The 65483-nt window shown below is 37.2% G+C and overlaps 3 protein-coding genes across 3 annotated transcripts in view; 2 read left to right on the plus strand and 1 right to left on the minus strand.

The window, feature by feature from the left end:
* pros1 (protein S) overlaps positions 1–1795 on the plus strand; it is an 18229-nt gene extending 16434 nt beyond the window's left edge. Inside the window, exon 14 of the mRNA XM_030130101.1 lies at positions 427–1795. Coding sequence (XP_029985961.1) covers positions 427–614 — 188 coding nt within the window. The 3' untranslated portion in view covers positions 615–1795. The remainder of the gene's footprint in view (positions 1–426) is intronic.
* Positions 1796–4281: 2486 nt separating this feature from the next.
* On the plus strand, positions 4282–18857 carry gas6 (growth arrest-specific 6). The gene is made up of 15 exons (XM_030123233.1): positions 4282–4824; positions 5070–5230; positions 7518–7542; positions 7668–7730; positions 9481–9603; positions 11236–11355; positions 11757–11879; positions 13256–13377; positions 13496–13614; positions 14172–14361; positions 14473–14637; positions 14726–14894; positions 15115–15254; positions 15349–15550; positions 16777–18857. The coding sequence occupies exons 1-15, from the start codon at positions 4749–4751 to the stop codon at positions 16926–16928; spliced, it is 1950 nt and encodes a 649-aa protein (XP_029979093.1). The 5' UTR covers positions 4282–4748; the 3' UTR covers positions 16929–18857.
* A 739-nt stretch (positions 18858–19596) lies between these two features.
* On the minus strand, positions 19597–57299 carry tmem255b (transmembrane protein 255B). The gene is made up of 9 exons (XM_030123247.1): positions 57210–57299; positions 54551–54690; positions 54334–54396; positions 32603–32692; positions 31766–31846; positions 31308–31393; positions 28491–28647; positions 22971–23120; positions 19597–20402 (listed from the first exon to the last, which is right to left on the minus strand). Exons 1-9 carry the CDS (start codon positions 57271–57273, stop codon positions 20166–20168), a joined length of 1068 nt encoding a protein of 355 aa, XP_029979107.1. The 5' UTR covers positions 57274–57299; the 3' UTR covers positions 19597–20165.
* Between the last annotated feature and the right edge of the window lie 8184 nt (positions 57300–65483).

A 65483-nucleotide genomic window follows, 5' to 3' on the forward strand; every position in this document is an offset into this window, starting at 1 on the left:
TGGTAAAACCAATGTAGTTTGGTAAATGGCAGTAAATGTAGATGCTTGTTTCTATGTTCAGTTATTGATATCTTTGCTGAAAATGTCACTTTTTCTTCAGCTTTGTCAGTTTCTGAAATAATAACCCTCAACTTCAAACATCTACATCAATAAATTAAATAATGATGATAATAATAATAATAATAATAATAATAATAATAATAATAATAATAATAATAATAATAATATAAATGAAAATACCAGATTTTCACTGAAGAAATGCTAAATAAAGAGGATAATATTGTAATAAATGATGAGAAATCACGAAGGAATAGTTAAATAGAGAGAAAAATTAATTTAGGAACTGTCACTAAAGTAGCACTGGGTCTTTATGGGTTAAAATTGTGTACATACAGTATATTTACAGTCTGTCTCACTCCCTTTCAGATGAGGTCCCATTACCTTCAACCCCTGTGACGGCATTTTACCATGGCTGCATGGAAATCACTGTCAACAACCAGCAACTGGACTTTGATGAGGCATTCAGCAAACATAACAGTATTAAGTCCCATTCTTGTCCTCCTGTCACCGTTCCTGAGATTCATCCTGATGTACCTCACCTGCACAGAAAGTGACCTTAATTAACAATGTGATCACATTAAAAGTCCCGCAGATTAGACAGTGTCCCACAGAGGCCACTTCTTGAAATACTTTGGAATGAAAAGTATAGAGCAGATGAGATAAGAGGGAGGGAAGGGGACAAGAAAGAAGTGACTGAAAGTAGAGATACAAATGTAGTAATTTTTGTCAGTTTTCTCAGATAGGTTTATTGTGAGCTTTGCTTTATCTGTTTTTGTCCATGTAGTATTTTTTTTTTTTTTTGTTTGTTTTTGTTTTGGGAGTCTTGTTTTTTAATGAGGCACAATGACGATGGCTGGCTTGCTAGTGAGCTGGTCCAGAGTAAAATGGCTGGATGACGTAGTTGTAGCAGTCTGTTGCAATGAATCATATGATTCCCAAGAAAAAGTAAAAAAGAGCTGAGCTCTGTAGCATGCATAAGAGATGGTTCAAGAGTATGTATGTATGTAGGAAAAAACAAATGGTCATTGTCGACCAGGCTCTGAGCACACCTGTGTCTTTTTGTCCTAGTTGTTGAATCATGCCATCTTTTTTCATTTGTCTTGTGGAGGAAAAGGTACAGATTAAAAAGTTATAAATCTCAGTCGGTATGTAGATTGTGGCAGTGAAAGGAAAAAAGAGGAAGTGAAGAAATATGTGGCCCCATGGTGTACACTGTCTTGTTTGAATCATCATCTTTTTATATGAATGCTGCCTTCCCAGATCATGAATTGGCTAACATTGTTATAGAGAAAAGCCACTAAATGCGTTTTACAGATTAATCAGCACCAAGAGGAAGTCTTGGTTCTGAACTTATCTGAACTTTTACAACTGGTCTGATTCACTTCCAGAGTTAAAGCTAAATTATTTTCATTCTGACATTCACTTCAACAGGTATTGATTCTGAGAAAGTCAGTGTATTTCTGTCAGTTTTGACAATTGGCCAACATCTACTTTGTGTAATGTTAATTTAATCTGGCCCACATTTCAGGTAGAACCTCCACCTACAGTATTATTGTGGTGTGATTCATCTTGCATCATCTCCTGTTTTTGTTTTTGCCCTTATCTTTAGCGTGCTCCTGGTTGTCCTTGTCCTGATGATTCATATTGTATATAAAACAAGACCTCTTTAATATATAAATTAAATGCAGTTGATCTTTGTTGTATGTTTGTTTTAATAAAATGGTCAAAGCAACTGCAAATGCACTGCGAGATTCTACATATTTAGATTTTACACTTCATGCTGCAATATATCACACATTATCTGAATTTCTTTACAGGTTGTAGAAATATAAAAGGTCAGAATATCTACAGTGATACTAGTATTTTAAGAGAGGCATCAGAGACAGATTATTTACTAAACTAATTTTTAGATTCTTTCCTTTGGCTTTATTTCCAGTACAAACTCATCCATTATTTACAAAATACTGTTTAATCCAAATCTGTTTCATGTAGAAAACAGGTGATAGTCAAAGTAATGTCTCTTCCTCTTCAAACTAGAATGTTAAATGTGTATTGTCTTACAACATGCCACACAACATCACTGAATATCATTTTAATACACTATTAAAAATGAATATGAAACCACAATGCTGTAGCCTTTCTGGAACATTAACACATTTCTTAATAATACCATTTGTCATTAACTTTATTGCAACTCCAGCATGATTATTGGTTCCCATTTTTGGTTCCCATTGTGCGATTATAAGCACGGGAAATGAAAACAAAAAGTAAGAAAACTAGGTCACAGATCATTATTTCATGTTTTCCATGAAGTGGTAGTTATATGAATGCTGAGACTTGAAAAACCCAATCACTGAAAACCAAAAAAAAAGCAATGGTATGAATCAAGTAAACTTAAGTACAATTACTGCAATTAATTATGAGCAAATGTTCTACATTGTGACAAAATGCAGAGCTACTACATTTATCAATTAAAGAAGGCATATACAGGTTGACTGATGTTCAAATTACTCTCCATGGACAAAAATACTGGAACACCTCAAACCTAAAGATTTTGGGACTTGGTTTGAGATGTCATGATAAAAATGTTCACGTCAGTTGTCAATAGCTGTTACAATAAATGTCAAATAAATATATATTTTTTACTTTAAAGGTGGATTAAAGCAGGTGCTAACTTTGGTTTAAATCGATTTATGGTCAGGATGTGATAAACTTTCCAGAAATCTTAAGGTAGAACATTTAAGGCAATTGTAAAGATTTATAGGCATACCCTGTGGATATAGTAAAGTATGTTAAACCCCCCCCCCCCCCCTTTTTAAATTAACATTTTGTGTATAAAGAACAAACTGAACTAATTTTATATTTGTTTTAGATGACATACATATATAAATAGCCAAAGACTGAAAGCTTTTGTGAAAACTAAAGAAAAAAAAAATCTTGTTTTCTTGCAGAATGCTATTTCTGAAAAGTAATATAGTCTAACAAAACAATGTATTATTTATTGGGTTTCACTAGTAAATGGCATTCTACAAGAAAACATCATGTCTTAAAATATGCACTTTTTTGAGATGGGAGGTTTTGCTTTTTGGTCACTGAGGTAGTGAAAAGCTAATTTATATCCTGTTAAATTATTACTTTCTAAGTTCAAAATTTTGTTTTCTCCACTAATTTTTTTTTTTTTTCACATCACTGACAATCATTATTATTATTATTATTATTATTATTATTATTATTATTATTATTATTATTATTGTTATCCACTTAAAGATATTATTTCTATTTTTATTGTGTTTCTATGGTGCCAGGTCAGGCCAGGTCATTATTGTAAATGAGAATCAGTTCTCAGCTAACTTACCTGGTTAAATAAAAGTTAAACAAAATAATTAAAAAAATAAAAAAAATAAACACAATTACTGGTAGCTAATTTCTTTCTTTTTTCTTTTTTTTTAAATACATACTAAATTCTATGAAAGAGGATTAGGGCCAAAAGAAAAAAAAAAATGGTCCAATAATTTGTTATTGTTATTCTGAGAAAAAAGTCAGAATTCCGAGATTAAAGTCAGAATTCTCACTTTTTTTCTCAGAATAAAATAATAATAAACTAGAAGCACTCAGAGAGCGCAGACCTCCGCCAAGGCCGATCAGTGCCAAGCCCCCCCCCCCATCACCACCAAAATTTAATAATTTGTTCCTTGTGCCAGTATCAACATTTCCTGAAATTTTCATCCAAATCCGTCCATAACTTTTTGAGTTATCTTGCACACAAACAGACAGACAGAAAAACCAACACCGGCAAAAACATAACCTCCTTGGCGGAGGTAAAACAAAACAAAACAAAACCCTGGACCTGTTTTTTCACCAGTGGCCTTAATCCTCTTCTGTAGAATACTCACTAGGTGCTAACATAAAATATTCCCATAACCTTCCATACATGTAACCACTTATTTAACTTTTTTAAGTAATCTTTTTCGGAATTTCTAAAAGTTAAATAAATGGATTAGCCTAGAATATAATAAGGATTAAAAGGACAAAACTAGCTAGCTACCTTACACAACATTAGCTTAAAGTGTGTTGTATCATTGCACTCACATTCGTAAGTATTGTGTGTTTTTTTCGGTGTTCGGTCTTTGTTTCTTTATTCCTCCACAGTCCACACAAACACAGCCGCACTCTCACACACATACGGAGGGAGGGAAGGAGGGAGGGAGGGATGAGGGAGAGATGTCTGCATCCGTACAAACTCCTGCCTGCACTTTTCAGAGCTACTCCCCCTCCTGAAGCAGCAGAACACCACAGGCGTCCGCACACACTGGGAACACACAGGGCTAAAACACAGCGGGAAGCGGGTCGCAAAATAAAGTCCTGACCGCAATGGGTACGAGGTGAACGGCACAGAGGACGGGGAGGGACCGGTCGCTTCGTTTGCGTCTTGTGAGCGATATGCGGGACAAATAGACGACAGCGTAGAGCCTCACAGCGCCTCGATTTCACATCAAAAACCTTCCGACCAACGGTCCGAATACCTGAATACCTGCAGTGTTCCGCACTAACATTAGCACGGCACGGCTCGGCTCCGGCGGCACTGACATTGACGAAAGGGGAAACTCAGACACGGGGGGGGGTAGACGGACTGCAAGACGGGACAAGAGAAAGTTTCTGGAGCTTGGCGCAGACACAGCGGTTAAACAATGCGGCTGACCCCGACAAAGTCCTTTTCATCGGCAGCCTTGCTAATCCTGCTGGTTGTCCGCTGGTCCGACTGCAGTAAGTAAACAATTACATGCTAGGTGGCTAGCTAGCAGGCTAAGTCCCTGTGACATTTATGCAGTGAATGATGAGACATGCTTTAGTTGGGAACGTCATTAATGGTGCTTTAACGGTTGATGTTTCGCAACCGTCTTTAAATGTTTTGGTGCCCCACAGTCAAAATGTTGCTTAATTACAAAGTTGTTTGGCCGTCTCTTGCACATGTATGATCATTAATAAAAGTCTGCATGTCTATTTTCTAGTTTCATTGTCTCCCCAAGAGGCAAACCAGTTTTTAAGCAGACACAGAAGAGCAAATCAAGTTTTCGAGGAGACGAAGCAAGGACACTTGGAGAGGGAGTGTGTAGAAGAAAGGTGTTCCAAGGAGGAGGCCAGAGAAGTGTTTGAGAATGACCCAGAAACGGTAAGTATACGAAACATCCATGAAGTTGTTGGGTTTTTTTTAAGTCTAATGTTAAAGGCTAACTGTCCTCAAATGCAGCACCAAACAGTCTAAAGTTTTCTGTGTTTACTAATAAAAACACTGATGCCTGGTCAAACTCCTAACTGAAAAAAACTTCCAGCCTAGGTTTTATTATTTAACATAAGCCTCCAGGGTGGTTGTTTACATCAGGTTCATATTGACTGCAAACTGATGACTGTAAATGTCACAGTAGACTAATGATTCATTGTCTGGGCTGACGTTCATGCTCCAGTAAGTTCACAGCCCTGATTGTCAGTGCACATATTACAGTATTCCCATGTCAAGGTCTTGGCATCTTTTCATCTCTTTTTGTTTGTTTCTGTGACAGGCATTGACTCAGTATGACTAAGCTTTAGTTGATGAAACACAGCTTTTGTGAATATACTGCCTTAGAGTCCCTGTCATATTTTTATGGACACATACACGCATACAAGCCACTGTACTCAGTATAGATAGTATAGTTACCACCAAATATGGGAACACCTCTTTCTCCATCCTTCTACGTTCACTCTTGGTGGCCCTTTATGGAAACATAATGCTGCATTGTAATGTTTGTGCATGTAAATGTGTACTGTACATTGTTTCTATTCATTTGACGTTTACCAACAAGCAAACTCCACGTCACTGTGTGTACTCTTCATCCCTCCTGGAATATTTACTACAGATTAGTTTCCATTCTGCATTCATCAGTGTTCCTGAGAACATGTCCAGCCATGTGAATACATAAGCCTATTGAATGTGTACTACATGTGCAGAATAATCAAACAAGCTCCACATGTATCAATAACAGAAGGTGTCAGAAAATATGCAACATGGGCTGTTTGGCCCAGAGGCATGTTTCTTCACTGGCTGAGAATTCAGATTTTTTAAGTCTTGGAGCATGTACGTGTGTGCATTGTGTGAGTGTTACAGCCTGGTTCATTAATAGCACAATTATGGCAATTAGATATAAGCTGTCTAAAATGTGCCAACAGATGCTTTCTGAAGTTCTCTGCAGCAGTTAATGAGTGCCTGATTTGTAAAATAAAGCTGAAGTGTGAATTGCACGTGGATGAAGTGTTAGTTAGCATTTCACGGGCAGCACCGGAATTTGTAGTGATCTCTTTTACTGTTTAAGTTCTGAATTGTAGCACAGAGGGAATGAATGAGGCAATCGATGACTCAGAGATTACGTATAAGCTTAGCCAAATGGAGAGACATAGAATGTGGGAGTGGACTGAGGACAGGAGGATTATCGTGAAGTTGCAATGGGCTCAGAAGGAAAGGTGAGGTCAGGTGACGTTCTGTCAAATTGAGTTTGAGGGAGTCCAACACATATCCCCAGCAGAGCAGCATCGTGTGCTTGTAGTTTTCTACCATATACCATTTCTTCCACACCAAACTGCAGTCTCATTCATAACTGCATTATTCATTCTGCAAGTGCACTTCTCTGACTCTGCGTTTTGTTCTGCTGCAGCTTTCTGGCTCTGCAGAGTGAGCGACAAAAGAGTGTGTTCCTGGATAAGACCTAATTTTTCTTGGCAGCACATAGTCACATCAGCCTATACATTTTTGTCGTTACTCACTTGTTAGGTGGCCTCCCACAGGCGACCGATGACAGATAAAAAAGTGTCTTAGCTGTATGCATGTAGTTTAGTGAGTTTTGGGATACACACTGGATCATATCTGACATCCTAATAGTTCACAGTTGTGGCATCAAAGAAGTCTTGCATGATGTTTTTTCAGAAAGGTTAGACCTAAGCTGATGATTTTCCATGAGATTTCATTCATCCCCCAACCTGCTGCATCCTTCTGGTACTGCTGCAGAAGCTCTCTAAAGTGTCTGTTCCTCCAGACGCTGTAGATCTCCCAGGTTTTGACCTACATGTGCAGCAACACTGCAACCAGAAGGTGGGAGGGATGCTACTACTATCAGGAATGCAGAGAATTCTCATGAAGCCCTTGGCAAAAGGCCGCACCCATTAGATAGAGCACAGACAGATGCAACAAATGCTGTAGTCAAAATGACATTTATCACTTGTTTACGAATCGCTTTTCTCTGTTATTTGTGTGAGTATAGCGATCATGTACAAAACAAAACCAAATCCTAGATTATGTCGTGTATTAGTGGAAGCTCCCCCTCTAATTCTGAGAATTATTTAGATTATCCTGTTCTGTTTAGATTCTTTTGTATACGCCTTCATAACTTTATCCCTCTCTCCTCCTCCTTGTATCTCTTCTCCCCTAGGACTACTTCTATCCAAAGTATTTAGGTAAGTTATCATTCTGGCCAAAACCCTTCATCTCTGCTCACGATTTGTGAAACATATCTGAAAAGGCTCAGCTTATTAAATGATCATAACCTGTCATGTTTTCTTTCATTTTCGTTTCTGTCCAGCCTGCATGGACAAGTTTGGGGATTCTGAGAAAAAGAAACAAGATCTGGTCACATGTGTTCACAGTAAGTTGTCTGTCTTATCAACTTTACTTAAGGTACTGTTGGCATAACTGTGGATAGGTTGACTGCTATCTTCTTTTACTTTACTCACATTTTCAGTATTACACCCAGAGAAAGTCACTTAATTGTAGTGTAGGGGTTGGGCTGCACTGCAGTATCACAGCTCTGCATCACTTTCAGGCTCAGGCACAGCCTCTCTCCAAGAGGAAAAGAGAGAGAGCACAGAAAGATGGTGAACCTTTTAGCAACACCTAGTCAATTTTTGTATTGTGACAGATCTCAATGAGTGTCTGATATTGACGTGCCCTGAGTTGACGTTAGATGCACAAGCTCAGGTATCTATGAGTAACATTGCAGTACTTTGCTACAGTGATGCTGCACATTGGTGAATCAGTGACACACCTCTACAGTCGTCACACACTCACTCACTCTCTGTATGGCTGCAGCAGCTTGTTCGTGAGCTGGCCCGGTAGAGGAGTGACGTGGAAAAAAAGCCTGACGTGAGTGGAGCGCTCAATATTTGCTGCATCAGGATACAGCAGACCCGGCTTTACTCTGATTGGCTGAGGAACCTCGTGTGTGTGGGGGGGTTTCCATGACTCAGCTGCAGCATTGTGGCACTTAAAGATGTGCCGGCCTTTCTTTTTTATCACTGTCGGCACGCTATCTCTCTTGCTGGCTGCAGATCTCTTCCCATTTGTATCTTGCCTCATCACGAGCAGGTGGTGGGTTTTTTGCCAGTATCATAACAGATCATGAGATTCCAGTCATTCCATTTGTTTCATGCACATGAATTTGTTTTGACTTCATATTAGTACATACCAAAGTTTGTTTTGTGATTAGCAGATATTGTGCTAGACTTGGAGTTTGCAGTTTTCACCTCAACTGTTTTTTTTTGTTTTTTTTTTTAAATATTAGACACGCACAATTAAAATAAAATCTTGCCGTTATTATTTGATACATAACTAAATCATTTTTATCTGATATTCACTGCTGTTGTACTATAAACACAACATGGCAAATTTGTCCAAATTATTATGGTAGGCTACAGGGTACTATCCCATCTTTATTTCATTACATAAACCATTTTTTAAGGTCTTGTGTAAAGGTACATCTCAAACTTTAATAAAAGGGAGCAAATGAAGCTCCAGGGGCTACTTGTGTTACGATTTATAGTTTGTGGTGAGTTTATTGCATGGTAAACTGGCTATCGGTGTTCAGATGACTCACATGTTTGACAGATGAAGTGAAGCCGTTTGGATGAGGTGTACACTGCAATAGCCGATAAGCTTTCATATTTGACCTTATCTTTCTCTCGATCCCGTCATTTTCACTGCACTGTCATTTGCACTGTCCTTTCTCGTCTTTTCTCTGAACTCCAGCTAACATGCCCAGACTTGTTGAGCAGTGAGGCTCTCCTGTTGGGAAAAGGAAACTGTGAGGGGAGTGACAAGATTTGGAAGTATGCTTCAGTGAAAGTATTCAACAGCAAAAGTGAAATGCACAAACTGGATGTCCATTTGATAACATTGATGGTGAACTAAAGGGCAGGTATGCTGGGAAGGACTGAATTAGGGCATTGCTGGCAGGACAGCTTAGGTAGCATTAGGCTATTTATATTGAACTCCTGATATGCACAACACGGGAGATGCCCTTCCTCTGTCTGGTATCATAATACAGTTAGACTAACTGTATGAACTCCACTTCAGAGGACTAATAACACTGCTTTCTGTGTCTGTCTGCTTTATTAAAGATATTCCTGACCAGTGCTCCCCATCTCCCTGTAATGCCAGAGGTACAGTGCGCTGCGAGGACAAAAAGGGCGACTTCCTTTGTCATTGTTTTACAGGCTGGACAGGAGCCAGATGTGAGAAAGGTACTGTCATCACTATGGAAATGTTAGCTTATTGCATGATACCTGGACTTTGCATGTGTTAGTCAGGCAAAGGTTACATTTTTTGCACCGCATCATATACAGCAACTCTGGATCTGTGCCATCCCTGTAACCTTAGTCCTGACAGTCATCTTCTCTCTGCTGACAAAATTACCTCGACCTCTATCACTGTCATTTGTGCAATATTTGTGCAATATTGTGCAATAGTTTTTTTATACTTAAATATGACTACTGTTTTTTTAAATCAACTTGTATTTTTTTTGTTGTTTTGCTTTTATTTTAGAACTAACCACAGGCCTGTTGAACAACCAACCATTACTGCTGCTATTGCTGCTACCATTATTAATGATGTGTGAGGGATGTGTCACGTCAATATGAATTGCACATACAGGAACTGTAGTCACTGTGAGTCCAGTGGGAATCCATGTGTCTCTTTAGGGGTCAAAGCTGGTTACTGTATAGATCAGGGTTTCTGTTAGCCAGTAATTACCTTTTTATTTCTGGGAAAAATGTTTAAAAACAAAAACAAGCAAACAAACATGGCTTATATCATCCTTGTTTGCAAGTTGGAAGCAGACAGCTTTGTTGCAATGGTTAAAATGGAGCGAGTGGAGTGGCCTATAGCCCACAGACCTGCTATAGAGGAAAACGGCATGAGAAAAAAGGTTAAAACATTGTATCTTTTTTTCCATTGTGGCAAACTCCTCTACTGCCAACTTTAACATCAAGTCCCAGTGGACTGCAGTTCTGTACGTGCAGTCTGCATGTGCAGTAACATTTGATACCATGCAGGCCCTACTCTATTTTTAAACAGGCTACTGATATGTGAGGTTTGAGATTTTTTGTTATTGGCCACATTTGAATGGATAATGGTTTTGTTAATTTTTTTTGCTATATCGTTAGTGTTCATTACATGGTCAAGCTGATTTGATTTTCATTCTTTCACGAAAGAAGGTGGACTGTATATTTATGTTTACAACACAGACTGTTAAAATGTAGTCAGTATATTAAATATGTCAGTTAAAATAAATAATTTTTTCTGCAGCAAGAAAAATTCTTTGCAGAAACCCTGATGTAGATATGTGAAGATGGTTTTATCCTTTAGGAAAAAGGCACAATTTTCAAATGAGGAATAATTGTAACAAATATTCTGTTTGAGCAGGGACTACAAAGCAATTTATACAGGCATACATTGAGGGAGAGGGAAACGTGCCTCACAGATTCATGGCACCAACACCATTCCACACGTTTCCACTGTGACTCATCTTGCCACCTTAGTGTGAGAGGAAACCAACAGAGATTCAGTTTGACTCGGTCTGAGCCTTTTCCACTTGACGACCGAACTCCGCCTAAACACTCAGCTGCAAAACCAGCCACAGTCACATGTAGTGTCAGATACTTCTAAGATGTTTAGGAAAGTACAAATTCATACAGCTTTTCAAACTGGTCACTTCTGTTCTACACTCCTGTTCATAAAAATATACATTAAATTAAAGTCTTATTCTCAATGACTTTATAAAACCTTAACACATGCCAAACCACTTAATGCTGTACACAGCCGATGATGATGTTTTTCCTGTGATCATGTTGACTGGACTGCTTTCCTATTTGCAGATGTCGACGAGTGCAGCAAGAGGAATGGAGGGTGTGACCATGAGTGCAACAACACTATGGGCAGTTACCGTTGTTCCTGTCACCAAGGCTACATGTTGGTAGGACGCCACTTATGTGATGGTAAGCTACAAGCCATAGATTCACATGTACCATCATGTCCATCACTGCAACTTTATGCTGTTTTGAACAAATTCTAACTGTACAAATGTTGTTTGCAAACAGGCTGTTCAGACTTAGTACCTCTTCCAATAAGGGAGAGACTGTTTTTTGAGTGAATTAGAGAGTAAATGCAAAGAGGCAAATGGCGTTTGTAAAAAAAAAATGTCAAAGCGAGAAAAAGCTTAATAGTTTCACAATGTTTATGTTCTAATAAATGTGGTACTCATGAATCTTGTATGAGTCAATACATTGTTTACATGGGACATCTTATAGATTTAAGTATTAAGTTGATCTATGTAAAAACAGTGGCACACATGAATATCCGCCAATCTAGTTGATGGTATTTTTTCTATTTTCCACAGATGTGGATGAGTGTGAAGATCCAAATGTGTGTGGAACAGCACAGTGTGTCAATAATGAAGGCAGCTACGATTGTCTGTGTGAAGTTGGCTACGTCTACGACAATGTCACCAAGAGCTGTGTTGGTAAGTGTGCAGACAGACACCATGAAGGAAACATATGCACAACTAGTTTCAAACACAATGTCATTTCTGACTGAAGAGAAGCTTCAGCCTCAGCAGGACTTGATGCAGCTGTGTTTTCAGGTCAGGGATGGAATGCAAAGACATTTGGATAAAATCTTTATATATAGGTTACAGGTCACCTGTGCTCTTGTCGTATCTAAATATAATGTACGATATTCAGCCTGTCCTCCATACCTGCATGCAGTAGTAAAGAGTGGTCTTATGAAGTACAGACTTCAAAGACTGTCATGACTTTAGTCAAATAAAAGTAAATTCTGACAGTATTCATCTTATAAATATGGCTAGTTATATTTAATAACAAGTGGTTCCATGCACAACAAACCCCGCCCCTCGCACATATTGTAGCTTATTTTGGCATCGATTCAGCTGATGTCATCATGTCTATGCATGTGCTGATGTCAGCATATCAGATGCCTCTATATATGTGCCAAGTTTGAAGTAAATTGAAACAAAATTGATGTTTTTATCAACATTTGAAATTTTGTCCATTATAAGAAAATGAAAGAAAAAAAAAAAAGATTTTAAAAATTCATAACAAATTGGAACTTAGACCTACTTTTCCCAAAATTTAATCACATCTATTCTGGGTCACTGGCAATCTATAAACCCAATTTGGTATGAATTCAACCAATAGTTTTACTGCTAGAGTGTTACCAAACAATCAAAGAAACAAACGACCAAAAACAATACCTGTTGCCTCCCCTTTGGGGGGGGGGGTGTAAAAATATGTTAGCATCGTAGCACCATGTTCTCAACAAACATTCATATAGTCATGGGCTAAAGTATGCTATTATTTCACAGGAATCATTATATAAGTGTTCATAGAACACCTTTGCACACAGAATGAAAGCATTTCTACTGATGAGGACAAACATGAAGTTCTAGTGTTTGATAACTCAGTAAAATAGTAAGACCACCATAAGAGACATGTTGGCAGCAACATGGATAAAGAATTCCCAGAGTTCAATCCAAATCATTAATCTCTTGTGTGCCGTGTTTTGCTCTGTAGTGGAAACCAGACTTTTCATAACCTCTGTGTCCCTCCTGCAGGAATTAACATTTGCTATAGCTGAGCTAGTCATGTCCATGTAAGGTTAAATATGGAGTGGGAAGATACTACCCAGTCAATGTCAGAGACCACTTAAGACTACTCCAGTGTTGTTTGCATTCCCTAGTATGTTGACAGGAAAGTTCATGTTTTTACAAAATTCCTCCACTTATGGGAATCTGATAACAGTGCTCCCTACTCTGTAACCCTTTAATCTCTGGCCGTTACTTTGATTTCTCCTTCTCTCTAATTTCTTCATTCTACTCAGATGTTGATGAGTGTGAGGCAGGGGTTTGTGCAGAGGAGTGTTTGAACACTCCAGGGAGTTTCCGTTGCTTCTGTGATGGACGTCAAGGCATGAAGCTAAGCCAGGACCTCAGGAGCTGTAAGGTGAAATACATTAAATGTGATGAACATGAACCAGCCATTTCTTACTTTAGCTGTTGAGCAAATTGTAAACTTTACAAGCTGTTTTCAACATTTTGTTGTTTATTTTGTTTGAAACCAGCCTATTACTCCCTGTATGTCACCGTCACTGAAGAGGAATTCTCGTTCTTTGTACCTCGGCCGCATGTTCAGCGGTGTACCAGTGGTGAGGCTTCGATTCCGCAGGAAAATTCATACTGGGTAAATAAATAGAGTATGATTTAATATTTAGCAGCTCAAAACTGTAATATTTAAGTGGAACGGATAATTAAGTTTTGATCACATTTTTCCAGTAAAATAGCTTTCTTTCACCGGTTAATTAACATTTAATTAAGTAATGAACACCTTTGTATAATGTGGAAGAATTAGAAAATATTATAGATAGACATAGACTTAATTGATCCCAACCTGGGAAATTGTAGTGCAGCAGCAGCAGCATGACACACAGTAAAATAGAATATAAGAATAAAAGAAATTTAACACAGGAGCAAACACACTATACAAAATAAATTAGAAGTATGAAAACAGAACTGGTAAAAAATCTGGATAATCAAACAGTAAGGTGCAACGGTAAGCTGTAATGTGCAAAGTAAAAGTGGACTTTTTCAGTGGTACAAAGTAAACAAACACAGAGAACAAACTATTCAAATGTTGACAGTGATTTAATGTGTTTCCTGATTTGTCTGCATAAGTAAATACACAGTTAAAAACACCAAATACTGTTTTGCAAGTCACGAACAGTTCTTTCCTTTTTCTAGTTTTTCGGCAGAGTTTGACTTCCGTACTTATGACCCTGAGGGAGTGATCTTCTTCGCCGGAGGTCACTTAAACAGCTCCTGGATTGTGCTTGCAATGCATCATGGGAAGCTGGAGTTGCAGCTTAAGTACGGCACAGTCAGCAGGGTCACAAGCAGTGGACCCATTGTCAATGACGGGCAGTGGAGAAAGGTTGGTTGTTTCTGTCAGGGGTCAATGTGTGCATTAATACAAGAAGTATATCCAAAGGTCTAAAAGTGTACTTGGACTGAAACCTTCTCTCTTATGATTTTTTCTTTTCAGATCTCAGTTGAAGAACAGGGACGGAGCTTAGTGATTAAGATCGACCGAGAAGCTGTGATGAAGATTGCAGTAAATGGTGATCTGTTCACATTAAAGAAGGGCATGCATGAACTCAACCTGACTGTGGGAGGGGTGCCTTTTAAAGAGGATGGTCTAGTCAATCAGGTATGTATTTGAGCATTGACTGGTTCCAGGACACGTACAAAATAAAGCTGCCGTGAATACATTTCTTAAATATTGCGGATGTTTTCAGGTGAACCCTCGTTTGGATGGCTGTATGAGGGATTGGCGCTGGTTGACAGGTGAAGATACGTCAATACAAGAAACCATTCGGTCCAACGAGAACATGCAGTGTTTCAGCACTGAAGATCCTGGAGCATATTACCCCGGGACAGGATTTGCCCTCTTCAACATCAGCTATGGTGCGGTCTGTGTGTGTGTGTGTTGTGTGGATGTTTGTCTTGTCAGAAGCATATCCAGCACTTGCATAACTTGCCTAATTGCCTCTTCCCCAAGTCCTCAGTGAAAATGTACTTGTTTGGGTGAATTCGAGGTGGCTTGCGTCATCTCTTTTGCAGTTTGCGTCATCTTTGTCAGGAAAAGGTCGTAACCTGGTGTTTTCACTTTCTGTTCTCACTGTAGACTCACAGAACCTGAGTGTCCAGTTGACATTACGTCCGACGTCAGGTATTGGAGTAATGTTTGCACTAGTTTACCAGGACAGGGTCCCTCTGTCTATCTCTTTAGCCGACTATCATCCTGGCACTGACGAGTGGCGAGATGTGAGTAGACCACAGCTGAGTATATTTGTGTATGTAGGCTAAAGTGGTTACAAACTGTCACTGTTTAACTGTAAACTATTCTCTTGGTCTACAGTTTGTCCTGGTATCATCAGGTGAGGCCATCCTTGCCAGCGCTCCCAGCCCCTTGTGTGACGGTGACAGTCATGTGGTCCAGGTGACCATCTCAGCCAATCAGACGGTGTTGCTGATCGACGGCCAGCCAGGACGCAGTGAAGATGCTGAAGTTCCTACTGACCTTCTGTCTCAGTCCAGTACCTTCATAGGAGGACTTCCAGGTGAGGACACGGACGTTTACTTTTTACGGGGCTGTGCAATAAAACTCATGAGTCATTTCATATCCAGATATTAATTTTCATCACATAAACCACACATCCATGAATTCAGTCAAAGAAAGTTCATATAAAATGACCACATGGAAAGGTGTATTTCTTCTTATATATTGAGTTATACGTTTGACTCGAATACATAGTTTTTCTCCTTTTTATTTATAAATAAGCTTTTCATACATTAACATATAAACTTTGACCCCTCCTGAATACTGGTTGATACTCATGTTAAGCAGATGTGTATCACTAGTTTGAGTCCTTACTTGTTCTGTCACATTCACTTTCAACTATGTTTGTAGCTTTCACACAAATTTCCTACCAGCAAAATGCTGAAATATTTTATTAAGTATAGAAATAGTGTTGTAAACACTAATAGGAAATAATGAATGTAAGTTTTTTTTTTTTAAGTCATTATACAATATTGTGTTTTTAGTGTATTGTATTGTATATGTAACTGTACATATACATTCTTTAGGGTGTTGGACACAGTGTCTTAGGGTGTACAGTTTCCTCTGTCTGCATTTATAGGCTTTAACAAAGATTTTATAGGGGTATTATTATTATTATTATTATTATTATTATTATTATTATTATTATTATTATTATTATAAATGTTGCAGTAATCTATTTTGTATAGGTTGGATAATTGTTTTCCATTCACCTGTATAAAAAAGTTCTGAGTAATAGTAATATAAATTTCTCCCTGGCATCACCTGTATATTTCATTAATAGGCTTTATGTTTGAGTTATTTATGTCAAATCCTCTTGATGCAGTTGTTATTTACCTAAGCTAAAAGGTCAACAAAAATACCAATATTTGTGTGTTAACACATAATGCTTCACATTCCAATAATTAACACCAAAAAAAAGCTGTTTTTCTTCACTAAGTCGACTGTATATGTGAAAATGAACAATAATCAGGCTCTAATACGTAGTACATACTCTAGTGTCATAAAAGGAACAGATAAAGTTCAGTAGTTAATTGTAAGTAGTTGTGTGACAATTGTCATGTTATTCTAATAGAGTAATAAACCAGTAAAACTATCAAGCAGGTTAAGTGGTTGATTAATGTGAGTCTGATAAACACAGTTTGTACGCTCGTGGGTGGGTCACAGTTCACCTGCGCTGCTCGTTTTGTTTTCTCTTGGGTAACACGTTGTCCCGTCCTCCTTCAGATGTCCCTCTGGTGTCCACACTGGTGTCAGCGCCCTACAGTGGCTGCATGGAGGTCACCGTTAACGGACGCTCCCTGGACTTGGACCAGGCCACCCACAAACACAATGACATCCGCTCACACTCCTGCCCCCTACTGGACTCTCACCAATGATCAGAGCATCCGTCTGCCAAAACTGATCCATAAGCAGTTTGTTGAGGCAATGTGGATGTTCTCCAACATATTTATTCAAACAAGACTTGTCCAATGAGGAAATGTATTAGACTGAAATTGAAAAACAACTAAACCAGGTTTTGTGGTCCAGCTGGTGTTTTAGCTACCGATCACTCTGTCCTTTCGCCTGTGACACTGCTGCTTAGAAGCATCAGCAGGGATTTTCACAGTGTTTTCATTACTGAGACTGTGTTAGTGGCTTTTTTTGCTGAGAAACATCCCCTGCACTAGGCAGAAGACATAGGAATAAATGCTGGAAAACATTGCCTCAAAACTGCCCATGTATCACACGCCTTGTAAGCCCACAAGAACACGCAGGGCCTTATGTCAAATGCTTGGTCTGGGGTCAGTCCACTACACCTGGCATCCTGTGATTAAACACAGATCTGACTGGATCAACGTAGGCCATGTCAACAGACGGAGCTGTGGTCATGCAGCTTACATCCAGTTCGCCCACAATCACAAAGCTTGTAATAGTCAAGTGCTAATAATGTACAGAACAACTCATCAAAAACAAGAAAGGGGACCAGATCGTACATCGAATACCCCACCCAGGCCAAACGTGTGAAAACAGGTGCTCGGATCTTTTCCACTTATTTAAGGATTGATTGGGGACTAAATGCTCCCTAACAAGCTGATCCCTCGCCTTCATTAAAGCGTCGAGGCGCGGTACCAACAGCGCGTTTTTAGCATTAGGCACAGGGCTGCATTCTGTAGGAAACCTTGCACATTGTTGCAGGTCGAAATGGACTGCCATCTGAAGCCATTTTCTCGTCGTCCTCTTCTAAAGATGCACTCCATGTCTGCCTGCAACCTTAAAATCAACCATGTGCCTAAAAAAAAAACAAAAAAAAACAACCCAAACTTGTTGACAGCTTCTATCCACCCAGGTGAACCATCTCACAAAGGTGCAGTACTGTAACACACACACACAAACGGAGCCGCACTACTAATGAAATGTACTCGATGTAGACAATACACTCTGCATTTCCACATGTGCATTACAGTCCGTTCAAGAAGCATCGCGTTTATTAACTCGACCAATTTCCAGATAATCTTCACTGACTCCTGTCACTAATGGCCCCTTCTTTTCCTCACTGTTCACTCACAGTTTAAACCTGCCGTATACAAATCTGAAGTCAATAGATTAGTCTCAGAAGCACAGGAAGACTGGAAGGGGCCCTCTCCACAGACAAGAGAGAGAGAGAGCACTGCATCGACCGCACCATACGAGCTACTGAGAGTTAAAAGAGTGCGCTGTAATATACTGAATATGTAAATAATGTGACTGTATAATGCTTTGTAGAAGACATAAAACAAACACTACCTTCTGCTCACCGAGGTTATCTGCACATTTAAGTTGATCCAAAGTCTTTTGTTTCCCAAACCGTCCACAGTTTTCTGAATCTCTGACGTTCAGCTGTTCCGAGGGGTAACGTCGCGGTCACGAGAGGGGGATTCGGGGATTTCAGGGATCAGGCAAAACCTTTTAGAGACACACTTTCTAATTGATTTCATAGGTGCTGAGAAAATCAAATCATGCTAAAAAACAATGTCGTCGGAGCATTGTGATTGAAAATGCCAAAAAGGGCTCCTGTGTTATTTTACTTCCCTCTTTTAATGTATAATTTTGTAGTTTTCTGAAGAATGAATGCCAAAATATAGAGCAATGTGTTCTTGTTGTGTTTTTTTGTTGTTTTTTTTTTTTTTTTTTAATCATATGTGTTGTACGTTGAACTTCTTTTTAGTTTTTATTTTTCACTTTAACTGCCAGTATGTGTACTATGCTGAGAGAAGTCTGCCTTTCAGTTTTAACTTCCCTCAACAGTGAAAAATCCTATTTAAAAACAATAAAAGCAGTTGTATGAACATGATAGAGTAAAACTGTATTTTCAGAAAAACTCTTTGAATACTGTGTGATTATGTTAAAGCTACGCCACATGTGTAAAATACTGAAAGCAGCACCAGTACTAATAATAGTAATAACACTGGTCAACAACAAATTTATTGTTTTACGTTTTTTGAGCTGATTTAGGATAATTTTGGTGTGCTGAATCCAAAAATCACAATTTTGCTCAATCAGGTCAACTTTCTGAACTATGCTACATATTGGCTTTTTAACATTTTTGCTTACATTTATGGGCGTTTTCACACCATATGATACAAAATTCTTTCATATTTCTTGCAATAAACGAGTTCTGAAGATTTTACTTTTGCCAATTTATAATTAATGGGTTTTTTTAATATTACAGGTGACTGAAATGGCTTCGACTAGAAGATCTTGCAAAAATAAGCCTGACGTATTCTGCTACATCTGCGGTGAATACACCATTGTACCTAACAGGAATCCTGTTAGAAAATGATTTTTTTTCTCTTAAAACCTATTTTGGGTGAGAACTATATAAAAAAATCAACTGATAAAGTCACAAAAATGTAATCAATTTTGTGAGAAGATCAAATTTTTCAAAGTCAAATTAGCAAAAAAAACCTGACCTGATTGAGAAAAACAGATGTCATTTTTGGATTTAGCGGTGCAAAATGGTCCTAATTCAGTTGAAAAAATCTAGACAACTTGCAAAAAACATTTTTTTGTAACCCAGTGTAATTAATCCTTTTAATGAAAGACTTGTATGGAGCCCGTATTCCACATGTATTTGGAAAATAAGTGTTTTTTTTTTTTTTTTTTTTAAATACATACAGCAGTTCATAGCATCAACAGCATCCCATCCCACAGCAGTTAACATGCATCATTAATAATATATGATATATATTGACTGTAAAGTGCTCATTAAATGATTAACACAAACGCTAAGTAACGGCAACTTTAGCATCAGTTTTTGTCCAGTTCACATTTCATGAAAGCCCTTTAAAATGCCTGTACAGTAGATAAGTATAGACACCAATACAATACAGAGCAAGATCTGTAATCCTTTTGTAACAGACACAACTATCAGATCAAGTGTACTACTATACACTTTTCTATGTAATATTTAAGAGTCTGAAAGCCCTCTGGAGCCTTCAGAAATACACATAAATACATCCTGACCTTGTATAAACACACTACAGATCTATAAATCTCTCTTCAGTGAAACCATAAACACCCGTCAAACGTCTTGTGCTACATTCAGTCTGACCAGGTTGAGATACTTTCAACGCCCTGTACATTTCGCCGATCGCTCAGCAGGCATAAGGGGGTGGTTTCTCGAACACGTTTGCCATAGAGGAGGGGGGATAGAGGATGGGGGCGTTGGGTGTCAACACGTAGCCCACCGGGTCCTGGGTGCCCCCCTGAGGCTGCGGCTGGGTGGAGGTGGCCTGCTGGTTGGCGGTCTCCTCAGACGGCTGGGGGTTGGACACAGATCCTCCATCGGGGATTAATGGGGGCAAAGCAGGTGCCTGAAAGCTGGGGTCATGCTACGGAACAGAAGAGAAAAGTGGGAGTGGGTGACTGCAATGTTATGTACAAAAGAATCCAGAGATGATGAAATGATTCTGACATTTTTATGTGAGGCAGTGGTTTATCATCCGTCTGTTTTTAGTTATGTAACAGACAGATGTTTTTTTAGTAGCAGCCACAGATTTATAAGCGAATACTGCTCATCAATAATACACCGGTATGATACACTTTATAGTTTATGGAAAAGTCATTTTAGTTGTAATAGAATAACTCAATGATTACACTGGTCTACAAGTAAAATGCCTTCAGAATAAAAGTAACGAAACTTCACAAAGTCTGAGTCACAATTAAAGAAAAATGTTATTCATGTTGTACAGGATAAGGCATTTTTTTTACAGATAAAATAAGTAAATAAGTGAGAGGAATTAACGGCTCAGAGTTTGTCAGTGACAGATACAACCTTTGTAACTTAAAAATATTTTGTTTTAGATTTTAAATAGTATTTCCATTTTCTTTTGTATTGCTTTTCTAAATCAGTATGTGTATAACTAACTCCAGTGATACCACTATCAGTACTACTACTAAAATAATGATATCTAACATTGGTTATCGCAGAGATTAGATAATGTCTGAATTATTACACTGGTGTATAAGTAAAATGCCTCCAGAATAAAAGTAATAAAACTTCATAAAGTCTGAGTCACAATTAAAGAAAAATGTTATTTAAGTTGTGCAGGATAAGGCTTTTTTTTTTTTTTTTACAGATAAAATAAGTAAATAAATAAGTGAGAGGAATTAACAGCTCAGAGTTTGTCAGTGATAGATACAACCTTTGTAACTTAAAAATATTTTGTTTTACATTTCAGAGTATTTTAGTTTCTTTTGTATTGCTCTTCTAAATCAGTATACGTGTAACTAACTCCAGTGATACAGTGACAGTGTTATGATAATAGTGCTACCACTATCAGTACTACTACTAAAATAATGATATCTAACATTGGTTATCGCAGAGATTAGATAATGTCGGTATTATGACACTGGTCTATAAGTAAAATGCCTCCAGAATAAAAGTAGTGAAATTTTACTAATCACTAATAAAGAAAAAATTCAGTCATAAATGCTGGTTGGCTGTAGTTTCCAAGATACAGCCTTGGGCCAAAATGTGAAATTGTGAGAATTAATGAAAAAATGGGTTTTACTCAAAAGGAATATTTGTCTCAGATCTACTTAAAAACACTGTCAGCACATTGTAATACATTCGCTTTACAGGATCTTTATACTGGAAAATTCATAAATCTGTATGTGCAATATCATTTTATCATATACATAAACATCAGCTAAATAGCACTTTTGACAATTGTTTTCCAATTCCTCTTAACCCATGAAGACCCAGCGCTACTTTTATGTCAGTTCCCAAATGACATTTTCTCTATTTAATTCACTGATCATGTACATGTTCATAAAATCTCAGATAAAAGGTGAGGGTTATTATGTCAAAAACAGAGAAAATTGCATAAAATGTGACTTTTTCAGTAAAATCCATCATTAACTGAACATAAACTAAGTGTCTTCATCCACTGTCACTGATCCAACTCCGTGGGTTTTACTGCTGAATCAATGTTGTAGAAGATGACAGTGTTTCCACGTTCACTACGGAGCCTCTGAACGTCCAAATGGGTCATATCTGATGACCATGAAAAGATGACAAACTGTATTTTACACCAATTATTTACATGGATTGACAGGATTAGTGGATCAGCCGGTACTAAACATTTCAGACCAGTTGATGCTTTTGGTCGACGGTGGATGTTTGGGTCTTTATGGGTTAAAAACCGTAATAACAGATATTTTTAAGTAAGACACGATTTTCCCAAAAACCTGAAAGAGGCATTGCAGAAACCAGAGCTCATACAGGTACTTATTTCACTTATTGAATCCCAAGCATGCAACAAAATCATCTCTTTGGGTCTTTATGGGTTAAATGGTGAATGCTGATATTATTCTGCTTTTAGGAGAATTCTTAGCATGTGCTGTCAGAGTATGTGTCTCATTTGCAGGTTGCGCCATGGCCCCTGTTTACAGTCAGCCGGTGGTGACACAAAGCTCCTTTCCAATAAAGATTCAAAAGAAAAGTCCACATTTATGGTTTCTCAGCTGAGGAACACACCTACTTTAGAACATTGTGAATGATGTGTTGTCAGAATAGTAGTGGAATATTAATTTTCATTAGCTATGCAAACAGTTTATTGGGAAATTGGGAATCTGAAACAGGAAGAACAACTGAATGTTTTGTGCATGTAAACATAATAATTTGAGATGTTTTAGTGAAGATAAACACGTGCACTAACAGATGTTAGGATCCCCAAACCTATGATTCACGATTATTGTCAGATTTTGCAGATCTACAGCTCACTGGCATGATGTGGCAGCAGTGCACATCATCCTTTTCTTCTGGTCTGGAGCTTTGATGTTTCAGTCAAACAGCTGCAGAAATAAATTGGAACCAGAGCTGCTCATCTGGCAGCCAAACCTGCGCCGCGCAAAAGAACATTGTTGTTTCTTTTTCCTTTCGGTCAGGGCCGTACCTGCATGGGCATGGGATAGTGGGGGTAGGCAGGCAGAGCATGTCCTGGTGGGATGAAGCTGGCGTAGGTGGGTATGTGGTGGTTCGGGTTGTATAGAATGTGGGGCTGTGGCGGTGGGCTGGAGGTAATCTCTGGAGTGGGCTTCTGCTCCTGGAGACAATAAAAATAGATGAAACAGGAAATCATCAGAGGAAATGGGATATACTACGCAATACAAATGGGAAATTACCAAAAGGATAAAAAATAAAATCAGAAATGTTCTTGTTTTTGAAAACAAACTCAGCCCATTCACATCAACAAAGTGTGCGAGTAAATGTCTGACTATCTGATTTTTACATAACCTTTTGTGAATATATAGTAAGTTGTCATTTCTTTGGCAAAATAATAAAACATGTAACAGGTTAGAAGGTGAAAAAAAATGTTAAAAATGTGTTAATTATTGACCTATCCCAGACTGTACTATATGGATAATACTTCATTTTTTAAGTTTATGGTTTTAAAAATAGGATCATGTCTCATTAAAATGCCACATGAAAGGTTAAAATCTCCCCCAAAAACTCCTAGTTATGATCAGGACTGAAGTTTATTAGAATATGTCTCTAGGGATGTAACAATATGAAAATTTCATATCGCGGTTATTGTGACCAAAATCATCATGGTTATCATTATTATCACGGTATTGTTACCTCCGCCAAGGAGGTTATGTTTTTGCCAGGGTTTGTTTGTTTGTCTGTTTGTCTGTCCGTTAGTGTGCAACATAACTCAAAAAGTTATGGACAGATTTTGATGAAATTTTCAGGGTTTGTTGGAAATGGGATAAGGAAGAAATGATTAAATTTTGGTGGTGATCGGGGGTGGGGGGGCCCACGGGGGGGGCGCAGACCAGAAAATTTCATCAAAATCTGTCCATAACTTTTTGAGTTATGTTGCACACTAACAGACAGACAGACACACAAACAAACCCTGGCAAAAACATAACCTCCTTGGCATGGGGGGGCCCATGGGGGGGGGCCACTGATCAGCCTTGGCGGAGGTCTGCGCTCTCTGAGTGCTTCTAGTTGAAATTGTGCTCAAAACGTTCAAAAAGTACTAATGCACACACTGAAATAATTTAACCAAATTGTATTTAAAAAAACAAAACAATAAATAAATAAAATAATTGGTACAATGTACATTCTGTTGCAGAAACATTCAAATATTAACCCTTAGTGGTCTGAGCCTATTTTGTCTGTTTTTCAGTACTTTTGATTTTGCCTTTATATACTATATAAACAAATGTTTACTATACCCATGTTTGGGATCTTTTTTTTCAGCACAGCTTCATTTATATCATCTGCCTATTACTTTTTTCACTTTAACCTACTATAAAAACACAAAAGGACAAAAACCACAAAAAATATACAAAATCCGATTTGAAAAATGTATATACTTTATTGCATAAATAACACACAGATGCTTAATGAACCTTTTCAAAGACTTTAAAAGTGAATATTGGTTCCAAATATTAGGTATAGAAAATTAAAATTGTAATAAATTAAAACTAAACTCAAATATTTGACATAAAAGCAGATCTTTACATAGGCGTTTTTTCCCCTAAAAGTGCGGTAATCAAACACGGATAATTAGAATTTAAACGGTAATACTAACCGTCTGCAATTTTACCACGGTTTATTGTTATACCAGTAATCGTTACATCCCTACATGTATCTCAGTTGAAGTGGAAAATAATAGTTATACACAGGATTTTTATGGCATCTTTTCTGACGTGGACATTTTTGTCCTTTATGAACCCAAAGGACTGTTTTTACACTGAGGTAGCAGGATTAAGGCTTGATTTCATCTCAAACCCATTAGTAACTATCACAGTAAGTCAGAAGTTCACCATCTTCGTTGTACTGACATGTCTAAAGCTGTCATTAAAGCAAAGTACTCTTTTTACATCCTGAAGATAAAAACCCTGTGGTGATGATGAGGCCAACAAACAGGTGTTGGGGATTTCACGTTCCCATCAAATACTGTCAAATGTAATAACATATTTTCAACACTTCAAAGGTCCCGGGTGAAATAAAAAGCTCAGATCAAATCACTGAAATGATGTGTCCAGTATAAAGTATAAAAGGCAGTTTATTACACGCTCTTGACTTCAAAGAGAAACTATTTATTTGTTCATTTATTGTACTTTCTTTAAAAAAATGAACTACTATAAAGCAGCGATCACCACATCCTGGTTCTAAATCCTGGTTCTAAATGAGACCGAGATGTTTCATAGCATAACAGTATCATATTGTATGCACTTCTGTTATCAATAAAGTTTGATAAATTATTTTTTATTTATCTATTTAACCTTTATTTAACCAGGAAATGTCCCATTGAGATTAAGAACCTCTTTTACAAGGGTGTCCTGGCCAAGATAGGCAGCAGCAATGCAACACATAGTTACAAGAATACATACAACATACACACACACTCGACAAAAACAGATGATAAAAATTGCATGTACAGGCAGATTAAGAAAAGCAGGTGCAAGATATGGAATTGGCCTCAAGAACTCTCAATTTGGACTTAAAAGTGCTCAAGGAAATCAACTCAGTTTCCAGTCTTTCTGTAGCTGATTCCATACATGAGGTGCAGAACAACTAAAAGCCTTTTTACCCATTTCTGTGCGGGCAAATGGAACAGACAGCAGAATGCACTCATTTGTTCAAAGAGAATAATTTTCAGAATTTCTCTTGTCAATTAAGGAACAGATGTAGCCAGGCAAGAGGCCAAGTATGGCCTTGTATATAAACAAGTACCAGTGGTTGGTCCTTCTGGTGGTCAGAGCAGGCCATCCTACCCGCGAATACAGCTCACAGTGGTGAGTCGATGCTTTACAGTTGGTGATAAACCTCAAGGAAGCATGGTAGACACTGTCAACCTTCAGTAGGCACTGAGCAGATGCATTCATGTATAAAAGATCTCCATAGTCCAATACTGATAAAAAAAGTCGCAGCAAGTCGCTTTTTTACTTTAAAAGAAAAACACAATTTGTTACGAAAATAAAATCCCAACTTTAGCCTCAATTTCGCCACAAGGTTTTCCACATGTGGCTTGAAAGTGAGGGAGTTGTCAATTAAAACCCCCAGGTATTTATGTGTGGACCACCTCAATTACATTTCCTTCCAGAGTGGTCACTGAGGGTAATGTTTGCGGAGGTGTCCTTGAATTGGAAAACAACATAAGTTTAGTCTTGTCTGCATTGAGGACCAGTTTCAGTTGAATTAATGAATACTGGACAGCAACAAAGGCTTTCTGCAGGGATTCAGTTGCCTGGACAAGAGTTGATCCAAAGCAGTATATAATTGTATCATCTGCATAAAAATTACCCCCTTATTGGTGATTATCCAGACCTTATCTCTACTGACTCTGTTTGAATGAATGTAAGTATATGTGCTCATGTTGTGACACTGATAGAGCAAAGATGTGCATAAAAACTGAAATGTTTAATATTTTTTAGTATCACTGAGTGAAACAAAACCATAATGACCTTTCAGCACATTATAATTTAAGAGGTGTGAGAGGGGATATGAGGCTTATTCCTTCCCTGGGTGTTCACAGAAAATCGACTGTTTTTATCCAATCACAGGCATGATCAGACAGACAGGCGGGTTAAATATGTGATTGACAGCTGTAATTACCAATCGCTGATCAGATTCTGTCAGCTGCCACCTGGATGTGACTCTACTGCTCTACTGTGTCTCAACTCAGAAGGTTAGAAAAGTGGTTTCACTTTCCCATAACAGCATGACAGCTTCCTGTTGTTCATGTTCATCTATATTTAATCTTCTGATTTGGCCTAAGAGGAGAAAGCTGCAATGGGAAGACGTTTATTTACAACTTATGGTGTATTTTCCCTCTGATTTCAGCTCCTGCTCATGCTTTTTGCACTTTATTAATGATTGCTTTTTGTAGTTTCAGGATAAAGGACAAGTAACTTCATTATTGTATTATTATATAGAAACATATAATATTAGACAATGATGACCAGTGTTATGGGTGGGTCTAGGTGTTAATCCGTGGGTGTGTCCTTCTAGCTGTGCGTGAGTGGTTGATGTGTTGCAGGTGTGGAGCCAGATCCCGCACACGGATTGGACCAGCCAGCCGGAGGTGGACCTATAAAGCTGGGCCGGTCCATCATCGCCGTTCCTCCACTCCCAACCCCGTCTTCATTCTGTCGTTGTTCCTGGTTGCAGCAGTAGGGGTGGGCTGCCATTTTCTTTCATCTCGTTTTCTCATGTTTAAGTAAGGGAGGTTGGACTTTGTATTTGGTTTCTTTTCTTTTGCAGGTCAGCCTCGTTTCCTGGGTTAGTAAAGTTATGTTTGTTATTTTGGCCTGAGCCCACCCTGAAGACCAAGCTGCCGTTTTGTTGAGCTTTCCCTACCTGTCTTTATATACTTAGTAAATAAATCACCTATTTGTTAAAATGCACAACCTGTCTCTCTGTGGCTTGGGAGTGAGGAAAGGTGTCCACTAATTCATGCTATATTCTAGGGTTCCCTAGCCGGGGGTGTAACATCAGAGTAAATACAAATACAGTTTTTAAATGATGATTTCATTTATTAAGGGAAATAAAATATTTAAACCTATTTAAACTGGGCCGTGTGTGAAAAAGTAACTGCCCCCTGTTGTTACATCACAAACTATCTGTGATTAACCCCCTTTTTTTACCTCTGCCAAGGAGGTTATGTTTTTGCCAGGGTTTGTTTGTTTGTTTGTTTGTTTGTCTGTTTGTCTGTCCGTTAGTGTGCAACATAACTCAAAAAGTTATGGACAGATTTTGATGAAATTTTCAGGGTTTGTTGGAAATGGGATAAGGAAGAAATGATTAAATTTTGGTGGTGATCGGGGGTGGGGGGGCCCACGGGGGGGGGGGGGGCAGACCAGAAAATTTCATCAAAATCTGTCCATAACTTTTTGAGTTATGTTGCACACTAACGGACAGACAAACAGACAGACAGACAAACAAACCCTGGCAAAAACATAACCTCCTTGGCGTGGGGGGGCCCACGGGGGGGGCCACTGACCAGCCTTGGCGGAGGTCTGCGCTCTCCGAGTGCTTCTAGTTTTTACTGAGTTCAGCTATGGCTAGTGAAAGTCATGTCCCGGCCTGATTACTACCAGACCAGTTGAATCAAGAAATAACTACAATAGAACATGTCTGACAAAGTGAAGTCGGCTAAAATGTCTCGAAAACCAACACATCATGCCATGATCTACAGAAAGTCAAGAACCGATGCAGAACACAGTCAGTGACATCTATCAGGGTGAGAACCATTATCCACAAGTGGAGAAAATCTGGAACAGTAGTGAACTGCATTGTTAATTTACTCGAGTTCTTTGTCTAATATAATTTTTTTGACGATCTAAAATATTTAAGTGTGACAAATATGCAAACATCTAAGAAATCAGGAAGGGGGGTAAGTGCTTTTTCACAACACTGTATACACATAAAGCAATGACATTCCAGCTCTGACTCTTACCAGATCCTTGTAAGCCCCTAGGAGGGCAGCAGTGATGATGCCCAAAAACAAGATGAACACGTTGAGTACGACTGAGGTCCACATCAGACGGTACAGGTGGACCACATCCCAACATTCGTTGACTCCGGTGAACCTATAGTAATGGTATTCATATGAACTGTAAAAGAAACAGAGTGAGTGAGGTCAGGTGGAAGTGGAACAGTGACTCACACAAGTGCACATGTAATATATTTCAGTTTTCCTTATCTGTTTTCTATCTGTTATTTACATTATTAGGATTCTAAACAGATGTTATTGCATCATTAAGGAAGCAAAAGTAATGTATTAGGTTGTATAAATATGAGATGGGGGTGGGATTTAATAAGTTTTCTTTTTCCCCACTCCTTTTTGAGCAGTACATATTGAATTTATTTTGTTATTACTAGTGTACATGGCAATTGCTATTTTGTCTTGATCACCTTTGTTTATTGATGTATTTGCTCTGTCATTCATTCCTTGTACACAAAAGGTGTTTTTTTCTTCTGCTCAAAACAAATAAATTAATGAAAATGAATGAATGAATTTTTTTTTTTAATTTTAAGAATAGTTATATAATGTAAACCATAGTTCCTATAGTACATACTTCATAATTGTGGCTTTAAGGGTTCGTGTCTGATATTTAGTGAGAAAATCAGTCCTAGTTTTGTCTGAATACTTTAACCCATAAAGACCTTGAGCTAATTTTGTGTCAGTTTCTAAATGACTTTTTCTCTATTTTTAACCCTTCTTAAGTATTGTGCTCTGTATTTGTTATTTTAAGAGAAAATCAGGTATTTTCCTATATTTAATTCACTGATCATGTACAGGGGTTGGACAAAATAATGGAAACACCTTCTATGATGCCACAATGTTAGGTGTTTCCATTATTTTGTCCAACCCCTGTAGATCACAGGTGTCAAATATGTGGCCTGGGGGCCAAAACCAGCCCGCCAAAGGCTCCAATCCGGCCCGCAGGACGAATTAGCAAAGAGCAAGTTAAAGCATCAAACTCAAAAATAATATCATAATAACCTATAAATAATGACAATGCCATTTTTTTCTCTTTGATTTAGTGCAAAAAAACATTAAATTATGAAAATATTTACACTAACAAACTATCCTTTAACAATAAAATGTGAATAACCTGAATAAATATGAACAACCTGAAATGCCTAAAGAAAATTAAGTGCAATTTTAACAATATTCTGCCTGTTACTAAATGTTTTGTCCCTTTGTAGATCTGATCTGTAATGCATATGTATAAATAATAAGTGGAGGCGTAATATTGATAAAATTGTACTTATATTTCTTAACAAGTGACTTTTTTTTTTCCAGATTATTCACATCCTTTTTGTTTGGATAGTTTGCAAATGTAACTATTGGCATAACTGAATGTTATTTTTTGCACTAAAACAATATAGAGTTGTCATTATTTATTAGCTATCATGGTAGTATTTTAGTGGTTGGGCCCACTTCAGATTAAATTGGGCTGAATGTAGCCCCCGGAAGAAAATGAGTTTGACACCTCTGATGTAGATGTTCATAAAAGCTCAGATTAAAGTTGAGGGTTATTATATCAAAAACAGAGAAAAGTGAAGAAAAAAGTGACTTTTTCAGTAAAATCTATCATTAACTGAACACAAACCAAGTGTGTCCATCCACTGTCATTGATCCAACTCCATGAGTTTTACTGGTGAATCAACCAATGATGTAGAAGATACCAGTGTTTGAACGGTAACTACGGAGCCTCTGAACGTCCAAATAACTCAATCGGATGACCATGGAAAGATGACACACTACATTTTATGCCAAGTACAGGGTGACCCAAAAAAAACGGGAATTTTTGAAGTGCATATTGGCAGACATGAGCAAGTGGCAGCACTGCGAGACAGTGACCTTGAGCAAGTAAACACACCCCCATTTTAGAAACCATGGATTTTTTGAATAATGAACAGGGGATCTCAGTCACTGTCACTGCGAACCGTTACGTGGAGATGTTACAATCCTTTGTTACACCTGAACTGAACAATTTTCCACAAGTTCAAGAAACCTGGTTTCAACAGGATGGAGCAACATCACACACTGCACCGCAATTATTAGAGGCTGTGCGAGAATTGTTTGGTAACCATGTGATCTCAAGATTCGGTAACGTTCCCTGGCCCCCTAGATCGCCAGATTTGTCCGTTTGTGATTTTTCCTTGTGGGGCTATCTCAAGAGTAAAGTGTACACGACTTGACCAAGAACTCTGGATGAGTTAAAACAGAGAATTCAGGATGAAATTCACAGTATCCCAGCTGAGATGTTGCAGTGGTCAATGAGGAATCTCAACAGCAGATTTCAAGAATGCATTCGTACAGGAGGACGCCATCTACAGGAAGTAATTTTTAAAAAAATGAAAATTCCATCATTGTTTCTTAAATGGCATGTTTTAAGGTTTCAATTACTATGAATAAAATATTTTTCTTCCATCACTCTTGGTTTTATTGGATTGTTAAAAAGTTCCCGTTTTTTTGTGTCACCCTGTATTTACATGTATTGATAGGATTAGTGGATCAACTGTTATTTAACTTTTTATATCAGTTAATGATTTTGGTTACTGTTGGATGTTTGGGTCTTTATGGGTTAAAACTGTATGTAGACATTGTTAGTTTTCTAGTGGTAGTTTCTGCACAATTCTTCACACCTTCACCTGCCTTGTCACGTTATGAATGTAAACCTGAATACATTAAAATCTATGGTTTCCATTTGTATTCATTGTTGCTCTGATATGAACATCACCACCATCTGTCTCATCTCACTTGCCACAGTTGTACAGGTAGCAGCAGTAGCAGGTGCGGCTTTGCACTTTCAGCTTGCATGTCTCGCTGGCTGATCTACACGTCACCTGCAAGATAAAAGATTTGGACAGCTTTAGCAGTTGATCAATTGTGGAAGAGTTTTACTGGAAACAGATGCATTATTTATATACAGAGTAGCATCAAAAAAACAAGCAAACAAACAAAAAAACAGGATGTGACCTTTTGCAGTAACACAATTTCACCACAAGATGACAGTAAAGTCCTAAAAAGCTGCACAAAGACTCACCATAAGGTATTATTATAATAAAATATACCTAAACCATCATTTACATCTTCAGAGAATAATATATATTTATATTGATGATTTAAAAAATGATTTTTTTATAGATAAATCACTTAGATGTTTATGAAATCGAAACAACGCAGGTACAGTGAATGAGTTTCTGTTAGAGAATCACCTCAGTATAGAAGCTGTCGTAGCCGTATCCTACATAGCCGGGATGATATCCACAGAGTTTCTGCTGCACAGGCCTTATGTCCTGTGTGTTTACAGAAAAGAGAGAAAAGAGAGGGAACAGTCAATATGAGAACAACACTGTACTGCTACTCCAAATGTTTCTTCTGTCCGCTGCACCCGACCACAAAACCCACACCATTAAACTTCACTAGACTTTATATAATGTGTGAGCTACTAAAATGATTTTCATTGTCCAACACTTGAAGGTCCAATAAATATATTTTACTGTCCCCTGAGCATAAAATAAATGTATCTGCAGGGCACTGAGAGCGCTGTTGATCGATATCAGTGACTCAGTGCCAGGTGCTGAGAGGTTCAGCTTTTTTAATTCTCTGTGGCCGATGTTCATTAAGAAGCTCATTAAAATTCATCCAGCTGACCGATCCTATCCAGTCGTCTAAGACCAGTATCTGAGCTTTTGCCATATCTGGGCTGCGTCCTTTGTCTAATGCCATTACGATAAGAAGTGATGTGTTGTTAAAGTTAAGTGTTAAACTGACATGAAAAAGGTTAAACTGAAGTGTGAGTATTTAGGATGAAATATTTTGGGACAGTAAAGTTTAAGAGGAAAAAACAGGAGCATTTTTTGAACAAATTGCTCATTATGTACTCCAATTACTTTTTATATCTAATCCTTGTGGACAAATGCATTTGGAAGGTGTAACACCAATTTTCCAGTCCAACTTAAATAGTTTTTAGTCACTATGTAAACTTTTGCTATAACCTTTATGCAGATGATATAAAATGTGTCAGAAATCTGATGTGATCTTATACTCACAATGTAGTTTGAGACGATGATCCCGTCTATGATGGCACAGAAGGCCGCCGCAATGATTCCGAAGCTAATGAATACGATGGATGCAATGAGCTGGGAGACAGTGAATATAGATGAACAGAGGTAGAAAAAAGAGAAGGAGAAGAACCATCAGTTATTTAGGAAAAAAAAAAAGGACTCGAGTCAGGCTGCAACTGGTAATTATTTCCATTGTTGATTAATCTTAAATTTATTCATTTACTGATTAAATATTGGGTGACACGGTGGTGCAGTGGTTAGCACTCGTGCCTCACAGCAAGAAGGTCCTGGGTTCGATTCCAACACCAGCCTACAGGGGGTGGGACCTTCCTGTGTGGAGTTTGCATGTTTTCCCCGTGTCTGCATGGGTTCTCTCCGGGTACTCCGGCTTCCTCCCACCATCCAAAGACATGCACTGATAGGTTAAATGGTTAATCTAAATTGCCCATAGGTGTGAATGTGAGAGTGATTGTTTGTCTCTATATGTTCAGCCCTGCGATAAACTGGCGACTTGTCCAGGGTGTACCCCGCCTTCACCCCTATGTAGCTGGGATAGGCTCCAAGCGACCCCCGTGACCCTAGTGAGGATAAAACGGGTTCAGAAAATGAATGAATGATTAAATATTTGTTTTTTCCAATGCTGGAGAGTGGTGGAAAAGTGTTTCCCAAAACCCAGGATTCCCTGTACAAATGTCTTGTTTAATCCACAACCCAAAGGTGTTTAGTTTACTGTCACAGAGGAGCAAACGAACCAGAAAATAATGACATTGAAGAGGCCTGAGGCTTAAGCAGCTTCATTCATTCATTCTTTCTTTCTTTCATTCATTTCTGAACCACTTAATCCAGGGGTATCAAACTAATTTAAGTTAAGGGTCCACTTACAGCTCAAGCAGAGTTCCCACTCTTTCACTGAAAAAATTTTTCTGGATATTTTCAGCTGCTACAGAGACAAGTTATCTCATCATACACTAATCCATTCCCCTGTCCCCCTCATTCTTTGGAAGTGTTCTTTTCTACAGTTGTAACTTACATTTACCCAGACTGTATCTATGTTTATTACTCAGACATTTGATGTGCAGTCTATGGCTATAATTTATCTATGAAAAATAATTATGACAAATGTATGATAGAATAATGCAAACACACCCACAGATTACAGCTGAGCACTTCATTAGCCTGACAAACTGGAGTTACAATGTTCAACTGGGCAATTCCAAACTCAATTTTCTCTTCTCTCTTACTTTCTCTCCTTCACTTCCTCTAAACACCCCCGGTCTAAAGGGTTGAAAACGCAAAACTGTGTTTTCTCGTCGTGTAGAGTTCACATCACAGGCACGTGCCAGTACAGGAAAACAACAACATGTCAGATTATTTCCATGTGGTAGACCTTCACGTTGCCCTAGCAGCTCTAATTTACATCCAAGAGTCATTTCAGCAATTGTCATAAATCTTTATAGAGAGTAGTGCTCTGTTTCCTATTTTGTGATCGTATTTCGTGCTAGGAGAGAACAGGAAGAGAAGTAGAAAGGTTCTACGCAGGCGCTTGGTCTTGGTTGTGATGGTGCCACCTAGCCACCTGACCTGCATACTACATCGATAAATAGGAAATTTCACACACTTTTACGTGTCCGTCTACATGCAGATTTCCCCCCCAAATGCACGTCTAAATGTGGAATTAAAAGTGAGAACGCAACGCCACTTTTGCGTTTTAGTTTCAGATTGTTATCATCTAAACGTAGCCTTAGTATCAGTCAGCTGGTTTGGTGACTTAGCCATTTTGTTTGTTATAAGTCAATATAATAAGTTAGTATAGTGGTACTGGCAAAACTTGGAAAATGTTGCATTAACTAAATTCACTCTAGTGCAACCAATGATTTAAAGGAGTGATATTTTGTGTTTTTAAATGGAATTATGCATTTTAAAATATTTCCCTGTGGTCTACATAAACTGTAAATGCTCTGCTTGGGTCTGAATTCTTCAGTAATTCAACTCCACAGGTCCAACTTCAACCCTATTTCTGAGTAATGACACCAGAAAGGTCATTTTGAGCGCTGGCCCTTTAAATGCAAATAAGCCACTTCACACCCCACCCCCTCCAGGTTGTTGGCTGTGCTGCTCTGTCCTATTCAGCCAACAACTAAACATTTTAGGTAATGGGCTCGAAGTTTGGACATATTTTCAGTATGGACTACAATCACTGCTGCTGATAAACAATTATGTCGTACTCGGAGAAATGTTCATCCGAAGTCTTGACCTTATATGTGCAAATGTCATGACATAACTAGTTATAGATGTAACAAATTAAGAAGGAATTAAAACAGGTTGTAGAAATCCACTCTATTTTTCACCAAAGTAAATATAAAGATAGCTTTGCAGCACCTGGAGGGTTCAAATTCAAACTTTTTGAACTATTTGGGTCCAAATACACAAATAAATGAACCAAAGACTAATAAAAGTGGGTTTAGCAAAATATGACCCCTTTAAATTGATTATACAAATGTTGATTGTTCTATATAAAAGCTACAAGTCTGGACCCACACACTTTCTGATGCTGTGTGCGCTGATTGGTTGGCTGCAGCGTTTCATCTGAGGGACGATAAAGGAAATGTTTGGCTTCTTGCTCTGCCAACACAGAGGTGCTTTGTGGGTAATTTATAGGCAAAGAGGCAATGTGCAGGATAGAGGGTCAACCAACAAGGTCAATTTAATTCTCCAGAACTGATACACACGACCACACAGCTGCTCGTCGCACGCGTTCTCATAATATATAACAGTGTCATCAGCCAAGAATCTGCGAGTAATTAAAAGAAACAAATCTTGTCTTGCGGAATAGTTTTTTGTCGTCTTATAAGACAAGTAATTTCCTTTTTTTTTCGGTCTTTTAGCGCCTGTTTTTGACAACAGACATGAAACAACAACAGACAACAGGTAGCAAAGGAGCAGCCATTAAACAGAGGAATACTGGGGTTCATGTCAACGCCCTTAAACACACGATCACATGATCACCCCAAAGTCATTTCCAGACCTAGAGCCCAGCACAACCAGCTGGCTGGTCACAGATGTCTGATTGTAAATTTTACCGCTCCGTATCGTTTGCTGTCTGTTCAATGGCTCCTCCTGGACCAGACCTTCTGTACTGAAACAAGACATCAAACACACTTTTTTCTCCTTCAAGCCATTTACTTGAAATGCAAGTTTGTTACAGTATCCCCCCCCCAAAAAAATCACCAAAAAACTGTAGCCTGTATCCAGGGCCGTTTCAAGATATCTGGGAAGATATCAGGCAAGAAAGTAAAGTGAAGCCCCTAATACGCGAAGATGTGGTGGCTGAATCACCGAAGAAGAAAAATAAAATCCAGATGTGATTTCCTGTTTTCTGGTGCATTTAATGAGTCATGAATTACTCTGTATTACGCAACACAGAGTATCCACCAGAGTGTAGTAAAGAACACAGTGTCTTCAATTTGGCATTGTTGATGGGAATGACACAAATTGTCACTATCAATTGGTGCTGACAGAAATTTAAGCAAAGCGCCTAAAAAAGAAAAAAAAAAAAGGCATTTGGTGAGTAGGCTTACTTTTGTCCTTACTGTAGAAGTATATGATTAAAGTGCGGAGGATTTGATAGTAACTTTGCAGGAGAAGAACTTCACTTCCCATAATGCACCAAAATGTAACGTCAGACCTCATCGGCAAAACTACCTGAGCACATGGTGCAAAGTGTTGTGATGTGTTGATGGGCAGGTGTGGGAAATATAGATAATGACAGAGTTTAAAATGTAGGATTGTGATTACATGGTTCACAGACACCGCCATTCATTTTTTTGATGCTGTATTTAAATATTCTGAATATTTGACGATTTTGAAAAGTGTTGTAATTTCCTAATTATTCTAATTGTTCCTGAATGCCTCATGTATTGTTTACGTGTGCCTCCTTGAACGTGAACAGAACTCAGGTCCGCAATGTGGGCACAGAGCTGATATGCGGGACTGAACAAATGTTGGCTTGAAAATACAAACTTTTGCTGCAGTCCTACTCTACAGGGTGTATCAAAAAAAAGTAGACTGTCCAAAAAGTGCCCACCAAATTTACAAGTGAATGTTTTCATGAAAGGTCTTTGTTTGCCTATGTTGATATGGACGTCCTGCATCTGTCCATACCAAAATTTATGACATAAATGCATGCATGACTTCACATGGGCCCTTTTTAAGAGGGGGTAAAAAAATTTTTCCTCCAAAAAATTAAAGGGTTACAATTGGTTGAAAAGCCTTAAACTGTGGTGCAATGCGTGATTCTTTGGTTTTCTCTGCTGCGGTACCCGGATTAACCCTTTGTTTCCTGTTAAATGTACACATACACTGGGGTGAATGCTTTTCACAGGGTCAACGCCAACTCAATTTTGACTACCAGCGAAGGGATGATCGGCACAAATTGACGGTCTGGATCGGTCTTGTTGGAAGTGGTTCAATTGTTGGACCATACTTTTTTCGCAACAACATCAACAGCGATGATTATTTCCAAATGTTGAATGAACACGTTGTTCGTTCTCTCCATGCAATGCCACGTTTTCATCTTCAGCAGAATGGTCAACTGGCACGTGCTTGGTGGGCACAAGATGGTGCTCCCCCACACCGGAGAAGAACGGTAACGGATTGGCTTACAGAGCTTTTTGGTGACCGTGTCATTGCCTTGAACCGCCCAGTGGAATGGCCCCCCAGGTCTCCTGACCTGATGCCCCTTGACTTTTTCCTCTGGGGACATTTGAAATCCAAAGTGTATGAGACACCACCACGTGACCTTGATGACACTGAACAGCGCATCAGAGCCGAAGTGGACATCCTGCGGCGAGACAGAGGAATGATCAGGCGAGCAGTGCAGGACATGATAAGGAGAGCACAAGTGTGCATCCAAAGAGATGGAGGTCATGTCGAGGACTAAGTGGACAAAAACAGGGTAAGTAAGTGACTTACTCCTGGTAATGTGCACCTAATTAACCTTCTTTGGGATGCAGTTGGGTAGTCATTACTTGCTAACCATGGTGTTACTTTCAAACACATTCCAATTCATACCCATTGCTCAAGTTTACCTGACAAGAAACAAAGGGTTAATCCGGGTACCGCAGTGGAGAAAACCAAAGAATCACGCATTGCACCACAGTTTAAGGCTTTTCAACCAATTTTAACCCTTTAATTTTTTGGAGGAAAAATTTTTTTACCCCCTCTTAAAAAGGGCCCGTGTGAAGTCATGCATGCATTTATGTCATAAATTTTGGTATGGACAGATGCAGGACGTCCATATCAACATAGGCAAACAAAGACCTTTCATGAAAACATTCACTTGTAAATTTGGTGGGCACTTTTTGGACAGTCTACTTTTTTTTGATACACCCTGTAGTCCTCTTCTGTGCCTAAACCAGCTGACACACAAGGAACAGACGTACTGATGAGACGGACAAACGCAATGGAAAAGGGACATTTTTCTCCTAATGGGATGGACAGATCACCAACAGAAATTGCTAGCTAACTGAAAATGTACACTGAACTGGATGGACTATTTTGCCAAACTGGATGGGATTCATAGGACCAGACGATTTAGTTTGGAATAAAGTTGTGTGGGTGACCGCAGCAGGGGGCAGACAACCATCCAGAGTAAGTGAAAACACTTCAGTAGGCTTAGCTTTGGCTTTTCAGGACTAAATACTTTTAATGCTGTCGTACTTCGGTCCTCCACATCCAAATTATTTAGCTCAAAAGAAGTTTTGGAACGCTGTACAACAGTAGAAAAGGGCGATGGAGAAGTTGTGTTTCTTCTATCCTTAAATTCTTCCCACAGAACACAGTTGTGTTGTGTGTATCTGATTAGTTCTTGAACTGAATCCTCTCCCTCTCATGCGAACATCTATCTGTGTGTTTGGTCACTGATGTGAGGGCTTTTGTTCGCACACTTTGGCCTTTATCAATAATTTATTTTGTTTTTTTAAAGGTAATTTAATCAGTATTCAGAAAGATAAGAGGGATGAGACTTCCCCTAAGGCAGTGTTTTTCAACCTTGGGGTCGGGACTCCACTTGGGGTCGCCTGGAATTCAAATGGGGTCGCCCGCAATTTCTAGCAATTGATAAAAATAAAAAATAAAAACTTACTAAAAAAAAAATATATATATATATGGTGAGTTGAGAGAGGCAATCCCAGTACATAAAAGACATTACAAACTGAAGCTGAAACTGAAGCACTGTGGTTCTGTTTATCTGTCAAATGTTCGTTGTAGTCAGTTTCAGATGCTGCAGCTCTTTCATAATTCATAGTTTGAGTTCTTGTTTGTTCAGTATTAATTGTCAGCCTTGTAAATCCAAGCTGGACTGACTGTACATATCCTGACCAAGGAAAATAAAATTCTCACTTTGTGCAGTAATCTCCACCTGGCTTTTCTGCCTCCGTCCATAATATTGTATATTATATAGACTAAATGTCATCTAAAATCAACATAGTGTAGCAAACTATTACATGATCAAAAACAAATTAATTTTAGCAAAAAAAAAAAAATTCTGTTTTGAATGTTTGGGGTCGCCAGAAATTTGTGACGTTAAAATGGGGTCTCGTGCCAAAGAAGGTTGGGAACCACTGCCCTAAGGCAAATTCAACTGTCCTCTAGGTCAAATACAACAAAACCAGATTATTAACATTAGTAAAATATACTGTCAGGTGAAAAAAAAAAAAGTCACACAAAATATTCCTTTGAATCACCTTTAGTTTTGATTACAGGATATATTTGCTGTACTATTGTTTATACCACATAATTATCACAGTCTTGGCCATGGTTACATACATTTGAGTCAGACCACTGTGTAAAAGCTTCTCCATCACATCCTAAAGATTCTCACTGGGGTTCAGGTCTGGATTCCCTGAGCCATAATTTTGAGTCTGATGAATCGTGGCATCGTCTAGTCTTTATGCTCTTTGTCAGGAAATGAGAAGCGACTCACTGCATCAGTTAAAGAACTTATCGTTGGTGACATGCATTAATCACTGCAGGAATTATCCAATGGACCTGACCTACCTGAATATTTTTTTTTTTTTGCGAGGCTGTGTAAATAAATGTTGTATATTTTATTCTTCAGCTAACCAAGAGGAAAATTTACATCGAAATATCAAGTATCAATATGTGAGACTCATACAGGGGGATGGAGAAACACCGTTTTAGAATCAATTACCCTCCAACAAAGTGAAATCAGAGCCGAGGTGAAAAAATGGGAATTTTATCTGCCACTGGCCCAGACTCTCCACTTCATTAGCGGTTTAAATGACTCTGCTTTTATGGGCTGTAAGTGGGAGATGAGGCCGGCGGCAGAGACAATAGAGCCTGACAACTGCATTACTTCACATTACCTTAGCACCAGCTGCCAGCACATAAAACACCTCAACACACACTGTCGCCCCCCAAAAAACTCCCTGTACCGACCCATGTACAAGACAAACTAAATACTGTAAAAGATGAATTAAAGGAAAGTAAAAACAGAAATCAATTCAAAAGAATAAATAAGATAGAATTTTTGAAGAAATATAAAGATGAGGAACAGCAGTTTAACCCAGGACGCTAATGGATGTGTTAGAAGAAGGAAATACAGCTGTATTATTTGGTGCTGTTGTGTTTTCTATGGTGTGGTTATAAATTATAAGTATGAGATGTTATGACTTGAGCTGTTTTCCAGTAACTTAGTGAATGACTTGTTCTTTTTATGGACTGTATATATTACTCATGTAAAATTGGGGTAGGGCAATATAAGCTTCTTTCTAATCCATTTTGAACTTAAAATGTTGTTGAGGAGCCACAGTAGTTGCTTTTCCATTGAACATCTGCCCAAAACTATACAGATATTTACTAAAAGTGGTATAAACAGAAGTGCGTAATGTCAGTTTTTCCATTAAATCACAAACACGATGATTTCTTTATTCATTATCGTGAGATGACATGAGAAGTCATTCCATAAACACAGCAACAAACATAAATATTGTGTTGATTTACAGATATATTCATTATTTTTATATATTACCCCTCTATCCTGTACTAAATTTTAAAAATGATTCGGTTTCCTGGTGCGTCCACACATGCAGTGCCATGTTTCTTTTAAAACTCTTCTTCACTTGTTGTAACGTCTGTCAAACATCCGTTTCTTTTTTTTTATTCACGTGACTCTAGTTGTGGAAAAAGGTCTTTCCATTGCAGTTTTGCGTGATATACCATTTGCACTACGCCCGAAAAAACACCTCTTGCCAGCGCAAAAACGAGAGTTTGGGCGAAATTGTCGTTTTTCCATTAGGAAAATTTTTTTGTGTGAGTCATACTCACAGAATTTGAGGGTCAATGGAAAAGCGACTAGTGAGGTACGTCGTTTTTTTCTTTTTTTTCTTTTTTTTGATTGACTTGTTGCCATTGATATGCTTGATATGCTGGAGCGTTCTGTTTGGATTGTGGTTTCTCTTTGCCTTTTGTTCACGTTTGTATTTTATTCATGCTTACAAAGTTTATCATTATCATCAACCACAAAGACCCAGTGCTACTTTTGTGTCAGTTTCCAAATGGATTTTTCTCAATATGAAACTTTTCTTAAGGAATTTATCATCATTCATTATATTATCCTTTGTATTTTGCATTTTTTCTTTGAAAATCATGTATTTTCCTACACTTAATTCATTGACCATGTATTTTCAAAAAAACCTCAGAATAAAGTTGACGGTTATTATATCAAAAACAGAGAAACCTGAAGAAAATGTGACTTTTCCAACAAATATATCAATAACTGAATGTAAAAATAAGTGTATCCATCCACTGTCATTCATCAAACTCCATGGGTTTTACTGATGAATCTATGTTGTAGAAGATGACGGTGTTTCCACGGTAACTATGGAGCCTCTGAATGTCCAAATGAGTCATATCTGATGACCATGAAAAGATGAATAACTGTATTGTACACCAATTATTTACACGTATTGATAGGATTAGTGGATCAACAGATATTAACCCTTTCATGCATAGTGGTCACTACAGTGGACAGCTATTCTACAGTTGTTCTCTTGTACCTTTATGGATTTTGTTGTTTTACTTGCATATCAACCTACACAGTGGAAGCCTATGCACCATCCCATAATATACTGCAATTCATACCATTACTGTAGCTTTCCTGTTGTTGATAAACCTGATCTGCAGTGACATATTTGAGCATAAATCAACTGCTAATTATTATTAAACTGCAATTAACATTTTTTTTTAAAAGAAAAAGATGTTTTTTTGCACATTATCTGAGTGTGTAGTAACTAATATTATAGTGTGTTAAAATGTGAGAAAACATCAGATTAGCAGCATTAAAAATGTTTTATTTCATAGTTTTCACACAGTATGTCGCTTTAAAAATGAAATGCATGGTGTCCAGCTGAGTGGACATTTATGTAACTTCTTGAAAAATAAGTTCATAAAAAAAATAAATAAATCACAATGTTTTTTTGCTTTTTTTTTTTTGCCTAAAGAGGAATAAAAACACTCAGAAAAAAAAAATCTTGATTAAGGTTCTCATAATTCATGCATGAAAGGGCTAAACAGTTTAGCTCAGTTGATGCTATTAGTCACCAGTGGATATTTGGGTCTTTATGATTTAAATAAGCTCAGGTACAGTGTGGATAATCGTCTGCTGCCCTCTGGAGTAAGATGAGATAAAGAAGAAAGATGTACATGAATGAAGTGAAATGGAGGAAAAACAAGACATCACTACCGAAGAGATGTTTTATAGTAATTGGAGAAGATCTCTATCAGGTTATGTAACTAAAGTCGCTGACCACTGCAGTGTCTTGGTCTGTGCTCAGTGTTCCGGTGACTTCTAATAAGTCCTGAGCATCGCCACGGCCTAAAATACGACCCTTTAAAAGGTTCACTGTTCTGCCCTTCAAGGACAGGAGTCTGTGAAATACAGGAGGCGACGAAAGACCGAGGAACACGAGCTACATGAAGCGTTTAGTCATAAAGACGTGACAGACAGCGTCAGAGCAGTGAAGCCTGTTATAGGAGACGGCAGGACGAGCACAGATAGGAGGAGGGCTTTTATTTTGGGGGGAATTAGATGGTCCACGATCCTTTTAAACATTTTGCAGGATAAGATAAGACAAATTGGAAAGTGGAGTCTCTGTTAAATAACTTCTGAACCGGTTATGAGAGAGATGAACTTTAAATTGCATCAGATTTGTGACATTCTCAGCTTTTTGTAGCTTTTTTTTTTGTCAATTTAGGCTGAGTTGTGATGGATGCAATTATGTGTCTCGCTGATGACCAAAAGCAGTCATCAGAAAAAAAAACAGTGTTGTGGAAATAGTTTTCACCGCTGTATTCCTTCTGTGTATGTCTGCAGACTGTCACATTGGTTTACTTTTATTTATAAATGTCTCCTTGGGCTGCTTACATTTTATGTTTGTGCATACATGTGTAAATGATAAAATGACAAAGGATAGTAATATAATAGGTAATATATCTTTTCAAAATGGTGCCCCTTCCTCATGGAATAATTTACAAAAGGCCCTAAAACTGTCAGAAGTTGTCTGTTTTAACCCATAAAGACCCAAACATCCACTGGCAACCAAAAGCATCAACTGATGTAAATGGTTTAACCCTTTCATGCATGAATTATGAAAAAACGTATCTTGATTTTTTTTTTTTTTTTTTTTTTTTAATTATTGATTTTATTACTCAACATTAGGCTATTTAACCTCCTGAGACCAAGGAAAGTACAAATTTTGGCTTTATTTTTATTATTAAATAATTGCCTGATGCAACAGTTTTTTCAGATGCATTTTTTTGTTTTATTTTTATGGAATGTCCTCTGTGGTGAACAGTTTTTTTTTTGTTTTTTGTTATAAAGCGGTGGAACTCTAAAACCCATAGCTGGGTCTTAGGAGGTTAACTTTATAAAATCACAGAACAGTAAAAATTCTAAAACTAAGATGATCCTTTTTTTCATTGTGATGCTTAGGGTCTATACAGACTGCCCCCATGTGGTTTGGAGAATATCACCTTTATAACCCTTTGGAAAGTGAGCTTAAACTGTGTGTTCACAAATGTAGACATCATGCATGAAAGGGTTAATACCTGTTGATCCACTAATCCTATCACTACATGTAAATAATTGGTGTAAAATGCAGTTTGTCATCTTTTCATGGTCATCTGATATGACCCATTTGGATGTTCAGAGGCTCCGTAGTTACCATGGAAACATTGTCATCTTCTACAACACTGATTCACCAGTAAAACTCAGTGGATGGATACACTTATTTTTACATTCACCTATTGATATTTTGCTGGAAAAGTCACTTTTTCTTCAGTTTTCTCTGTTTCTGACATAATAACCCTTAACTTTTTATGAAAATCTAAATGATCAATGAATTAAATATAGGAAAATACATGATTTTCACTGAAAAAACACAAAATACAGAGGATAATATTTTAATAAATTATGATAAATCACTGAAGAAAAGTTGCATACAGAGAAAAACTCATTTTGGAACCGACACAAAAGTAAAACTGGGTCTCTATGGGTTAAAGTCTATTTTAGTTTATTTTTAAATAAACTCTTGGTCAATGTGATTGCTTCTAAATTTGCACTGAACTTATCATTTATTAACGTTGGTCTTTTACTGTACATAACCTGATACTGTAGCTGTTTGTTCTGTTTTTTTCTGTTGTGGTTACAATGTCCACGCTGCTCTGAGGTGTTTGACCTCAGTGAGGATTTCACCGGGTTAAATAAAGGAAAATAAAATAATAATAATAAATACTCTAGTAACGTACAGAGACCGGTAACATTTACAGTTTATTTGTTACACTGCAGTAAGTACACACTAGAATGGAACCATTAAGCAAATAGTGCAAAAATATATTTAATATACTTTTCATTATTATTACTGTTGATATATGACTTGGTGTACAATTATTAAAGATAGGATAAGACATGGATCCTGCACAAGATTATACAGAGTCCACAGAGAGCTCTTTTTCACAGATGGTGCTGAAAGGGAAATTTCATCTAGTATGTTTTATCAGAATAATGAGACACTGAGTTATTTTCTTTTTTCCATGGTGACAGAGGACACTACAGGACACTACATATTTAACCCTTTCATGCATAGTGGTCACTACAGTGGACGGCTATTCTACAGCTGTTCACTTGTATATTCATGGATTTTGTTGTTCTTTTCGTTGTTTTTTTTGTTTATTGTTTTTTTTTGTACACACACCTTTATTAAAGTTTTAAGACACTACATATCTTTTCTGACATGAATTGGTAACACTATGTAGATCTCTCCCGATCATAAACCCCCAGAATTACAAGCCCTCCCAATAGTTTCCACACAATTTATCAGTAAATACATGTTTCTGAGCATCAAAAATTAAACGTGTGGTGTCCAGCTGAGCGGACATTTTTGCAACTTCATGAAAAATAGCTTCATAAGAATTTTTTTTTTTTTTTCATTATTATTTTTTTTGATGTTTTTTTTTTTTTCAATTATTTTTATTTTATTTATTTATTTTTATTTATTTTTCAGAAGAAAATTTTCAGTTGCATTGTTTTTTTCACGCCTAAAGAGGAATAAAAACACTCAGGAAAAAATTTTGATTAAGGTTCTCATAATTTGTGCATGAAAGGGTTAATATAACAGGCCATTGTTATAATCGAAATAGAGTGAATTTCTCTCATATCCAAATTAAAGCTCGTTGTACAACCAGAAAGGATCAGGAAACTCAAATAAACACTTGATCAGTCATCCAGCCTAAGGAGTGAGTAATGAACGGGTGTATTGATTTCCTCATCCTCTTACTTATTCAGTGTTATCCTGTTAAGCCTGGAACAAACCTTCCCTTAAACTTAAAACCCACAATTTCAGGTCAGACAAACGATACATTTACATATGAAGGCTGAATGAAACATGACAAAAAGAAAAACCAATTCAATCTTATGAACCGATCCAAATAAAACCAATCAAACAGATATTAGCGGATTATCGTCTGTGTTAAATTAATGCATAAAATGTGAAGGCTTTCAAGCACAAGAAAGAGGAAGAAAGAGGTAAAAGACAGTATAAAAGTAATGATAAATGTCATTAATTACTCATCTGTAAAACTCTGGATGGTGTAAAAAGTAAAAATGTGTACCATATATACTAGGGTCTAAGTCTAAAATATAAACTGCATATGTATTACATTATTTATTTTTTGATTATTTGAAGATTATATTTATGAAAACTGCAAAAAAATGCCTAAAATGCAAAAGTGTATATTATTCCTGGAGAGACATTTCTCACTCCACAATAATTCAAAATGCAACCTGTTTGTTTTTTGTAATATATTAATTGTGAATGTTTCTCTAATCAGATAAGGCATATACTTTTACACATTTAATGTGTTTTGTCTTCAGTTCATGTAACCAGTATTTAATCAATTAAAATCTTCCAATGTCCATAACACCAAGAACAATTGAGATTTTTTTTTTCTTTTTGCCTCATCCCTGCTGCGCTATTATAGGCTAACATTTTTTAATAAATACTTTGGAACACATGGAAACAGTTATTCATCATGTGACTGGGACAGAGCAGGAAGTAAAGGTCAATGGATGTGGATAAATATGGGAACTGTAATAAAGATTAATTAGTTTTTCAGGAAAATGTGCAGGTCTAATATGAATGAGGTGCAATGAATGATATTAAAAACAGTGTTGTAAGTGTTGTAAATATAAGGTGTGTGGGATGCTCACAAAACATCACATGGTCTAAAGACTTAAAAAGACAAAACACAACATAGAAATGAGTGGGACAGGAGTTATTATGTGATATTTGTGTAGGTGTGTGATGAGACAGAAGCTGAACTGATTAAAAATTTTGAAAAGCTTTGTTTCCTTAATTTTGCTGCACCGAAACATTGGTTCCACTGTTGTGTTTCACATGGACGCTTATTGTAACGCACATGATCAACACAAAGTTCCGTATTAGTTGTTAGTAAGTCCAATACAAATTTGTTGAAGACTGCACATAATGTTTGTAGATGTCATTTGACTTTTTTATTGTTATTTACATACAGATTCTTCTTGGTGATTATCCACAGGTGCTCTTTGGAAACTTATGGTGTGTCTTACTATTTAGAGTCAAACAAATCTGCATAAGCATGCAAGATTTCAAAAAATATTCCAAGGCACACTGTAGGATCTGTGTAAAAATAAAATGCCTTTATTACTCCATGGCAATCTTTTAAAATACAACCACCATGTTGCAACCTCTGGTCTTCATTAGGGCTTTTTACACCATATTTTTATGTTGTTTCAGTATATCTATAGAGATTTTTAAATACTTTAATACTGTTGTTGTTTCTATATATCTAGATGTTTTTAAATACTTTCATAGTGTTATTGTTGTTGATTCTATCTATCTATCTATCTGGTATGTATACTTAAATACTGTTGTTATTGTTGTTGTTGCTATATATCTATAGATATTTTCTGTATACTTTCATACTGTTGTTTCAACATAATTACTTCTATACTACTTACATATCCTTTTACTTTTATACTTTTTGTGGTTGTTTCAGCTGGTTCTGGAATAAAGAATAGTTGTTTGTCAGTTTCAGACATGTCTTCTTCACAATTCTACAATTTTTTCACCTATTCAAATAATGGTTTAACTAAATCGAATCAAAGAAAATAACTGATTACAAAAACTAACCCTTAGCTGCAACTCTACACAGAGGTGAAATCTACTCTTGTGTCACCATCTGAAAAAAAAAAACAAAATATCATTCTGGTAATAAAAAAAAATGCAGTTAAAGGTTTAAGTTTGGAGTAAAACTGTGTCAGTGTCTGTGGCTACACCACATCCAACCACATCACTGGAGGTCAGAGGAACAAAGGCCTGTGAGATCCAGGAAGTGAGGGATGCTCCAGTGCTCTTGGATGTCAGCGTCAGTGTGGTTAGTTGTTCTTTAATGAGAGATCTCGCTCTACCAGCCGCCTCTCATGTTACCGTATGAGCCTCAGACGCAGGAGGCAAGGAGACACCTGTGTGACAGCGAACATCTTGCCACATGTGGCTCATAGACACTCAAGACCGCCGCGGGTGTGGCAGCGATCACACCATTAAAGTTTAAAAGACAGAACTGGGAGCCATGACAGATGGATACAGAGGGTAGTTACCACCTTTGTCTGTGTCTTTACTCTGTGATCACACATTTACAAACACACACACACACAGAGTGAAGCAGCCGTTTGAGGCAGCAGGAGGGAAAACCGACGCTTTGAAAACGCACAAACTGTCTTAACTGTTAAACAACGCTTTATTTTAAAACTAAATGCACATATATGATCACACACGTTTCTATCCCATAGCACTATAAACCATGACAACTAGAAGACTAATCCTCTCCTGACCCTGATCTAAAACCTGATAAGATTTACAAGTCACACATATGAACAGCTCCAGGAAAGGTACGCGTTTTAGATATGGTACACTGTAGCGTAACATAATATAAAGAGCTCTGAGCAGGCACACGACACCAGGGATACTGCATGAAAAATTCACAACACACACACAGACTCATGTAGCTGAGTCATGGAGGCAGAGGAAGCATGTTTATACTTCTAACAAAGGACAAATATGCTCCTCAGGTCTAAATGAAGTCTGGATTTATATGAGCTCAGAGGATTTTTCAGCTTTTTTGTGTTTTGTTTAGTTTCATCACAAAGACATGCAGCAAATAATGTATTCTTTGTCTTGTCTTCTGTCTTAAACTTTACTGTTTTCTTATTTATTTACTTCCCTATGGCAGTAAACTACAACTGTCAGCTATTAAAATGTTCAACAAATATTTAGATCATGAATTAAATTGATAACCATGTTGTTGTTGTTTTTTTAAAAAGTCGACATTCTCTTTCCTAGAGCTTGTTAAATGTGAATATTTCCTGGTTACTTTGCTACTTTCCATTTGGACATTTGGAGACATCATGTCAGGCTTTAAGAAACACTTTTTCACCATTTCCCAACATTTTAGTAACCAAATAATTACTACATTAGCTGGGAAAATAATCAGTAGATCAATCAGTAATTAAAATAATTATTGCAGCCTTTCAGTGAACCAAATATCTTTGAGTTTTGTGAAACACTGATCATCATTTTTCAACAATTTCAGACATTTTATAAACAAAGTAATTACTGAATTAATAATCAATAACCAATAGATTAACTGACAATGAAAAATCACTAGTTTGCAGGCCTGCGCACTCAGAATTAATGGAATTCCTTTAATAATATCTTCATGCTTTTTCACTTCCATGAATTGCTCTACTATTAAAACAAACACACTGTGCTTATTTTACAGGTTCATCCGTACATGGAGATAAATTAAACAAAAGGTTTAACCCCATTCATGCATACTGGTCACTACAGTGGACAGCTATTCTACAGCTGTTCTCTTGTATATTCATGGATTTTGTTGTTCTTTTTTTTTTTAACACATATCTTTATTAAAGTTTTAAGACACTACGTATCTTTTCTGACATGAATCGGTAACATTATGTAGATGTCTCCTGAGTATAAACCCCAAGAATCACAAGCCCTCCCAATAGTTTTCACACAGTTTATCAGTAAATACATGTTTCTGTGCATCAAAAATTAAATGTGTGGTGTCCAGCTGAGTGGACATTTTTGCAACTTCATGAAAAATCGGTTCATAAGATTTTTTTTTTTTTTTTCATTATTTTTATTTTTTATGTATTTATTTATTTTTCAGAAGAAAATTTTCAATCACATTGTTTTTTTCATGCCTAAAGAGGAATAAAAACACTCAGGAAAAAATTTTGATTAAGGTTCTCATAATTCATGCATGAAAGGGTTAATGTAGAAACCACGTTTTAACCCGTGGTGTACATTGCAAATAGACTGTTTTCTTTTTGTTTGTGTGCCACACATAAAGCTCTTTGCGCTGTCACATCCACCTTTTGCAATAAAAAGTAAATTACACCAGAGGAAATACACACACTCTGCTCGACCTTCCAGTTTTGTACCTTTTTTACTAAAACATCAGTGAATAAAATGCTTCTGACAAAGGCTACGTTCAGACAGCAGGACTTAATGCACAATTCAGATTTTCTTGTGTGCTTGTTCATGTTACACATTAAATGCGACTTCTATCAGTTTTGAGTACGAACTGAATGCGACCTTGAAGTGACCTTGAAGTGACGTATCGGATTTAGGACCATATATGAAAGTGGTCTGGGTCAGATGTAAAAAAAAAATTACATTTGTGCTTTTCAAACTGTCTTTAACAGATCGGATATAGGTCACATATGGGCAAAAAAATTGGATTTGGGCCACATTTGCCTGCAGTCTGAACAAAGCCAAAGATTAAGGTCAAAATGAGCAGCTACAAACCAGGACTTGTGATGAGTGTCAGTGGTTTCTCCTTGACATAGTCTCACTCTGGGCTTCATACATAGTGAATGTGATACCGCTGATCTGACTTAAGTGTCACAGAGAAGCTTCTGGATGCCACTGGACCTGCAGTTGCCTTTTTTATTTATTTGGTTAATAGAGCTGATTTCATTCTGCTTTAACTGTGTTTCATTTCAACCAAGGGCACACACTGGTTTCACATCTTTCAGTCTCACTATCAGCTCATAAATGCAGAAATGTTGCGACTAATTAAATGGTTCACATTAACGCTGAGCCGACAGGTGGACTGTCTGTTCTGTGGAGTCGTTGACATGGTCCTTTTTGGACCAGAGAGGCACTTTGACGTTGTTATGTCCCAGCCTGAAATAAAGGAGCCCTGGCAGCAGCTGACCAATACTAATGCAATTTCCCCTGTTGTCATTGAAGGTCTGGGCCAATCACATGCACGTCCCTGACCACAAATCCAGTCACGTTCGCTGAAATGCAGCACAAGAACCAAGAACATCAAGTAATCCGATTTGCTTCTTACTCATAATAGAGCAATTTCCCGAAAAGTGTTTAGAAAATTTGCAAAGTCTGCAACATGATCCTTTTATTTATGGTATATATATTTTCAGTTTCCAGGAACAATATCTCATTTTTGGAGGATAAAGGGAGAAAGAACACGGGATGTTGCCTTTTAAAGGTCCAATGTGTAACATTTTCATGGATTTATGAGGATCTGATAGATTGTAAAGTTTGTAACTATGTTTTCTTAGTTCATAATCAGCTGAAAAGTAGAAGTGTTGTGTTTTCATTAGGTTATAATGAGCTGTTTACACTGTACTCTACAGGGGGAGTGGCTCACATTGCACAGGCATGTTTCTACGAGGGATGCGTGGATCGATACTGAAATATCTATATCACCAATACCAGATCTTTACACTCTAGAATCAATTCACAAATCAAAATATCAAATCTTTTGATACTGCGGTAATTTGAGGTAATGTATATCAGGAACACAATGGAAAGTAGGTAAACTTTTGGGATCTTGTCCAAATGATACACGACAGGTGGGAACTACTTCTTCTTCCGCCTGGGTAAGTGCGTGCTGCGTCATTCTTTCCAGTCAGTCAGACTATCAGTGAGATACCTGGAAATTGCTGTCACTTCTGTATCAGCATAGAGCAGGGGTGTCAAACTCATTTTGGTTCAGGGGCCATATTTAGCCCAATTTGATCTCAAGGGGGCCAGACCAGTAAAATAATGACTTAATAATCTATGAATAATGACAAATCCAAGTTTTTCTTTTTGTTTTAGTACAAAAAAAACAAAAAAAAAACAAACTGAATTATGAAAATATTTACATTTTACTAAAAAATGTGAATAACCTGAAAAAAACTGAAATTTCATTAGAAACATTTGTGCAATTTTAACAATATTATGCTTCGACTTATTATTTGTACATGTACATTACATACAGTGTTACATAAACATTTGGCAACAGGCTGAATATTGTTAAAATTTTGGAGTTTGGAGCTAAAATTTGAACAGTTTCTACAATATTACATCTCTTATTATTATTAACACAACTATAGATCACAGTGGATCCATAAATGCGCAAAACATTTAGTAACAGGCAGAATATTGTTCGAGTTGCACATTTGGGATTGTTTATCTTTGTTTTTATTTATGTATTTATTTGCGTTTTATTGTGAAAGAATAGTTTTGTAAATGCAAATATTTTCACAGTGCAATCTTTTTTTTTTTTTTAACTTAAATTTTTTCCACATAATTTTTCACAAAGAAAATTTGTCGTTGTCATTATTTCTGGGTTATTGTGTTGTTATTTTTTCTGTAGATCACATTGGTCTGTATGTGGAACCTGAACCAAAATGATTTGGACAACCTGGACTGTTCAGGTTCATTTTGGCACTTTCATCCTGTGGGCCGGAATGGAACCTTTGGCGGGCCAAATTTGGCCCCCGGGCTGCATGTTTGACACCTGTGGCATAGAGAGTCTTTTTAAAGGCTGGAGAGGTTCTGAGCAAAAAACATAACAGACTAAAGGGGAAAACAGTAAATATGCAATTGTTCCTCAAAAACTTATGAATAAGGGAAAGTGTGTGACATGAATTAATATGCAAGTTTTCATTTTTATAACAGTTCTTAATCATTAAACAATAATTACTCTCATGTCTTGTATTCACCATGAAGTCATAATTTAACCTTTTTTTTTTTTTTTTTTAGATTTTCCAGACATTAAAGGGGTCATATTTTGCTAAACCCACTTTTATTAGTTTTTGATTCATTTATTTGTGTATTTGGACCCAAATAGTTCAAAAAGTTTCAATTTGAACCCTCCAGGTGCTGCAAAGACATCTTTATATTAATTTTGGCAAAAATCAAGTGGATTTCTATGACCTGTTGAATTCCTGCTTAATTTGTCACATTTTATAACTAGTTACGTCACGACATTTACACATATAAGGTCAAGACTTCCAATGAACATTTCTCCGAGTATGACATAATTGTTTGTCAGCAGCAGCAGTTGTAGTCCATACTGAAAATATGTCCAAACTTCGAGCCGATTACCTAAAATGTTCAGTTGTTGGTTGAACAGGACAGAGCAGCATGGTCAACAACCTGGAGGGGGCGGGGCCTGAAGCGACTTATTTGCATTTGAAGGGCCAGCGCTAAAACAACCTTTCTGGTGTCATTACTCAGAAATAGGCTTAAAGATGAACCTGTGGAGTTGAATTAATGAAGAATTCAAACTCAAACATAGCATTTACAGTTTATGTAGACCACAGGGAAATGTTTTAAAATGCATAATTCCATTTAAAAAAGCAAAATATCACTCCTTTAAGTGTTTTTGTACAAAGTATTGGTATTGGATCGCTTTCCCCAATGCCATGGTATCAAACAGCACTAGTTTCTGCAGCAGCTCAGAACGTCCTCTCCTTTTAATCCATTAAAACTCTGGGTCATTTGTTTTCAGTCAGAATCATTTCACCGTAACACAAAACAATGGATTAGTCACTAGCAGAAGCTTCATTCATATACACTGCCCAGCTAAAAAAAAAAGTCGCACATGCAGTATTTGACTGCACCACCTTTGGTTTTGATTACAGGAGACATTCACTGTGACACTACTTAATGCTTATGTAGTGTCACAATAAGGTTCATAATATTTTTTCCATTCATAGTTGCATTAATTCTTGATTAATGATGATAGAGAATCGGACCACTGCATCAAGTCTTCATCACATCCCAAATTACAGTCTGGACTTTATGGAGGTTAATCTATGGGTGAAAATGATGTCTCATTCTCCCTGAACCATTCTGTCACAAGCCTGATGATCCTGATCAATCTTGGTATTGTCCAATCTTTTTGATGTTAAAGAAATGAGAGGCCGTTAGAGTTAAAGAAACAGCCTGGACAAAAAAAACTAACTGCCTGGATTTAACAAAGCAAACAGTTCAGATCCTTCCATAGGTAAGTACTGCAGTGGTTCACAATGTTTCAGCTGTAACAAGTTATTTAACCCTTAACTTATTTTAACTTAAGCTTGTGCCAATTTTTGATATATGCAGGACACAATGAATAATATTTTTTCATTTCATTTTTTCATTTTTATTCATTCATTCCAATCTAAATGATTGGAAAGAAGCAGGATGAAGAAAACTTATAATACCTGCCCCTTTCTTGAAACATCTGCTTACATCAAATACGTTGCCATTACAGTTATTACTGTAAACAGTTTACCTGATAGTCTATGCAAATAAAATAAATCCACCATCCATAAGTTGAACTATGTCATTACATGCTTTTATAAAGCTTCTCTATTCTTTCCCTATACAAACTCTTAAACTGAAAAATATTTGTACAGCTCTTCTCTTCCACTGCCAAAGAATTCCACATCCTGACACCCGCAACAGAAATACACATTTTCTTCACATTAGACCCTTTACTGTTTAAAATTAAACCTCCTTCTATGTTCTTCATCCTGTGATACTAAAGCAAATAATCTCTGCAAATTTGCAGCAAAAGTCCGTTTGTCACTCTAAACACAATCAGCAATGTCCTTAATTCACCCAATTCTTTAAACTTTAACAATCCTGATTTAATAAACAATTCATTTGTATGTTCCCTGAAATTAAAATTATACATGATTCTGATTGCTCTTTTCTGTAATAGAAACAATGGCTTGGAATAGAATATGAAGTGACTTAGTAAGGAGATGTGGACAAAAAGGACAAACTTACCATGGGTCTGCGGTTTTCCACCAGATGCATACCAACAATACCCAAAAATGCTCCAAAACTCATCTGGATACAGAAATAAATGAGAAGAGAATACAGGACAATTTAGGACTCAGAGGAATAAACTTTGACACAATCATATTGGAAAGGCCACAGTTAATCAAATAAAAGAAGAAAACTTGTGTAGTGGGGTAAATAACAGGTGGTAAGTGGGACTTACAACAATGCCAGAGTAATATCCAGCCGTTTCCACGTTTGTGCGGGTGGTAGCGATGAGTCCCACGGTCAGGACCAGCAGAGCAAAAGCCAGCAGGGCCACGGTCACCAACAGGGCAGCCCTCCTCCGCCGCTTGTACTGGACTGAGGATCGCACAGAGGAGGGTAAAGATGGGCTACAATCTAACAACTACGCATCCTAAACTCAAACCCCTCACATTTTTCTAAATACAAGTCATAACATCTTTACTGCTCTGATCAAAAGTGAGTTTTTAGAGGTTTTAACCCTCAATGACCTAAACCAGGGGTGTCAAACATGCGGCCCAGGGGCCAAATGTGGCCCACTAAAAGGTCCAGTTCGGCCCTTGGGATGTTTTTGCCAAGTGCCAAAATTCCACAGTCTTGAATTGAATTAAGCAAAAAAAAAAAAAGTAGCTTGAATTAAGGAAAAAATCTTCAGTTAAGTAAAAAAAAAAATTTCAAGTAAGCCAAAAAAATAAATAAAAAATCTTCAATTAAGTAAAAAAAAGTCTTCAATTAAGCAAAAAAAAATCTTCAATTAAGTAAAAAAGACTTCAATTAAGCCAAAAAAATTTCAAATTTATCAAAAAAAAAACTTGAAATAAGCCAAAAAAATCTCCAATTAAGTTAAAAAAAAAATTTCAATTAGGTAAAAAAAAATCTTGAATTAAGTTTAAAAAAAAAACATCTTGAATTAAGTCAAAAAAAAAATTCAATTAAGTAAAAAAAAATCTTGAATTAAGCCAAAAAAAAAAAAAAATCTTCAATTAAGTAAAAAAATAAATAAATCTTGAATTAAGCCAAAAAAAATCTAGAATTAACAATTTAAATATTTTTCTTTGTTTAAGTGCAAAAAATAACATTAAATTATGAAAATATTTATATTTACAAACTATCCTGAAACAATTAAATGTGAATAACCTGAACAAATATGAACAACCTGAAATGTCTAGAGAAAATTAAGCACAATTTTAACAACTTTTCTGCCTGTTCCTCAATGTTTAGTGTCTTTGTAGATCTGACCCATAATGCACATGGAGAAATGATACAGTGAGGAATAACATTGTTAAAATTGCACTAAATGTTCTTACGATTTTTAATTTGAATTTCAGTTTTTTCTTTTTTTCTTTTTTTTTTATAGTTTATAAAAGTAAGTATTTTCATAATTTAATGTTTTGTTGTTTTTTTTTTACACTAAAACAAAGACAAAAATTTGGAGTTGTCATTATTTATAGGTTATTGTGTTATTTTTCTGATCCGGCCAACTGCAGATCAAATTTAGCTGAATATGGCCCCTGAACTAAAATGAGTTTGACACCCCTGACGTAAACAGTCACTGGTGACATCTAAGTTTAATAACTGTTTAATCACTAATCCTATCAGTGTGTGTTAATAATTCAGGTAAAATCCAGTTTCTCAGCTTATCATTGTCATCAGATATGACCCATTTGGACGCTCAGAGTTCCAGCATTGCCTGCAATGATTGATTCACCTATAAAACCCATGTAGTTTGACAAAGAAATGCTTGTTTTTACATTCAGTTAACATTTAATCTAGCAGAAAGTCACTTTTTCTTCAGTTTTCTCTTTTTTTAATATTGCAATTAGCTTTGAATTTAACCCTTTCATGCACAAATTATGAGAACCTCAATCAAAATTTTTTCCTGAGTGTTTTTATTCCTCTTTAGGCATGAAAAAAACAATGCGATGGAAAATTTTCTTGTGAAAAATAAAAATAAATAAATAAATAAAACAAAAATAATTTAAAATTTTTTTAAAAATATGTAAAAAAAATATATATATAATAATGAAAAAAAAAAATTCTTATGAACCTATTTTTCATGAAGTTGCAAAAATGTCCACTCAGCTGGACACCACATGTTTAATTTTTGATGCACAGAAACATGTATTTACTGATACATTTTGTGAAAACTATGGGGAGGGCTTGTGATTCTGGGGGTTTATGCTCATGAGAGATCTACATAATGTTACCAATTCATGTCAGAAAAGATATGTTGTGTCTTAAAACTTTAATAAAGATATGTGCAAAAAAAAAACAAACAAAAAAAAAAAAAACAACGAAAAGAACAACAAAACCCATGAATATACAAGAGAACAGCTGTAGAATAGCTGTCCACTGTAGTGACCAGTATGCATGAAAGGGTTAATTTGAGCTCTTATGAACATATTCACTGTCACAAATTAAATATAGGAAAATACTTTATGTTTTAATGAGAAATGCAAATGCAAGGTGTAATATTAGAATAAATGTAGTTTGACAAATGGCAGTGGCTGAAAATGCTTGCTTTTATATTCACTTCATGACATATTTTCTTTTAAAAAGTCCCTTTTGCTTCATTTTTCTCAGTTCTGTTACAATAACCTTTAAATTGACTCTGATCTTTCATAAACATCTACATGGTCAGTAAAGTAAATAATAGACAATACCTGTTTTCACTGAAAAATTCACCAAACAAAATAAAAAAACTGTGATACATGACTGAGGAAAGGTTCTTTCTTTTGGAAGTCACCACAAATACATTTCTTGGACTTTAAGGGTTAATTAAAAAAGTGTCACAATAAAACCACACAATTAAAATGTCAGGATGAATGAAAGTTGACACATCCGGTCCTAAACTCTACCTTCTGGGTCCAGTATTTCAGGTGTTGTTTGCTGGGTGTTCTGGTGGGTTTCTGGCTGATGCATTTCGACTCAGTCCGGATGAATTCGCTGTGAATGGAGCAGGAGATGATCCGATGCTTCTGTCTTTTTGCGTTGTATCAATGTCCGTCTCGCGGTGCGTTCACTGACCCCTCATCCTTATCGGAGCCCTGACTACAAGTACCGAGCTACAGCTACAGAGAGTTAATTTATAACTTATTAGTGACACATTCTTTGTGTGTTGTGTCGGATAGATTCACCTGTGACTGTGAGAGTGGACGATGTGAAGTTTTGTTGGAGCCTGAGGGAAATGAGGAGGAGGAGGAGGAGGAGGAGGAGGAGGATGGACCAATCAGCTGCCAGCATTCACCTGACTGATCAATTATTGCTTTGTCTTTGTTACATAAAGAATAAAGTTTGGTTTGTGAGGTTTCCAGACCTGTTTTGGAATTAAATATATCCAATACATCGCACTGAAGCAATAGAGAAAAAAAGATTAAGAAAATTTGACAGTTTTTAATGAATACAGGATGCACACCTGTCTGGGTCTTCACTGTAAGATGCTGCAGTGTCTGAAAAGGAGAATATTGAGTTTACAGCGCCCTCTATCGGACAACCCTTAAAAACAAGTCAAGCCCTAAGAGGCTCAGAACTCAATACGTAGGACCTCCTGAAATTTTTATTTTACCAATAGGATTGTCAACATATGTGCTTTATTGAGTGATAAAGCCACTAACCAATGTATTAGAGAAATTATTCAAAGACATATTGTTACCAAACCTGCAGCTGTTTTTTATTGGAATAATATTTACTATGACATAGACTGAAAAAACACTTGGATCCTGTCAAAGAAATGTATTATTACTAACACTGAGCTCAATAAGAAATAGTGACATTGCACTTTACTTACTTATTTTAGTTATTTATCCCATTTCTTTGCTCAATTTATTATTATTTTTGTGACTTCAAATTTTTACATGTTTAAATTTTATGTTCTTATGCTGGTTTTTATCCTGGATTGTTCTTGCTAAAGATGTTCATTTTGTCTGCTGTTTATGCAAATATGCTATTTGTCTTTTGTTCAGACCAAGGTTATAATAGTTTTGGATTTTTAATTATAGTTCAGTTTTAATTAGTTTTGACTTTTTTTTCTCTTATTCAGTTAGTTTTAATTAGTTTTTAGAGCAGGTTTGTTAGTTTTTATTAGTTATCGTTTTTATCTGAATGCTTAGTTTTAGTTTAGTTTAATTTAGTTTTAGTATGAGTTTTAGTTATTTCATATATTTTATCTTCCTCATCATCCTGTTCAAAGAAATTAGTGAGGCGTGGATATGGGTTACCCTGGACACTTTATTTGGGGGTCGGGTTAGGGCGGCTCATGGACTGAGCAGAGACACAATGTACCATACAATGTATAAATTCCCTATAGCAGGTTTAGGGGGGGGTGCAATCCATACACAACGTCACTTACGTGAAACAGTGCGAAGATGTGCAAAGCATGAGAGGAGATGCACAAAGCAGCCAGCAGTTAAACCAGATAGAAACATATATAACTAGAAAAGCACTCTGAGAGCGCAGACCTCCGCCAAGGCAGATCAGTCCCCCCCCCCCCCCCCCCCCCCCCCATCACCACCAAAATTTAATCATTTGTTCCTTGTGCCAGTATCAATATTTCCTGAAATTTTCATCCAAATCTGTCCATAACTTTTTGAAAGATCCGGATCAGTCTTTGCCATTTGATAGAACACCCCATTGTAAATCCCTGAGTCAAATTGCATGAGATTTGCACAATTCCCCCATATTGTGATTTCCACCATAAATATTAGTCCCATATTTATTTTACCTATATTTTAAGATTCCTTGACCATGAAAACATACCATTAGCAACTGGATTCATAATTATATCCTTATTAGTTCAGTAGTTATTCACGAAAATCACATTTCTCGTAATGGCGGTTTTCTTCTGGATCTAGCTCCTTAAGTATTAAAGCTACATGAAATCCGGTGGCATACTCCCGATGCGGAACTGACTGAGCTACACGATGGCGCTTGTCAGAAATTTCTACCTTTAATATTAAAGGCACAGTAGGCCAAAAAGTAAGGGCACCCCCATTTTTTATATAAATTGAGATAAAATCCGCCTTCTGGATCAGATCCAGATCAGCCTTTGAAATGTGATAGAGGACCCCATTGTCAATTCCTGAGTGAAATTTCATGAGTTTTGGTCAATAATTAAGCGAGATATTGGGAAACGAAAATTTTGGCCCCATTTACCACAATGTTAACGAAAATTTCAAAGTGATCCAGAATCCAGGATTTCTTCCGGATCACCCCCAAAAGTTAATCATTTATTCCTTATCCCATTTCCAACAAACCCTGAAAATTTCATCAAAATCTGTCCCTAACTTTTCGAGTTATGTTGCACACTAACGGACAGACAAACAGACAAACAAACAAACCCTGGTAAAAACATAACCTCCTTGGCGGAGGTAACCAGCTGACCCACAGTTAAAGCAGATACGAACATATTATAAACCAGCTAACCAGCAGTTAAAGCAGACAGAAACATATATAAACCAGCTAACCAGCAATTAAAGCAGATACGAACATATTGTAAACCTGCTAACCAGCAGTTAAAGCAGATAGAAACATATATAAACCACTTATAAACATATATAACCCAGTTCCTCATCAGTAAACCACACCTTAGCAGATATCTCATATCTTAATCCTCTCCAGTTCCATTATTAGCCAACTTTGCTTCAGTTCAGTTCAGTTTTTAACATTCTAACAGGTTCCATACCTCTGTAATTGGATTAGTTTTCATCCTCCTCTTTTCTCCTCTTCTAAACTGTGCAGTTAAGGCCTTGGAATGTCATGTCGGCTATTGGACTTTGTCTGTCTTGTCTGTTTTGTTTGTCATTTCCTGTTTTATTTTGTTAAGTTTCCTCATGTGTCTTGTCTGTTGTCTTTACTTCCTCTCCCTGATCGTGTTCACCTTTTCCCTGATTACCTGACTCCTCCCTGATTATCTCCACCTGTGTCCAATTGTCTTCCCGCCCTCCAGTGTATTTAAACCCTCAGTCTTCCCCTGTTTAGTTGCCAGTTTGTGCTCTACAACTTGTTGTGTTCACTTACCAGCATTTTGAATCCTGTTCGTTTGTCTGCCGTGTTTGACCCGTTTTCGTCCTTCGACCACTGATTCAGCCTGTTCCTATCCTGCCTGCTCGTCATCGACCTGGTTCGTTACCCGACTCTGTCTCTGCCTACTCCCTTTATCACCTCAGCCTCCACCGATTACCTGTGCTTCGACCTTCGCCTGGATTACTACCGTGAGTTAGCCTGTCCCCCATGTACCGTTGCTTGTGTGACTGCTTTTCCGTGTATGACCTGGCTTTTTTTTTGACCACCCTCTGTTTGTCTCTAGTGGGGATTCCGTTGGGGTTTTCCCGGCTCGGCCAAGCTGGTCGTCTGCCGTTTTCACCCGCAGCCCAGACGTTTTTCCCCGGGTCCGGTGGCTTCACAGAAGTTGTATTATCTCTGTGTTGTATATTTATCCTTGTTAAAGTGTTTAATAAAAACACTAAACCTTACTGGTTTTTTGTGGTCTTGCTTTTGGGTTCAGCCTTTGTACTTAGCCTTTCACATGGAAGGCCTTTTCATGGTGATAAACTCTCCAGTTTTAACCTGGATGCTAGTTCAACACTGACTCTGTCATTTAGCTCTGCTCTGTCTCTGTCACTCATGCGCACACACACGGTACGCCAAACAAACAAACAAAAAAAAACAAACCCCGACCCATGTATCACTACAGTAAACCCCAGACAGGACTGTGCTGCTTTGTCCCAGCTTTAGTCTGTATGTTCCAGGTAGAGTGGGGACCAGAAGACAACTGGAAACCACCAGTGACCAGACATGACAGACTGTAGTGTTGTATGGTGTCACCAGCTCAAATTGCTGGAGCGAAATAAATCAATTTGATATCAATCCGACATTGACAAAGATGAAAACGAAGGGAATTGTATCCATAATTTTTATACGTTTTAGTTAGTTTTGTAAGCTCACAATACAGTTTCAGTTATCGTTTTTTTCTTTTAGAGTTTTTATTAATTTCAGTTAACGAAAATGTTTTTTCAATTTCAGTTTTCGTCATTTCGTTCGTTTTCGTTAACGATAATAACCTTGGTTTATAATGCGTAACGCGACGACACGTTCATGACACGTTTATAACCCGTCACGCGATGACACGTGTATGACACGTTTTTAACGCGTCACGCGACGACACGTGTATGACACATTTGAAACGCGTCACGCGACGACACGTTTATTACACGTTTATAACGCGTCATGCGATGACACGTTTATGACACGTTTATAATGCGACACGCGACGACACGTGTATGACAAGTTTATAACGCGTCATGCGACGACACGTGTATGACACATTTATAATGCGTCACGCGACGACACGTGTATGACACGTTTATAACGCGTCACGTGACGACACGTTTATGACACGTTTATGACACGTTTATGATGCGTCACACTACGACTCGTTTATGACACGTTAATAACGCGTCACGCGACGGCACGTTTATGACACGTTTATAACGCGTCACGCAACGACACGTTTATGACATGTTTATAACGCGTCACGCGACGACACGTTTATGACACGTTTATGACACGTCACGCGACGATGCGTTTATGACACGTTTATAACGCGTCACGCGACGACACATTCATTACACATTTATAACGCGTCACACAACGACACATTCATTACACGTTTGTAACGCGTCACATGACAACACATTTATTACGTGTTTGTAACACGTCACGTGACGACACGTTTATGACATTTTTATAACGCGTCACGCGACGACACAGTCATTACACGTTTATAACGCATCACGTGACGACACGTTTATAACACGTTTATAACGCGTCTCACGACGACACATTTATGACATGTTTATAACGCGTCACGCGACGACACGTTTATGAGACGTTTATAACGCGTCACGCAACGACACATTTATAACGCGTCACGTGACGACACGTTTATGACATGTTTATAACGCGTCACGCGACGACACGTTTATGACACGTTTATGACACGTTTATAACACGTCACGCGACGACACGTTTATGACATGTTTATAACACGTCACGCGACGACATGTTTATGACACGTTTATAACGTGTCACGCGACGACACGTTTATGAGACATTAATAACGCGTCATGCAATGACACGTTTATAACGCGTCACGCGACGACACGTTTATGACATGTTTATAACGCGTCACGCGACGACACGTTTATGACACGTTTATGACACGTTTATAACGCGTCAAGCGACAAAACATTTATGACACGTTTATAACGCGTCACGCGGCGACACGTTTATGACATGTTTATAACGCGTCACGTGACGACACATGTATGACAAATTTATAACGCGTCACGCGACGACGCGTTTATGACACGTTTATGACGCGTCACGCGACGACGCGTTTATGACACGTTTATAACGCGTCACGCAACGACACATTCATTACACGTTTGTAACGCGTCACGCGACGACAAATGTATGACAAGTTTATAACGCGTCACGCGACGACACGTGTATGACACGTTTATAATGTGTCACGCGACGACACGTGTATGACACGTTTATAACGCGTCACGTGACGACACGTTTATGACACGTTTATGTTGCGTCACACGACGACTCGTTTATGATACATTTATAAAGCGTCACGCGATGGCACGTTTATGACACGTTTATGTTGCGTCACACGACGACTCGTTTATGATACATTTATAAAGCGTCACGCGATGGCACGTTTATGACACGTTTATAACGCGTCACGCAACGACACGTTTATGACATGTTTATAACGCGTCACGCGACGACACGTTTATGACACGTTTATGACGCGTCACGCGACGATGCGTTTATGACACGTTTATAACGCGTCACGCAACGACACATTCATTACACATTTATAACGCGTCACGCAACGACACATTCATTACACGTTTGTAACGCGTCACACGACGACACATTTATTATGTGTTTGTAACGCGTCACGTGACGACACGTTTATGACACGTTCATAATGCGTCACGCGACGACACGTTTATGACACGTTTATAACGCGTCACAAGACGACACGTTCATAACGCGTCTCGCGACGACATGTTTATGACACGTTTATAACGCGTCACGCGATGACACGTTTATGAGACATTTATAACGCGTCACGCGACAACACATTTATGACACGTTTATAACGCGTCACGCGGCGACACGTTTATGACACGTTTATGACATGTTTATAACGCGTCACGCGACGACACATGTATGACAAGTTTATAACGCGTCACGCGACGACACGTGTATGACACGTTTATAATGCGTCACGCAACGACAAGTGTATGACACGTTTATAACGCGTCACGCGACGACACGTTTATGACACGTTTATAACGTGTCACGCGACGACACATTTATTACATACGTATGTATGTACGTATGTATGTTTACGTATCTATGTACGTTTGTATGTATGTATGTATGTACATATGTATGTACGCATGAATGTATGTATGTATGTAGGTATGTATGTACCTATGTATGTATGTATGTATGTACGTATGTATGTATGTATGTGTGTATGTATGTATGTATGTACGTACGTACGTACGTACGTACGTATGTATGTATTTATGTATGTATGTATATATGTATGTATGTATGTATATATGTATATGTGTGACTGTAATTTTGCATGTCTGTATGTTTTTTTGTATGTATTTATGTATTCATGTTTGTATTCATGTATGTATTTGCTTATTTGTATATGTATATGTATGTACATGTGTATTTATGTACGTATGTATGTATGTACGTAGGTACATATGTATATGTGTATGTATGTACGTACGTACGTATGTATGTATGTATGTATTTATGTGTGAATATATGTATGTATTTATGTATGTATGTATGTATGTATTCAAGCTCTGCAGAAGCCTGGTAACGATGTATTCACTTCCAGGTGTGTTGGAAGAGGGAAATATGTAAAACATGCAGGATACCGGCTGTCGAACACCACAGTTGCCTACCCCAGTTCAAGAAGGTCGTCATATGTTTTTAGAAGTCCTGTGAAAACTTCTAACAGTGCCTATAATAGTATTCACTTCACTGACTCAAATGTTTTCTCATTTTATTGCTTGTAAAAATGTAATCAGTCAGTGTAATTAAAAGAAAATGACAGAGTGATTACAAATTGGTATAATTTAACCCTTTCATGCACAAATTATGAGAACCTTAATCAAAATTTTTTCCTGAGTGTTTTTATTCCTCTTTAGGCATGAAAAAAACAATGCAATTGAAAATTTTCTTCTGAAAAAAAAAACAAATAAATAAATAAATAAATAAATAAATAATAATAATAATAATAATAATAATAATAATAATAATAATAATAATTAAAATAATTCTTAAAAAATGTAAAAATACATAAAAAAAATAATAATGAAAAAAAAAATTCTCATGAACCTATTTTTCATGAAGTTGCAAAAATGTCCCATTTGGACGTTCAGAGTTCCAGCATTGCCTGCAATGATTGATTCACCAATAAAACCCATGTAGTTTGACAAAGAAATGCTTATTTTTACATTAGCAGAAAGTCACTTTTTCTTCAGTTTTCTCTTTTTTAATATTGCAATTAGCTTTGAATTTAACCCTTTCATGCACAAATTATGAGAACCTTAATCAAAATTTTTTCCTGAGTGTTTTTATTCCTCTTTAGGCATGGAAAAAAACAATGCGCTGGAAAATTTTCTTCTGAAAAATAAAAATAAATAAATAAATAAAATAAAAATAATTAAAAAAAAATATTTAAAAAAATGCATTAAAAAAATAATAATGAAAAAAACAAATTCTCATGAACCTATTTTTCATGAAGTTGCAAAAATGTCCACTCAGCTGGACACCACACATTTAATTTTTGACACAGAAACATGTATTTACTGATAAATTGTGTGAAAACTATGGGGAGGGCTTGTGATTCTGAGGGTTTATGATCAGGAGAGATCTACATAATGTTACCAATTCATGTCAGAAAAGATATGTTGTGTCTTAAAACTTTAATAAAGATATGTGTAAAAAAAAAAAAAAAAAAAAAAAAACAATGAAAAGAACAACAAAATCCATGAATATACAAGGGAACAGCTGTAGAA

The sequence above is a fragment of the Sphaeramia orbicularis genome, chromosome 3 (genome assembly GCF_902148855.1).
Source record: "Sphaeramia orbicularis chromosome 3, fSphaOr1.1, whole genome shotgun sequence".
Lineage (NCBI taxonomy): Eukaryota > Metazoa > Chordata > Actinopteri > Kurtiformes > Apogonidae > Sphaeramia > Sphaeramia orbicularis.

What these genes read in the sequence shown, in the direction of transcription:
- tmem255b (XM_030123247.1), bottom strand. Translation starts at nt 57,273, where the DNA reads ATGCATCAGCCAGAAACCCACCAGAACACCCAGCAAACAACACCTGAA. An exon ending in TGAAATACTGGACCCAGAAG is followed by an intron (nt 54,691 to 57,209) that starts GTAGAGTTTAGG and finishes TGCGATCCTCAG; the next exon opens with TCCAGTACAAGCGGCGGAGG. An exon ending in TGGAAAACCGCAGACCCATG is followed by an intron (nt 32,693 to 54,333) that starts GTAAGTTTGTCC and finishes ACTGTCTCCCAG; the next exon opens with CTCATTGCATCCATCGTATT.
- gas6 (XM_030123233.1), top strand. Translation starts at nt 4,749, where the DNA reads ATGCGGCTGACCCCGACAAAGTCCTTTTCATCGGCAGCCTTGCTAATC. An exon ending in AGGATGGTCTAGTCAATCAG is followed by an intron (nt 14,638 to 14,725) that starts GTATGTATTTGA and finishes GGATGTTTTCAG; the next exon opens with GTGAACCCTCGTTTGGATGG. An exon ending in CCTCTTCAACATCAGCTATG is followed by an intron (nt 14,895 to 15,114) that starts GTGCGGTCTGTG and finishes TTCTCACTGTAG; the next exon opens with ACTCACAGAACCTGAGTGTC.